We start from the raw sequence: 71,852 nt of genomic DNA, 5'->3' as shown, positions 1-71,852 counted from the left end.
CATGTACAAACCATTGTTACTGTCTTGTTCATTCCTTTTGTCCAGCTCAAGAAAAAGAAACTAGAGGCAAGAACGAAGCTTGACAGCTTGGAAGACCTTGAAAAAATCATCACTTTGAAGAAAAGGAAAAAAGTGAAGAAGGTGAAAATCCCGGCTGAGAAGAAACCCGAGCAAGACGTTATAGTACGTTCAAGCAACAAAGTATTTTAATTTCTTCTGTTCTGCGTAGCACCTCCCAATAATGACGAGCTTTTTCTATTCTCTAACAGACAGGACCTGTAGACGTTCCCACGTTTTTAAAAGCTGCCTTGGAAAACAAAATGCCAGTGATTGAAAAGTATTTAGCAGACAAAGGAGATCCAGATGCTTGTGATGAGGTACATTGGCTTTGACTGATTTCTGTACTATTGGTTTCATCCTAATTGAACAGTTTCCCCCAAAGGATACTAGAAGCTGAACCTCAATGAATCCTTGCTCTGCCCCCAGTTTCCAGGGTTTTCTGGGAGGGGAGAGGGAGACAGCAACTTTGAAAATATGTTTTAGAGCAGGTGCTGAAAGAGCGTGTCTGCGCACTATTGTTCACGCACAAGTGCCCACACCCATAATTCAATGTTTGGAGAGGGTGAAAACAGCTTCCCCCACTACTGGAGGCCCTCTACAGCAGTGTGGGGAATTCTGGGAGTTGAAGTCCAAATATCTTCAAGTTGCCAAGGTTGGGAAACACTGCTCTAGAGGCTGAAAACAGCTTGCTTCTCAACTTGTGGTGGGCGCAGTAGGCTCGTGCTTCACCTGCCCCAGGCTCCAAAGGCTTCCCTGGAGCTTGGGGAGGGTAAAAACACCTTCCCCTATCTCCCCGGAGGCTCTCTGGAAGCCAAAAATCAGCTGGCCGGCACATACATGCACGTTGGAGCTGAGCTCAGGGAATGGCTCTCCTGTGGCACCCATGTCATAGGTTCGCTATCACTGTCCTAAGTGCTCTACCCCCAGTTTTCAGGATTTTCTGGGAGGGAGAGGGAGGCAATTACTTTCAAAATATGTTTTAGTGTGTCATTTTCTTAGAATCTAATCCAGTCTTTCTTCCACCAACATTATGGAAAAACTAAAGTCTGACTTCAGCATTACATCCAGTATCAGCTCAGCAGTTCCAAGAAGTTCCACACCCATTTGCACTATTCAGGTGATCCTGTGGGTCCAGATAAACCTTCATGTGGCCTCAATGGCTGTCAGAAAGAGTGCTAACCCCCAGAAATCCTTCCATTACCCAACATTCAGCCAGAATTGAAGAAGCTTCCTAGATAAAAAGCGAAACATCTTCAAGCAAGAAACACTTGCCTCTTGAAAAAGCACTTTAGCAACTGTCTCTGTAGACAATTACCTCCAATACTTAATATTTTTCTCTAATCTCTCTCCTTCCCTCCCCTCCTTGGGGAGCCAAAATTTATTTATTTATTTATGAGCCAAAATTTATTTATTTATTTATGGGATTTCTATGCCATCCCTCTTCGAAGACTTGGAGTGGCTTACAACATATAAAAACAATAGGTTACAATAAGACTAGATCCAATTAAATTAAAATTACATAACTATCTAAAATCCCTAGTTATATTAAAAATCAATCACCCATTCGTACAGCAACCATACAATTGATTCTTAAGACTTTTAGGAAAGGCGAGGAGGGTGGGGACAGTACAAATCTCCAGGGGAAGCTGATTCCAGAAGGCCGGGGTCCCCACAGAGAAGGCTCTTACTTGGGTCCCGCCAAATGACGTTGTCTAGTTGACAGGACCTGGAGAAGGCTGACTCTGTGGAACCTAACTGGTCGCTGGGATTCGTGTGGCAGGAAGCAGTCCCACAAGTAATCTGGTCCTCTTCCAATGTTACACTTCTTGTTTGAGTTGTTCTATCCTCTGGCTGGTGCCATACGAATATACACACTCAATCTAGATGGCAATACTTAGTTAACATCAGGCTCATCAAGGAAGCTAAACAGTGTCACCTCTGCTAGTATCTATATGACCACCAGGAAATCTGAAGGCTATAGATTAGAAAAATCACCAGGAGATGGAGAAATAATACTTTAAAAATAAAAAAGGCAGTTGTTTATTATTGATTGTGCTATCTGTCTTCCATCTGACAGTACAAGCGTACAGCCTTGCACAGAGCATGCTCACAAGGAAACCTGGAAATTGTGGAAAAGTTAGTAGCAGCTGGAGCTCATCTTGAATTCCAAGATATGGTAAGCAAAAACTGGGCACACTTACACTGTTCTTACTGACTGATTCTCACCTATGTGTAAAGCACCTGAAAGAATTATGGGAAAAGAAGGAGGAGCCCATTTGCCTGTCTATTGTTATTTTCAATAGGAGTATGATAACGTAAGGAAAGAGGCAGGATTAACACACCATCTCAGATCACACATGCCTAGTCTCCTTGTGTCATTTGGTTTTTTTGTTTGTATTTATCTGCCGCCCAACTCCCAAAAGATTCTGGGCAACTCACACCCGAAAAACAAAACCCACAATATTAAGACCCCATTAAAAAAATTAAAAAAATTTAAAACCAACAATTAAAAACAATTAAAATAGTTAAAAAACCATGCATATCATTAAATGCAGGATCCTGATGGTATACCATCAGATCAACTGCCCCAGGCCTGCCAGAAAAGCCAGTAGGGTGGGGGTAGTCTGGATCTCAGGAGGCAGAGGCTTCCAAAGAGTTGGAGCAGCCACAGAAAAGGCCCTACCCCAAAGGCCCGCCAGCTGACACTGTTTAGCTGATGGAACCTGGAGAAATCCACCCTGTGGGCCATTATCAGTCACTGGGTATAGAAGGCAGTCTCGAAGATAGTCAGGCCCTTTAAAGCCATGTAGGGCTTTAAAGGTAATGACCAACACCTCATACAGTGATGGTGGAGGCGTCTTTAAAATTAACTTGACTATGAATGAAGCCACATCAGGAATCTGCTTCATTCATATTCTTAATCAAAACAAGCAAACTTTTGTGGACAACAAGTCCTGCTTTTCAGTTGGCATGAAGGAGAGAGGAAGATAATAGGGCTGTGAGTTGTCTGGAGTGTGGCCAGCAGATAAGGCTCCACCCACCCGCTCCTGTTATTCATGTTAGCAATGCATGCCTCTGGTCAGATGTCATTGCTTAAGAAGACTGTTGTTTACTGCCCTGTACAATTCATAAAAGGGACTTTGTGATAAGTTGCCTTCTAAGGGTATGTTTCTGCTGCAATGATACACACATGATGTTCTCAGCCTCCATTGCCAAGTTACGTTCTTTGGGTCAAGTGGTAGAGCTTTCTGACCTACTGCCTATGTGATTAAATTAGTCCAAGAGGAGTTGGACATATCCAGAGAGCACCAAAGGGGAACCTGCAGCCTAATAATAAAATGTATGTTTGAAATAGACAACTAGATGGAGAAAGGCATCCTAATGTTTTTGACACGAGGAACTAATGCATGTACTCCTCAGCTTATATAACAATTTGCTTAGCGACTGTTTGAAAGCACTGGAAAAGTGACTTAAGACCATATTTTTTTACACTTATGACCGTTGCACCATGCTTATGGTCACGCGATTTACATTCGGATGCTGACTCACCTTAACATCAGTTGCCATGTCCCAGAGTCATGTGACCCCCTTTTGCAACTTTCTGACAAGCAAAGTCAATGGGGAATCCAGATTCACTTAACAACTGAGTTACTGATTTAACAATGGCAGTGATTCACTTAACAAATGCAGCAAGAAAAGTCATAAGAACAGGGCAAAATTGAACACTTCACAAATCTCTCACTTAGCAAATTAAATTTTGCGCTCAGTTGTGGTCGTAAAGTGAGGACTACCTGTAGCTATTGATCAAAACAGAAAATAATAACCTGGAATAAAGTTCTGGTTAGGTTCCTCAATGAATACAACTTAATCAAGCCTTGGTCACTAGGAATTACTGTTCATATTCAGGAGACACCATGATAATCTCCTTTGTCTTAATTGGTTGGATTGTTTGCAGAAAAATCTGGACCTTTTATTGAAAGCTTTAGTTAAGCTTTACTTAATCTCTGAGTCCAGGAGTTTTTGCCAATTGAAAGGATGACCAGCCAAGAGCCTGAATACTTTTAAAACAAATCTACGTTTTCATTATTCCTACATTATTTTAATATATTGGTGTTTCGTTTTGCTTTTTCTGATGTAGCTTGAATCGACGGCTATTCATTGGACGTGTCGAGGGGGAAATGTAGAAGTCCTGAAATTCCTCTTAAACAAAGGGATAAACAGAAATGCCAAAGACAAGGTATTTTATGATAATTGTCCCCAAAATTTGATTTACGGAAGAGGTGAATCTGGAACCTGCTTGTATGAAATTCTTTTCTCCATCTAAGTTTACTATCTACAGTTATGGATGATGCTTTTCCCCACTTTTTCCTTCCTATTAGTTGCTCAGCAGTCCTTTGCACGTGGCAGTAAGGACAGGCCAGTATGAATGTGGAGAACATCTCATTGCATGTGAAGCAGATCTGAATGCCAAAGACAGAGTAAGTATACCATTTCCTACCTTGGCAATGGACAGAGAAGGTGGCATTACAGGGCAATATTGAACAAGAAGGACCTGGTGTAATGGTGGCTTTTTGGGGTGGTAAATGTGGACCAAAATGGTTCAAATATAGAGGAACAGAGGCTTCTTGTACTACTGAATAATGTCCCATGGGTATTTATTTATTTATTTATTTATTTATTTATTTGTTGCATTTATATGCTGCTCACTCTGAACAGACTCTGAGCGGCTAACAACAGTTACAAATATAAAAAGAACAATAAAAACATCAATAAAATCGACAATACAAAAACTACTATACAGAAAACCATATGTACTAACATTCAATCCTATTTACAATCCTGCCAGAAAAATCAGGTCTTAACGGCTTTCCGGAAGACCGGTAGGGAGCACATAATGCGAATCTCTGGGGGCAGTTGATTCCACAGAGCCACTACAGAGAAGGCTCTTCCCTGAGGTCCTGCCAAATGATACTGTTTGGCAGATGGGACCTGGAGAAGGCCAACTTGGTGGGCCCTTACGCAATGAGGTGTGAGGGAGGCGGTGGTCCCATAAATATATTTTATGCCATACAGGTACACTTACAACCATAACTGAGGCTAGAATTATGATTGTAAGTCCTTGTGATTATAAGGCAAGGCAGCTACTATCCCATCAGTACATCGTAAACGTCTGAAAGTTTAAATGTTCCCCGATATTTCCATCTGCAGCCTGACCCAAGCCTATATCTCCACCGAAGATTGTAGCACACCCAAAATAGTACATAAACTAATCTTATGAACCAACTTGTTTTTCACATGTAGAAAACATTCCCTTCGCTCTTTGTCTAGATCAGTGTTTCGCAACCTTGGCTACTTGAAGATATTTGGACTTCAACTCCCAAAATTCCCCAGCCAGCGAATGCTGGCTGGGGAATTCTGGGAGTTGAAGTCCAGATACCTTCAAGTGGCCACGGTTAGGAAACACTGGTCTAGATTACATGCCGTTAGTGATTAACTCATAATTTAGGAAGCTGATATTAGTTTACACAGAGCATTCAGCATAGTGATGCAGGCTAAGTAAGTGAGGCATATCTGTGTCTGCGTACTTCTTCCCTCCCTAAAGAAATTTTAGATTCTTAAGGAATGGCAGTGTTCTTTTCTATCAGGATAACATCAGTGTTTAGGATGCCTTCTATTCTAGACTTTCCAATTCAATGCCATGATTTCATACCTCTTTTAAAAAAAACCCTTAAAATAACAGAATTGGCAAGGACCTTGTAGACGATCTTGTCCAACCCTCTACTCAAGCAGGAAACCCTATACCAGTGATGGCGACTCTTTTTTTCCCTTGGGTGATGAAAGTGTGCTCACACCCGCTATTGTGCATGAATGAGTGCCCACATCAAAGCCTCTCCATGCACGCCCCCCCAGTTCTGCCCTGCCGCGGGCATGTGTGTATGACCCCCCACTCCCCTGTTTTCTGACTTCTTGTGGGCCCAGTGGGCCTGTTTTTAACCCTCTCTAGGCTCCAGATACTTTCTTGGAGCCTAGGGAGGACAAAAACACTGCTCCACCAGAGATTCTCTGGAGGCCAAAAATGCCCTCCCAGAGCCTCCACCAAAAATCAGCTGGTTGGCACATATACGCCCGGTGTAGCTCAGTTAGGACAAGGGCTCGAGTGCCGGCAGATATGGCTTTGCGTGCCATCGGTCACACAGGTGCCATAGGTTCACCCTATACCATTTCTGACAAGTAGCTGTCCAGTCTCTTTTTGAAAGCCTCCAGTGATGAAGAACTTCTTAAGGCAAACTCTTCCATTGATTGATTCTTCACTGTCAGAAAATTTCTCCTTATTTCTAGATTAAATCTCTCCTTGATCAGTTTCCAGACATTGTTCCTTATCTGGCCTTCGGGTGCTTTGGAAAATAGGTTGTCCCTCTCTTCTCTGTGACAGCCCTTCAAATATTGGACCTCTGCTACCATGTCACCCCTACTTCTTCTCTTCCCTTAGACCAGATAACAGCTTTTGGTTGCAACATGTTGATATCCTTTGTTGAGCATTGTCACAATTGTGCACTACCAGACTCCAAGACCGTCATATTCATTTTTTTCCTTCTTTCTCCTAGGAGGGGGATGCTCCAATGCATGATGCCGTGAGATTAAATCGATATAAAATGATTCGACTCCTGATTCTCTATGGGGCTAACCTGAATGTAAAGAACATTGTAAGTTGCTCCATTTGCAGTTGTCCCCCACCTTCGGTTGTGAAACTGAAGTGATGTAGAAGTGTTGAGTTGAAATCAGACAATATAGATGCATTGAAATCAATGTTATTTATAGTAACTGTGATTCAGTTTAGTCTCATGGATTTTACTGCGACTATTTTAAATATGATGGATCAAGCCCATAAATTGCAAATTACATGTCAGATTATATTCATTACTAGCAAACTGCAAAATGAGGGCATTACAAGGCTCCTTTCCCCCAAAACATCTTCTTTGAAATATATTTTTCAGTTGATTTTTTTTGTCCAACTGATTCTAATGTTATATTCCCAAAAAGGCAGAACTTAAAAACCGGCTATTTTAAAGATTGAATTCAATACTACAGTTAGTCCTCAATCTACAACCACAATGGACCACAAAATTCCCGTGGCTAAGCGAGACAGTTGTTAAGTGAGTTTTGCCCCATTTTACAACTTTTCTTGTCATGATTGTTAAGTGAATCCCTGCAGCTGTGAAATTAGTAACATGGTTATTAAGTGATGGATTCCCCATTGACTTTACTTATCAATAGGTTGCATGACCCTGGGATACAGCGACCATCATAAATATGAGCCAGTTGCCAAGTGCTTTAAATTTTTGATCACATGACCCTGGAGATGCTGCAATGGTCATAAGTGTGAAAAATGGTCATAAGTCACTTTTTTCAATACTGTTGTAACTTTGGTCACTACTTGAACAGTTGTAAGTCGAGGACTACCTGAATTTTCTGGAGGAAAGCATTGGATAGATTCCTTCAAGAGCATGGCAGAATTTAGGCAAATCATCCCAGATCTGGGGTGGCAGAAACCCCTTGCCTAAGCTGATGAAGCTATTTGTCTTCGAATCTGAAAAGGTGCTTCAGAAGGGATGTGGACGTTTGCTTCTTCTGTTAGCACCTCCTTAAAAAGAACAACCCTTTTCGTGGTTCATTCTCTGGAGAAACATATTTGGGAAACCAAAGGTGATTTTTCAGGAAGCAACTGATCATTCTTGGGGATTTTTTGAAGACATTTTGTTTCTCATTCAAGAAGCTTCATCGGCTCTGACAGGATAGTAGTGAATGGGATGATTTATATTCCTTGAAACCAGCAGTTCCCTTTAGAGGGTCTTTGAAGCACTCGGACTCAGATGTGGGATTCAGCAGGTTCTGACCAGTTCTGGAGAACCAGTAGCGGAAATTTTGAGTAGGTCAGAAAACCGGTAAATACCACCTTTGGCTGGCCCCACCCTCTTCTATTCTCTGCCTTCTGAGTCCCAGCTGATCAAGAGGAAATCAGGATTTTGCAGTAACCTTCCTCTGGAGTAGGGAAGGGATGAAGATTATGCAGTATCCTTCCCCTGGCTTGCCCGCCAAGGCACAACATGTCCACCAAGGCATAAAACTGGTAGTAAGATTTCTTGAAGGTTTATCTGTGTCCTCCTCAAGGTTACCTGAGTCGTGTTCCTGGGTCCTGTAGTCTAGGTTTTTCGTTCTAGAAATCCATTCCTACTTCCACATCATTCAAAGGGTGTTCATCTCAAATTGTATAGTTTGAAAAAGCACCTTTAGCACAACCATGACCTGGATGGCTGATAATTTCTGCAGAATATTTGGAGAAGGACAAATAGGCTTCAATAGGTTCACCATGCACTCCTGCTATCTCTTCACAGGTGTATTTTCTTGAGGAATTCACTACCATAAAAAAAAACTTTTAAAATGACCTGGCTTCCTTAAGGAGATGCCAACAGCTGCAACATGCACATCCAGGACTTTAAAAAAAACAAAACTCTCATTCAATTTCCTTTGTAAATGGGGATTTCTGCACTATCTACTTGTTAATCCACTATCTTTCGTTAGGGCTGCAGATTTTATACAGAATATGCAACCCAAAGTGGGACTTTGAATCTTTAAACTCATTTATAAACCCAGAAACATCTCATAGAAATTGATCCTAAAACTAATTGAAACCACTGCAGGAAGACTTGCTTGTAACAGAGGCCTCCTGTTTAATTTCTTATGCCACTTTTTGAATATCTGTTGATAGACTTGATTGTATTGTATTATTTTTTCTAATAGTTTGAACAGAGCTAGGGTAAAATAAAGTGACTAAAAGCAATACCTTTCTTCCTGTTTGAGGTCCTTCCATATTTCAGTGCCTCACTGCCTTTCTAGATTTGAACATTTATGCAAGGGGGGTCTGGCTCTTTGGGGACAATTTAGGTCAATGGATAAAATATTTTTTTTTAAAATGATTAAGTAGGCAGGTTTATGAGAAATAATTCCAGATTTTCTATTGGCTACCACTGGTAGGATCTGGATTGGCCCTCTGAAATGGAAGATACTCTTTAGTGGTATTTTGGTTAGCTGTAACAAAGATACTATATTTATTGTGGATTTTCAGAGATGGAATAGGAATTAATGGCAGGTCTATAACACATACTACTATATACAGTATGCTGGAAGTACATTCATAGTTCAGATTGAATTCCATATTAGCATGAATTCTAGAAGTATGAAACACCTATTTTCCTGAACATTTCATTCAAACAATGAAACCAGACAGCTCTTCTTCATTTCATCCTACAAGAAATCAATTGAATAAAATTAAATTAAAAGATAGCAAAAATCTCATTTTCTTAATTGTCTTTGCATAGGAAGGAAAAACTCCGATGGACCTTGTTCTACAGTGGCAAAACGGCACCAAGGAGATCTTCAGCAACCTGAAAGAGAACGCTTATAAGAATTCTCCCATAGATACGTTCTGAAAACCAGCTTGAAAGCTTCAATGAACAACAGTTTCTTTGCAGATGGCACCATTGTCAGCTTAAAGAACAATGTGAAGAAAAGTTCCTGGATACATGATGCCATCTTTGCCTCGAGCTAGTGTTTTGCCTTTGGAATATGTCTGAGGACAAAAGGTTCAAAGGCACGGCTTGAGTGTTATAATTCCACTGGTTTCAAGGGTTTATTTTTTTTCTATTTATTCCTATTTATATTCCATTCTTCTCTTTTTCTTGGATGAAGTTTCTTTAGCTGTTGTTTCTCTGATGATCTTTCAAAATGTCAGGTTGATACTAGAATTGTAGGTTACTGAAGTGATAATCAGCCAAGAGCATTTATACAAAATCACGTTTCTGAATGCGTTAACAGCTTCACGACAAGCTTCTCTCCTGCCAACTTAACCCCAACATAATTAATTTTTAGGTGTCACCCAACATTTCTGCTGGATTGCTATTATCAGAGTAAACTGTTAAAGTGAAAGAATGGGAGCTGGAGAACAGAGGTATGGAAAGCATTAGAAAGGAACAGCGGAAGTAGAATGAAAAAAGGAACAGATCTGGTTTATTTTAAAATAATTATTAAGAGTAGACCAGTTTTATTCAAAATAGTGGACAATGAACTGCAAAGTTCAAAGAGGAGTGTTACGTAAAGGAAGGTGTTGAAGTGAAGTAAAAGAAAATGCAATTATTTTTACATGCTCAGTAATGAAAGAAAACTTCTGTATATTTGTATGGCTTTTTCTGTACATTTTGTATTAAATTCCCTTTAAGATTTAAATAAGAGAATGTCTTATTCTTCCTGAAGATTGTTATGTCCCATCAGCTAACAAAAAATACTTTCCAGTTCTCAGAAAAGCATAAGAGGTTATAAATAAACTTTGAAAATCTTTACCTTCTCAAATCAGGTGGCCAATACTCAAATTATTTATTTATTTATTTATTTATTAGTTGGACTTGTATGCCGCCCCTTTCCGAAGACTCGGGGCGGCTCACAACAAGTAAAACAGTCACAACAATCCAATTAATTAAAATATTTAACGATTTAAGAAAACCCCATGTAATAGCAAACACACACACAAACATACCATATATAAATTTAACGTGCCCAGGGGAGATGTTTAGTTTCCCCATGCCTGACGGCAAAGGTGGGTCTTAAGGAGTTTTAGGAAGGCAGGAAGAGTAGGGGCAGTTCTAATCTCCGGGGGGAGTTGGTTCCAGAGAGCCGGTGCCGCCACAGAGAAGGCTCTTCCCCTGGGACCCGCCAACCGGCATTGTTTAGTTGACGGGACCCGGAGAAGGCCCACTCTGTGGGACCTAATCAGTCGCTGGGATTCGTGCGGCAGGAGGCGGTCTCGGAGATATTCTGGTCCGATGCCATGAAGGGCTTTAAAGGTCATAACCAACACTTTGAATTGTGACCGGAAATTGATTGGCAGCCAATGCAGACTGCGGAGTGATGGTGAAACATGGGCATACCTAGGTAAGCCCATGACTGCTCTCGCAGCCGCATTCTGCACGATCTGAAGTTCAAAGGTAGCCCCATGTAGAGAGCATTACAGTAGTCGAACCTCGAGGTGATGAGGGCATGAGTGACTGTGAGCAATGAGTCCCGGTCCAGATAGGGCCGCAACTGGTGCACCAGGCGAACCTGGGCAAACGCCCCCCTCGCCACAGCTGAGAGATGGTTTTCTAATGTGAGCTGTGGATCGAGGAGGACGCCCAAGTTGTGGACCCTCTCTGAGGGGGTCAATAATTCCCCCCCCAGGGTGATGGACGGACAGATGGAATTGTCCTTGGGAGGCAGAACCCACAGCCACTCCGTCTTATCCGGGTTGAGTTTGAGTCTGTTGACACCCATCCAGGCCCCAACAGCCTCCAGGCACCGGCACATCACTTCCAACGCTTCGTTGACTGGGCATGGGGTGGAGATGTAAAGCTGGGTATCATCGGCATATTGATGATACCTCACCCCATGTCCTTGGATGATCTCACCCAGCGGTTTCATGTAGATGTTAAATAGCAAGGGGGAGAGGACCGACCCCTGAGGCACCCCACAAGGGAGAGACCTCGGAGCCGACCTCTGACCCCCCACTAACACCGACTGCGACCGGTCAGAGAGGTAGGAGGAGAACCACTGGAGAACAGTGCCTCCCACCCCCAACCCCTCCAACCGGTGCAGAAGGATACCATGGTCGATGGTATCGAAAGCCGCTGAGAGATCGAGGAGCACCAGGACAGAGGATAAACCCCTGTCCCGGGCCCGCCAGAGGTCATCCATCAACGCGACCAAAGCGGTTTCCGTGCTGTAACCGGGCCTGAAACCTGACTGTCGGGGACCTAGATAATCGGCTTCTTCCAAGGACCGCTGGAGCTGGAGTGCCACCACCTTCTCGACAACCTTCCCCATAAAGGGAAGGTTTGGAGACTGGACGATAGTTATTAAGTACGGCTGGGTCCAGGGAGGGCTTCTTGAGGAGGGGGCGCACGAGCGCTTCTTTATAGAGTGTTGGAAAGACTCCCCTCCCCAAGGAAGCGTTGGTAATCTCCTGGGCCCAGCTCCGTGTCACCTCCCTGCTGGCCGAGACCAACCAGGAGGGACACGGATCCAGTAAACAGGTGGCAGAACTCACAGCTCCGATGGCCTTGTCCACTTCATCAGGTGTTGACACTGACTGGATCAATACTTTGGACCAAAGTATGATTCCATTTGTTTAGCTCTGGCTTAGTATTTGAGGTATATTGTGGTATTATACCATTATTACTGGCTTAAGAAAGTTACATGAACAAAAGCAATGGCGGTGCATCCAGAATTAAGGTTTAAACAAACATGGCTAGCCATCATGGTAAGCTATAAATACTGTTGTATCTCATGAGTGGTAAAAACCCACAGCAGTATTGAATGAGTGCTGAATGAAAGCAGGATGAATACAAGGATGGCTCAAGGCTGACTCAGCCTTCCATCCTTCCGAGATCAATAAAATGCGGACCCAGATTATTGGTGCATATGGTGACTCTTGGAACTGAAAAGCACTGTAAAGCGATATATAAGTGCTATTGCTAAAAGTTGCAGCTAAATGAACTTTGATGAGATCCTCAAAAGGAGAGTAAAAGCAATGTGTGATGGTGGAGGGAAAGATGGTTTGCAATGACAGAAACATATAGAGGGATACAGTGAATGGTTTTGGTATAAACTAGAGTTAAACTTCCCTTTCTCTTACCTCCTGTTGTCTCTTTGGCTATACAGTGGTACCTCTACTTAAGAACGCTTCTACTTAATAACTTTTCTAGATAAGAATCGGGTGCTCAAGATTTTTTTATCTCTACTTAAGAACCATTTTTTCTTAAGAACCCGAGCCCAGAAAAATTTCCCAGGAAATTTGAGAGCGGCACAAAGGCCTGGCCACTTTCCTGCCATTCCCCCTTTGATCCCGGCCATCTGGGCTGCCAGAGGAGCCTTTTGGTGGCCCTTAAGGAGGCTTTGGCAGTCCAGAGTGAACAAAGCATTTTCCTTTCTCTGGGCGCTTGGACAGGGAATAAACCTCTGCCAGCACCCAGAGTAAAGAAACGCTCCCTTTGCTCTGGGCAGCCAAGGAGTCACCACAGCGAAGGAAAGGCGCCGGCTACAAAGTGAGTGAGAGGGGAGGGGAGCCCTTCAGCATGGGAAGAAAGAGGCAGCAGGTAGCAGCAGCCAGTGTATGAGAGGCAGTGTACAGGAGGCAGCCTCATCCTGGGTGTATGGAAGGCGCGTGCTCCTTCTCGGCTTTTTTTTTTTTAAGCCTTAAAGTTTTGGATTTTTAAAATTCCCCTCACCTCACCTTCTTCCATCGGCAGCGACTCTCCACCTCCTCTTCTTTCTCCTCCTCCTCCCACCCAAATTCCGAGCTTTTATTTCTTTCCTAATGGTTTTGCATGCATTAATTGCTTTTACATTGATTCCTATGGGAAAATTGCTTCTACTTACAAACTTTTCTACTTAAGAACCTGGTCACGGAACAAATTAAGTTCCTAAGTAGAGGTACCACTGTATTCCTCAAAGCTCCAATTTATTAGCAGAGCCATGTTGGCACATCTGGGAGAAACCCAAATCTAAAATCATGAGTAAAAATAACTAATATTAAGTTCTGCTGTTCTGTTTAAAAAAAGTTACAAATCTTCTGTTCCCGGGTCACCCTGACCCGGACCGAAAACTCTTCATTTGCAGTGCTTATGTTTGGTCAATTTGAATACTTTTTTCACTTGGAAAGTAGTCTGAACATTTCTGCACACAATGATATGAAAATTGAACTGAAGAAATTAATCCTTATTGGTTTATTTTGCACATAAATATGCCTCCCCCCCCATTTTTGTGAATTTTTTTTAGGTTTATTGATAATTATGCCTGCAAAATACATTCTATTTTACTAAGGTTGGTGTGGGATTGGTAGCTTGAACATTTCTGAACATAATGATATGAAAATTGAACTGGAAAAATTGATGCATATTGGTTTATTTTGTTGATGAAATGCACGCCCCCCCCTTTTTTTAAAAATAGTCTTCACTTTATGGATAGTTTTGCTAGCAAAATACATTCTATTTTACTAAAGTTGGTGTGGGATTGGTAGCTTGAACATTTCTGAACATAATGATATGAAAATTGAACTGGAAAAATTGATGCATATTGGTTTATTTTGCACATAAATGTATGCCTCCCCCCATGTTCAATTATTTCAATTTATATAAAAATTATGCTGTTAATTTCAAACTTACATACTTTTTTTTAGTAAAATGGATTTGTTTCATAAAATTAGTTCTCTGGCTACAATGTGGTTGATTTTCAAAAGGATATTCCAAATATTTCTAGCCAAATATGTATAAAAAGTGACAATAATGGCACACAGCAAGGCCGAGGGGGGGGTGGGTGGCCCTTTTGTGGCAAAAATAAACCAATAAGAACCATTTTTTCAGTTCATTTATATTTTTCTTATATTCATAAATGTTCAATTTAGTATATCAAACCTTTTGGGGGGAAATTCCTTGGGGATTTGTAGCCTTAAAAAATAGAAATTGACACGAAATTCAGAAAGGATGGGGGGAGGGGCTTTTTGATCAAAATAAAAATATAAGTCTCAATTTTTCCAGTTCAATTTTCATATCATTATGTTCATAAATGTTCAAACTAGTTTTCCACTTGACAATTTTTTCAAAAAGACCAAATTCAAGTACCTAAAAAAAATCATTTTGGTCCGGGTCTATATGACCTGAACAGACTAAATGTGACTTTTTTTTTGCCCAGAAAAAAATTTTTCCCCCCACCCCCACAAATATTTTTTTGATGATCAGCATTGTTAAATTGAGTAAATGAATGCCTAAGATTTTAAAGAATATTTCAGATTTGGAGCATAAAAAAATAAAAAGTGAAAATGGTTGCAAGCAGCTGAGGGGGGGGGGAGGCCTTATTTCTGATGTTAAAAAACCAGTAAGAATCATTTTTTTCAGTTCCTTTATATTTTTCTTATATTCAGAAATGTTCAAGCTACCAATCCCACACCAACTTCAGTAAAATAGAATGCATTTTCCAAGCAAAACTATCCATAAATTGAAAAAACTTTCACAAAAATGGGGGGGGGCGTGCATTATATCAGCAAAATAAACCAATAAGATTTACTTTTTTCATTTCAATTTTCATATCATTGTGTGCAGAAATGTTCAGACTACTTTCCAAGTGAAAAAAGCTTTCAAAAAGACCAAACATAAGCACTGCAAATGAAGAGTTTTCGGTCCGGGTCAGGGTAACCCGGGAACAGAAGATTTGTAACTTTTTTTGCCCAGCAAAAACTAAGCCCCCCACCCCCCAAAAAAAATTCTCATAGAGAGAACCCCTGGAATGATGAACTGTCATGAAATTTCAAGTTTCAGATATGCAGGGAAAATTTTTTACAGGGACTCAAACTTGGCTTCGGGTCAAATAGACCCGAAACAGAACAGCAGGGTAGAACAACAGTAGAGGTACCACTGTACTTTTTATTTATTTTCCTCTAAAAGTCCCCTCCATTGGTAAGTCTGTAGAGATTCTCAGTCATCCAGGCAGTGAGGGGCTCCTATGGGAACGGTAAGGAATGCAGTTCCAGGAGCAAAATTTGGAGCTCCACCGCAGAGCACCCAATTTGCACTGAAAGATGTTGAAACAAAATGCATAAGCCTCACCCACAGTGTGGTAGTAAAACTTTTGGTAGCCCATCACTGCCTCCAAGTCATGGTTGTCTCAAAGGTGCCTTTTCAAGACTTTTTTTGTTCTTTTGAAGACGTTTTGCTTCTCAACCAAGAAGGTTCTTCAACTCTGGCAGGATAATGGGGAATGGAAGAAATCTATAACACAGTTCTTTCAACAGTTCCAAAAGGCTCCACACCCATTTGAACCTCAGGTGACCCTGATGACCAGGTGGGGTTGCCGCTCCTGCTGCGCTGTGTCTCTGGCATGCACATATGCGCATCTGAGCGAGATTTTGCTTCTGCGCATGAGCAGTAGAGGTACCATTGTATATAATTTTTCAGCATTTTATGTGACATAGCTTATCCCAAAAGAAAATAGTACAAATACGTCATTGCATGGACATAGAAACAATAAAGTCCTAATTCGAATTTTATGGAACAACTTCCAACATTTACCTGAAATGTTTCAGAAGCAGGAAACATGAAATCAAATTGCAAGCCACTCAGCCAACACTGTGATTACTACCGACATTGCTGGTTTCAAGGTTAGACTCACCCAATGGCCTCAACATTGGCAAACCTGGATTTGAACAACTGCTCCACGCTTTCTACAAGCTTGTCGTCAAGATATAATAATAATAATAAATATAATAATAATAATAGTAATAATAATAATAATAATAATAATAATAATAAAATAATTTATTAGACTTGTATATGATCTTCGTCCTGTAGATTATGGGTGAGGTTCTGATCATGTACGGAGCAGACAGTTGAAGGAGCAATTTAGAGCAGAGGCTGCAGGTGATATCGGGGTGTTGAAACCTCCATCCCCGCCTTTGGTTTCCTGGATATCTGAGTAAGAGTATCTTCCTTCTACCCAACATTCTTTCAACAGGACCATTTTTAAACTCACATCTGAGATCTACTGTATATACTTGAACACGGAATTGTTATTGTGACATCTACTTAAGATTCTTCATTTAGTAGTAGAAGAAGTAGTAATCCTTTAGGAACTTTTAGAACATTATTTTATTGTTATCTTGCCAAGAAATGATAAAGCCATTAGAATGGGAATTGGAAACAGAATGTAAGAATTATATACTGTATAACATTCCTAAAATGGAAATGGGCAAACAGGTCTTACAAACATGTGCTATATTGCATGTTTATTGCCTTGTTTCAAATAAACATTGTCTCCAATCTTTTTGTCTCATACTATAGCTGGCATGGCATGGTTACTTCTCAACCCAGGATAGGACAGTTCTTCTAGTTAAATTGCATAATCTGGATGCTCCACTATTATAGCTGTGAGTAAAGTGACAAAAACTTTGCTCATAGCTAAGGCTGCAATTTATTCAAATGATTACAAACAGTATGCTACATTAAAGTCTCTGTAATCAGGAACTTGGATGGGAAATGCCTGATAACATTATTATCCTGTGATGAAATTACAGTATTGTAACAGTTTCCAGCATGCAAATGTAGTCAGATTAATAAAAGCCAACACATTTTTTTTAGGTTGCGTATGTTGAATATCAAAAGTGGGCAAATGGATAGTGAAAGTTGTATTTGATAAGATATATTTATTATAAAAGACAGCACAGCTATATACAAGTTCTCCCACTTCTTTCAAATGTTGTATTGCCATGTTTCACCAGTCAATATCCAAGCAGCACCATCTATTCCTCCTAAAGTCCACACAGAGAATTCACCTCAGTAGATACTCATGTCAACTTAGTGATAAGAGATTCCACCTCTTCAACAGGTAAGGTAAGACAGCACTGGAGGTTTAGGCTGATGATGAGTGTCAATGTGGGAAATTTATAATTCACAAATCTGTTTTGGCTTTTTTACTGAGTGGAGCACCATCATCATCATCATCTTCTTCTTCTTCTTTATCACCTTCTTGAAGTTGAGGTTTCTTCACTGTATACACCACTCCACAGGCAGTCTTCCTGGCTTCTGAAATTAAAGGAGAATGTTTTACAAATCACACCAATGGAAATATATGATGTGATGTGTGATGTAAGAACCTGCTCTTCCTGCAGACAACCTAGTCCATGGGTGTCAAACTTGCCACATCATATTGCCATATCGTGACTTTTTTCCCCATTTATGGAGCTGGGGTGGGCGTGGCCTGCCTATGATGCTTTTCAGTCTGTGGGCCGCCAGTTTGACACCCTTAATCTAGCCAATGCAATTGAATTACCTGTTGCAATATTTTGGGGCCAAATAGCAGTCTTATGTAGATGAAAGGTCAGCATCATATGCAATGTGGTATTAAGCCATAATGAATCCAATTCTCTTTCCTACATAAGCCACCCTAAAATAGAAAGTCCGGGTTAGGCTAGATCACATCCTAACTGTGCAGTTGCCCAAGAATCTAGCTTAGTACAAACCACTCCATTATCTTCTTGGTTATCTGCAACCTACCCAAGAAGATGCTTAAAAAAAATCAAATGCCTGTTCAGAACAATAGGAGAGGACAACTTTTTTCAATGTAGAATCCTTCAAATGAGGATAAATACAATAAAAGATCATATAAAATGAACAAACCATAATGGAATAAAATAACAATTGAAAACCAAGACTATGCAACTTACGTTGAAAAAAAACCTATGTTTTTTTCCACCAGTAACTACACCTGCTGGAGGCGACAGGTGGAATAAATAAGGGAAATGCTCATTAACCCATCTGTCGATATTGGTAATCCACTAATTTTACCATACAGGTAGGCCTTGATTTATAACACATTATTTAGTGACCATCCAAAGTTACAACACTGGAAAAAAGTGACGTATGACCATTTTTCATACTTATGGCCTTTTCAGCATCTCTATGGTCACATGGTCAAAATTCAGATGCTTGGAAAATGTTTCATATTTATTCCGGTTGCACTGTCCTGGAGTCACGTGATCACCTTTTTTGACCTTATGACAATGCAAAGTCAGTGGGGAAGATAGATTCACTTAACAACTGGGTTTCTAGCTTAACAACTGCAGTGATTCACTTAACAACTGTGGATGGAAAGGTAGTAAAATTGAGCAAAATTCACTTAACAACAGGGTCACTTAGCAACAGAAATTTTGGGCTCAATTGTGGCCGTAAGTGGAGGACTACCTGTACAAAGTTCATCACTCTTTGGACTCACCTCCATGCAAAAAGACAGCTCGGCTGTTGGTCGAAACTGCTGCCTTGCCATTGCTTTCTGAAAGGCCGAACAACCAACCTCTGCAACTTTCATTAAGGATTCTTCATGTTTCAAAAAATAAACATGCTCAATTGGCAATAGTGAATGCAATTCAGGGGCAAAGAAAGAACTCAACCTTCAACACTGATCGCTCTTTAGAAGGCCAGATCCTGAAGATAAAACTCAAAATACTTTGGCCACAGAATGAGAAGGAAGGACTCACTGGAGAAGAGCCTAATGCTGGGAAAGGTTGAGGGCAAAAGAAGAAGGGGACGACAGAGAATGAGGTGGCTGGATGGAGACACTGAAGCAGTAGGTGTGAGCTTAAATGGACTCCAGAGGATGGTAAAGAACAGGAAAGTCTGGAGGAATGTTGTTCATGTGGTTGTGATGGGTTGGACATGACTTTGCAACTAACAACAATAACCCTCTTACCTGTCTATCTACCTGTGCTGGAATAAGAGGGTGGGAGAAAAAAATGAGATCAGAAAACTTGGCCAGTGGAATTATTCATCTTATTACATCCTTTTCTGGCCATAGGAATTCGGAATTAAATGCACCTGATATTTGGCAGAAAATCCAGGTTTTTTTTCCCTGATTCTTTTTCACTTTAAACTGAGTCATTTTTTACGCACTTAAGGTCAAACCTCTTCAGATTCTATTGTTCAAACCAAGGCAGATTCTGGGTTTTTTTCTAGCCTGTTTCGCTGACGTTATCAGTAATACTGAGGTCTAGTATCCTGCTGGCTGTGTTTCGTATGTAATTTCCTTTTTTTCAGATACGAATCATAGCATCTTTCACAATTCAAGGCTTTATCGATTCATTTTAAAAGGATACAAATTAGCCACATCATATGGACTTCGCAGTTGGATAGGCTACAACAGAAGGGAACGGGAGAGATGAATACAGATACAGATCATAATTGCATACTTTGTAATTTTGTAACTATAATTGCATACTTGAGAATTTTATAAAGCACTGCACTCCGAGAGTCAATACATGGACCATACAAGAAAAGCCTTCTTCCGCCAACCATCAAATAGTTCATTAATTTTGATGGGAGACAAGCTGTATCACGTAATGACCACTTAAATGGTCAAGATTTTATGTAATAACGTCAGACAAAGAAATATTCAATTTTTGCCACAGTATTTGTAACAGAATATGAACTAACAATCTGAACTGGTCTCTCCAAACGCCGCCCTTAGTGAAGTATGCAAACCAGTGTCTGTATTTCCTGCTTCGGATGAGGAGATCACATCTTTCTCCTTCTGTCCTAGCCACTTTTTACAGAGGCATGATTGAAAGTTTTAACAAACTGCACCATTGTCTGGTTTGATGGCAGCAGTACCTCAGGCAGAAAGTCCATATAGCAGTGGTTCTCAATCTTTCTAATGCCATGACCCCTTAATAAAGTTCGTGTTGTGGTGACACCCAACCATAAGTGTAGTGTCAATTCTCCCAACAGAGCTTTAAGCTGATTGGCAGGAAGATCAGACACCCCCACTGTAAACGTCTGATTGGTCTGATTGTAAAAATATGTTCCAAGGTGCCAGAATAGAAGCTCTAGTTCCTAACATTATGGGAAATTTATCTTTTCCTGTCTTTTTGTTTTAGGCGACCCCTGTGAAACAGCTATTCGATCACCAAAGGGGTCCCGACCCCCAGTTTGAGAACCACTGCCATAGAGAGTGTTAAGAACAGCTGAAAAGATTATAGGAAGCTCACTTCCTGGTACTCAGGATGCTGCTTATATGTGTTAAGAGCTCATAAAATCGTTAGAGATCCCACACACCCACTTTACAGTCTGTGTCTGTTTCTGTTGCTCTCCTCTGGGAGGAGGTTTCAAAGTATTCCTAGCAGGACTACCAAATTCTGTAACAGTTTTTTCCCTATGCCACCCATCTAGTAAAATCCTAAGATTTATTTTTCTCGCCCTAAATATGTATATATCCAAATTAGACTGTGTTGTTTCTTTGTGTCATATAATATATGTGAGTATATACATAATTTTGTATTTATGTATTTATTTAGTCATGTTTATGTATACGTTGGAAGTGGTGACCCATTTAGAATATATGCAACAAAATTTCATTTTAATGGATGCCACTTAGTGTACATTCAGTGACAATAAAGTTATTATTCTATTCTATTCTATTCCACTCCACCCCACCCCACCCCACCCTCTTTCTTCCAACTCAAATAATGCTCCCTCATTTTTCTTGGGCAACTTGTGAACCTCTTAGGATTCTCTTTAAAAGCAGATATTTTACCTATCTTCATTAATAATGAAATTTTGGGTGTCACAGCCTGGATGCAGCATTAGACACTGGAGAAGTAGACAGGCAGGCCTGTTTTCCCTCATACTCCTCCTCTCAAGCCAAATGGATGCAACGGCATTCGTGGCTGGCATATGTGTGGGTGTCACAGAATCAAAAAAGGAGGTCATGTCAATGCAATCTAACATGTCCACAAGGGGGCAGGCCTTTAAATGCGCTGCCATGACCACCATCTTGGATTTTTTTGACACATCTGCCTGGGGTGGAGTGTGATGATGGGAAAAGAGATCAGAAAACCTGACTGACTCAGTTGATTAGATCTAGAGATTTAATATTAAATACATATGATGTTAGGAAAGTAGGTACCATATTTTCCCCCTCATTTCCTATCTATACTGAGTCAGTATTTACAGACTGATGGCCAAGCTCTCCACATTCCAGTGGAGATTTTGATAGGCCACTGAATGAAAAGTATAATTATCAACTAGAAGGTACCAGAAGATCCCTGACTTTGTGATGGAAAGGAGCAGAGAAATTTGGGTATCTGAATGAGCCACAGAAAGTGGTTGAATCAAATTTTGGCTGTTTTAAATAGAGAAGGGATCCATTCAAACAACTGCTGATCCTTAAAGAATCAGAGTGACACCTAAACCCATCCTTACCTTTTCAGCTCCACTGGACAGAACGATATTCTAGGAAAGAAGAACAATGCAAGTGTTATTTATTTTAGGAACTGAGTCCAGATAATTGGACCAAAGTGCCGGAACACCACATTCTCAGAGAATATTCCCATCTGATCAAATGTCAGGATATTCTTTTTTGGAGGACAAAAGCTAAAACTCTGCCCTTTCTGTAGGAAATTAACTGGAGGAATAAAAAGGAAAAAAATATCAATTTTCTTCTTTGACTGTCTAGAAACTTCTTTTTGTTCATGTATTTATTAATTACTTTAATAGGGAGGGAGGGAGGGAGGGAGGGAGGGAGGAAGGAAGGAAGGGAGGGACATTCCTTGCCATCAAGCTTAAAGCTAGAAGACCAGCACAAAGGAAAAGGATGAAAGCTGACTGAAATATCAGTCTTTAGAAAGGATTAATGTATATTGGGTGGAAAATAATTACATCTAGCTTTTTAGTGGTGTGGCAGCAGTAGCTTCCAAGGCCAAATCAAAGTGGATATGCCTAGTGTAAAATTATCCATTTTAAAACAAGTATTAAAATGTCATTATATGTTTACATTCATATAACACTTATATTTCCATGTGTAAGTACCGCCAAATTATTCTTTGCCCCTCTTTTGTTTTTATGCTCCTACTGTCCTCTTAATTTTTTTCTCCTTCCTTCCTTCCTTCCTTCCTTCCTTCCTTCCTTCCCTCCCTCCCTCCTGTTTAAATGTTGTGTCCATTTCATTAAAAGAAACTACAAAGCCTAAATCTGGTAAGTCATCCCATTATATTAAAGAAAACTCAATGTTAAATTGAAACAATATCATTAATGAGATTACTCCTCAAGCATTTCAGAAGTTCCCCCTTCTCCCTCTACCTTAAAATATAATGTAAGTTTTTTTCTTGCCTTTCTCGATTTATATTTTAATTATTTTATTTTTAATATTAAAGGTTGTCTTGTTAATTGTGTATATGTAAACATCATAATTAAGTAAACTTCTGGCAATTCATTCCAGCACCAGTGGAGGAAATCAGGGTGACTGTATTGGAAGAAAAATGAATTATTTCTTTTTCAGAAATTTTTAGTAGCATTCATGGGGACACCAGGGACATGTCCATATTTATACAAGCATGGGCACCAATTGCAACCCTCCTATTTTTTTGTAGCAAGTGGTCAAGCTGTCTTTGGTGTTTTGCCTAAAGGCCCTGTATGCAGCTCACTGCTTAGATATTTTCTTTGATTTCTTTCCAAAAGATGCTTTTCAAAAGGCAACTGGACTCTCTTGATTTTTTCCCCCTTGAAAATGTTTCGCTTCTAGGATGAGAAGCAAAATATTTTCAAGGAAAAAACCCCAAGAGAGTCCAGTTGCCTTTTGAAAAGTGTCTTGGGGGACAACAATGACCTGGGTGATTGAGAGTCTCCACACATATTTGATTTCCTTCAGGATTTTGCTAGCTTTTCAAAGCCATGATGAACTTGTTATCCTAAAGGTGCTTTTTCAGGAGGCAACTGGACTTTCTTGCCTCTGAGAATGTTGCACTTCTCATCCAAGAAGCTTCTTCAGTTCTAACAGGATAGTGTGGAATGGAACCCGTTCTCCTCTTCGCTTAACAGAGATTTGTTGGAATTATTGAACTGATGGTTGTTGATGAATCCAGTTATTATCCTTGGCTCTAGTACCACAATTGTGGTTTCAACTCAATCATCAAAGCCCCACTCCTTCGTGCATGTGTCAACACATCAGAATGGCTGAGCCTTTGGATACAGGGTCTGGCTGCTGTTTTGACTTTTTCCAACCTCCCACCTCTGCACCACTCAGCGTTCCAAAACATAGGGGTAAGCAAGCTATGTTACATTAATTCAAGCCAAATAAATTGGGAACTCTAGTGATAGAAGACATGGGAAGGACATTCCTTCTTTTTTGATCTCACCTTTCCACGGCAGATCTGCATCAAGCTGAAGGCGTTTGAGATTGTGTACCGTCGCATTGTGGAGTCTTTGATGGAAGGAACGTAAATAAGTTCGAAGTAGACACCTCGCTCTATTGCCTTTACAAGAAAGAGAAAAATAATCATCAGTTGAATTAAATGGGGATGGATGGGGGGAAAAAGAGACAGCCCCTGGGATGAAGTGATTTCCTGAAACATGACACCAGACCAGCTCCAGTAACTTGGATAACAAGTCACAAACAAGCCAAAATTTGTAAGCTACAAGTCCTGGCTACTAAATGAAGTCAACTATTGAAAATACCATGCAATTTATTCCAAAGTGTGGTATCGAATTTAACATGTTGAATCTCACTAAAACACAACAATGTTTATTGTTACATGTGAAAGCAGACAGTAATGTGTCAGTTTCTATTTACTTCATAACCTGCAAAGGGAAATGTTAAAGGACCCCCTTACCACATTGACGGATGGTCTCTTGATGAAGAAGGGCAGCTTTTCTGTCACATCAACACACACCAAGTCTACATCTAAGGTTGTGCATGCCACCTAAATTATCATTATGAAAGCATATGGTCAGACAATACACTTCAAAAGAAACTGTTCCAACACAGAAATAATAATAATAATAATAATAATAATAATAATAATAATATTATTATTATTATTTATTAGATTTGTATGCCGCCCCTCTCCGAAGACTCTGATAATTGTGTTTCCAATTCCAGCACAGGACAATATCAAAAGACCAAATTATATTACACAAAGTTGGAGTCTCAAATCTTCTATTGCAAACCAGGCTATGAACCATCCAGCTTCCACCAGCTTGCCAGCTACATCTAAGCTGATGCAGCTGTTGTTTTGACTTTTGTGATACTTCCTCCTCTATATTCCTGTGAAGGCATAGTTAAATTCACTAAAAAATGGGAGAAGGTTGCACACAGGATTAGCCCAGAAATTTGTGATCAGTGGTAGGACCTAGTTCACAAGTCACTTGTTACAAAAATCCTTTCCTAATCAGCAGTCTAATCTAGGGAAAATATATTTTTAGTGGTTGCTATTGTTAGCTATGATTGAAAAAAAATCTTTCTTGGTTCCCCCCTGTGAATCACTTAGAGCTTTATAAAGTAGATTGCCATGTACATTTCAAAATTCTCTGACATTTTATCAGCATCTTTATTCAAAAAGAGGATTTTTTTAAAAAATCAGCACAGAAAAACAGAGCCAGTCTTTTGAAAGGGTTCTTAGAAATAGTAAAAAGCTCCCACCAAAAAACCCCCTGTAACCCAATGTTCACCAAAATCAAATATGCTATGAAAACTTTTGGGGGACAAAGGCCCTGATTTCCCCCCCCCCCACCTCCATATCCTGCAGAAATATAAACAATGGATGTAGCATAAAGAAAGGAAAGGCTTCTTTATTACTATTACGAGATGTAAATGACAATTTTTCAATTTCCATAATCAAAGCAACAGCACCATCTGCTGAAGAGTAGATCGTTAGTTGTAGGATAGATGCTATTCAAAAGCTCCAACTTTCTGGCAGAATAGAATAGGAATAGAATAGAAAAAAATAAAGAACAGAAAGGAATAGAAAATAATAGAATAGAATATAATTCTTTATTGGCAAAGTGTGATTGGACACACAAGGAATTTGTCTTCAGCACATAAACTCTCAGTGTACATAAAAATACATTGTGATAACTCTCCCAGAAGGCAGTTATTCTGTGCATGTTTTAAAGATTTAACAATTAAAGCTAAACCTGATAGCATTTGTATAATTAGGAACTCTGGGGGAATCTTTTTTTTAAGCTTCAAGCACCACCACTATCACTGTCAACATCCTGGGACCCAGAGATAATTAACATGACTGGAGGCAGTTGTATTAACAATACAGTGGTACCTCAAGATACGAACCCCTCGTCTTACGAACAACCCGAGATACGAACCCGGGGTTCTTAAAATTTTCGCCTCTTCTTACGAACTTTTTTCATGTTACGAACCCCAAACCCGAACTTCCGGGTTCGGCATTCGCCCGGCTGTCACCTTTTAAAACAGCCGGGGGGCTTCACAGCAGCCTCCCGAAGCCGAACCCGGATGTTCGGGTTTGGCGTTCGGCTTCGGGAGGCTTCTGGGAAGCCCCCCGGCTGTTTTAAAAGGTGACAGCCGGGCGGAGGGGCTTCTCGGCGGCGGTGGCAGGTTGGTAAGACGGAAAACGTTCGGGTTCGGGAGCCCACTTTGGGTTTTTGTCTGGGAGGGAGGGCAGGAGGTCTGGCGCTGGGGGAGGGAGTCAGGAAGGTCCTCCTGCTCCCCCCCCCAGCGAAAAACCACAAAGAAGGTCTGACAGGCAGGGCGGGGCAGCCTGGAGCAAAGGGAGTCTGAAACCGCTGGCGGCTTCAGCTTCCCATTGCTCCGCGGGCGGCGGCAGACCGCCTTTGTATTTTTGGCTGGGGGGGGGAGCAGGAGGCGCAGGATCGGGCCGGCGGCGGGCGTGAGGCGAGGCAGGTCTGCATCCTGGGCGGGCGGGCGGCGGGCAAGGAGGCGCGGCCGAGCGAGACGGGGAGGGCAGCGAGACGGGGCGGGCAGCGACTGGGGTGGCGGCGGTGGCGGCGATGCTGTGTCCGACTCGGGGCTGGTGGCGCCCGACGCAGCGGGCAACATTGTCGGCTGCTCCGGGCCGCTCCCGGAAGCGGCCATGGGAGGGCGAGCTGCCTCAGGGAGGAGGAGGATCGGGCGGGACCAGGTGGGGGCTGGAATTTCTCCGCTGGGAAGAAGCGGCGATGGATCCTCCGTCTACCTCTGTCGGCTGCCCCGGGCCACGGGGGCGAGGATGAAAGGGCGGAAGGCGTGCTCGGCTCTGCCGCTCCAGCCCCTTTCGATCGGCGCGGGAGGCAGGAGAGGACCGGGCGACCGGAGAAGCAGCGCCCCTCGCCCCTGTGGCCCGGAGCAGCCGACAGAGGTAGACGGATGATCCATCACCGCTTCTTCCCAGCGAAGAAATTCCAGCCCCCACCTGGTCCCGCCCGATCCTCCTCCCTGAGGCAGCTCGCCCTCCCATGGCCACTTCCTCCACCCTCCATCGCAAGCCCTCGCCACCGCAGTCAACGCGCGCTGCGATCTTCAAGCCCGGCTCCCGGGCCAAGCGGCTGCCTTCCGTCACTGAGCCTGGCTCGCCCGGAAGATCGTAGCACGCGTTGGCTGCGCCGGCGAGGGAAGCCAAGCTGGCAGCAACGTCGCCGCCGCCGCAGCCAACGCGCGCTACGATCTTCCGGGCGAGCCAGGCTCAGTGACGGAAGGCAGCCGCTTGGCCCGGGATGCTGGGCCGAAAGGAGCCGGGCTTGATCCGCTGAGCCTGGCTGGCCCGGAAGATGGCAGCGCGTGTTGCCTGCGCCGGCGAGGGAAGCCAAGCCGGCCAGGCTCAGCGGATCAAGCCCGGCTCCTTTCGGCCCAGCATCCTGGGCCAAGCGGCTGCCTTCCGTCACTGAGCCTGGCTCGCCCGGAAGATCGTAGCGTGCGTTGGCTGCGGCGGCGGCGATGTTGCCGCCGGCTTGGCTTCCCTCGCCGGCGCAGCCAACGCGCGCTACGATCTTCCGGGCGAGCCAGGCTCAGTGACGGAAGGCAGCCGCTTGGCCTGGGATGCTGGGCCGAAAGGAGCCGGGCTTGATCCGCTGAGCTGATGTTCCCCGGTGCGTCGGGCGCCGCCAGCCCCGAGTCGGACGCACCCTCGCCACTGCGCCCAGCCGCTGCCCGGCCCGTCCTAGCCGGAGCCTGAGCCGGTCGGTCGCACCTCCTCGCCCGCCCGCCCAGGATGCAAACATGAAAAACGTGGAGGTTGGTGAACAAAGGCCAGAACTTTCGGCTTCTGGGTGGATGGGAGGAGCTAAGCGGTGGGAGGAATCAATGCCGCTGGGCTGGTAACATCTCCCCAATGTAAAAAGCTGCTGGGCTGGCTTAGCTCCCCCTTTCCAGCCCGAGGCCGAAAGAAAAACGTGGAGGCTGCAGGAGTCGGGATGTGTGGAAGAGGTCCGCGGGAGAACTGGGGGGACCCCAGCCCACGCCTGCTGCTTGCTCTCCCGGAAAGACCCCAGCCCACACCTTCGGGAGCTTCCCAGCCGGGTCCCTTCCACGAGCCAGTGGCCACGGCTCCCCCCAGTTCTCCCGCTGACCCTTTCCACACACGCACACCATCCCCACCCTCCGCGCCGCCGGTTGGCTGTCATCTTCTAAAGAAGCAAGAAGAGGAGGAGGAGCTGAGCGCCGGTGGTGGTGGAGGAAGGCGCCCAGCTCCTCCTCCTCTTCTTGCTTCTTTAGAAGATGACAGCCGGCCGGCGGCGCGGAGAATGTGGCTCGGAGGCTGGCAGGGAGGCGGAATACAGGAGGAGGAGGGAGGCCAGGAGGGAGAGGGGGAAGGAGGGAGGGAGGAAATCAGAGAAGACGCACGTACAAACCGCCCGTGCGTTTCCCTCCCTTCCCTTCCAGTCATTGCAAGCCGGACAGTAACTGTTGACTTTTCCGTGAATCCACCCACGAGGCTCCCTCCGGGCAGCCTGCGCTGTCTCCCCCCGTCTCCCCCCCTCCACCCACACCCGAACAAAATCCGAATGCCGGCGAAAATGAGGCAAAAGGGGTGAATTTTGGGCTTGCACAGATTAATCGCTTTTCCATTGATTCCTATGGGAAACTTTGTTTCGTGTTACGAACTTTTCACCTTACGAACCTCCTCCTTTCACCAATTAAGTTCGTATCATGAGGTATTACTGTATTTAATTGCCATGAAAATTGCTAAGTAATTTTCAATGGAAGTACAATGAAAAATAATATGTAATTTCCCCCCCTCTCTGCACTTGCTACATACAGCCTTTTAGTGCAGAAAGACTTGCCTATCCTATATAGAAATCCAAACATTCCCTTCAAGGAATAATTTTGCATCCTTCTAGAGAACTTCATTCCACTTGAGGACAAGTGCTTGGAACCCTATAGGTCAAGGGAGTCAAACCTGCGGTGTCACATGATGTATCACTCCCCCTTTGCTAAAAATGGGAGTGGGCATGGCCAGTGCGTGATGCATCTGGCTTGCGGGCCGCAAATTTAACAGCTCTGCTATAGGCAACTTGCAAACAATGTTTCAATGGATGCTGCTATTCCACTTGAAGGAATATCTATAGATACAGGTAAGCCTCAGGTGATGACCATTTGTATATAGGTGGATTTGTATAGAGTTATGGCTGGTCCTTGACACTCCAGCCGTTGTAGTCATGTGATCAAACTTTGGGTGCTTCGTGATCAGCCTGCATTTCTAACTGATTACAGCATCCCAGTCATGCTCTTCTATCTTGGGCAAACTACCACCTACTCTCTCCCCATCTCTGCCCTTTGGACATCCTGCATTCCGTCACCCTCAATTGACCTTCAATGTCATCTCCCTCCCATTCCTGGCCTGGAACTCAAGCACTGGGTGAAGGTGCAGGCCCAGAATGCACAAGGGGTGAGCCGGGGTGGCGCAGCAGGTAAAGTGCTGTACTGCAGGCCACTGAAGCTGACTTGTAGATCTGAAGGTCAGCGGTTCAAATCTCATCACCGGGTCAAGGTTGACTAAACCTTCCATCCTTCCGAGGTGGGTAAAATGAAGACCTGGATTGTGAGGTCAATAGCCTAGCTCTGTTAAAAAAGTGCTATTGCTAACATGTTGTAAGCTGCCCTGAGTCTAAGAAGGGCGGCATAAAAATCAAATAAATAAATAAATAAATAAAATAAAGGTACGCGTAGCAAGGTAGCCAAGTCTCTTCCGTCCAAGGGAGCTCATCGGGGGCAGGCCAGAGAAAAGGCAGCAGGATGGAGTTGGCGAAAGCAGGCTGGTGGTATAAGCAGAGGAGCCCCATGTCCTGATGCCAGCACAAGACTCTATCTTGCAAACCACAGAGTGCAATGGGATGGACAGAGAGCAGGTCCCTGGGTAAAAGTGGTGAGTTTAAGAGAAGTGCTATTTGGGGTGGTGTCAAAGGTGGAGGAAGCAGAGGATGAAGGCTTCCCGAAGCCCAACATGAACTCTGCAACTCATGGTGGAAGCTACTAGGCTAGTGATGGTGAACCTATGGCAAAGGTGCCACAGGTGCCAGGCGGAGCCATATCTGCTAGCACATGACCTGTTGCCCTAGCTCAGTTCCAGCGTGTATGTGTGTGCGGGCCAGCTGATTTTTGGTTCACACAGAGGCTCTGGAAGGGCATTTTTGGCTTCCAGAGAGTCTCCAGGGGGATGGGGAAGGGCGTTTTTACCCTCCCTCGGCTCCAGGGAAGCCTTTGGAGCCTGGGGAGGGCGAAACACAAGCCTGCTGGGCCCACCAGAAGTTGGGAAACAGGCCATTTAGGGCCCCCAGAGGGCCTCCGGGGTGGAGGAAGCTGTTTTCGCCCTCCCCAGGCATTGAATTATGGGTGTGGGCACATGCACAATAGCATACGCGCACACTCTTTCAGCACCCAAGGAAAAAAAGGTTCGCCATCACTGTATTAGGCCCCGCAGGAGGAGGTGGGTGGGATAGGCCCTGTCAGTGCTAGTCACTTCCACCCTTCCAGAAGCAACCATGTGAGGTTTTGCTTAACAACCATTAGTTTCTTAGTAGTGGAAAATCCAGCCACAATTAGGATTGTAACCAGCAAGCAAAGTTTCACCCTGTCTTTCTTCCTTTGCCCTCTCGTTTACATTTTAGTCCCCATGCTAGGGAAAGGCCCACTTACATGAAAGAGTTTTGCATTCTTAGGAAATACAGCAAAGATGTCATAATATTTGATATTTGTGGATGTCGCTCTCTGTGTATGGAAAAAAAACAAAACAAAATATAATCTGTTATCACATTAAAAAGGAAGAAAGCCTGTGTCTTATGTAGCACACACAAATATTGAGTAAGTCAGTGGCCAAGCAACAGACTGCATTTATAAGCTGTTCCATTCAATATCAAAGCTGTCGCTAGCACTGTGAAATCAATCAAATGGAACAAAGACTCTTTGTCAAACTCTTAGGACTTCAATTACTCAAAATAAACCAAGAACATCTCTAATTGGTCATTATCTTGAGTTATTTATAAAAAAAATAATAAAGAAATGATAAAAAAAGTTATAAAAAATTACTGAAGAAACACAAAGCAACCCCAAATTAGGGACTACATTTTTAAAAACTCACTATATGAATCTAACAAATTGATGATTGTAAAATTATTCAAAAAACAATTATTCCTCATCACAAAGTTGCTCAAAAATTAATTTAAATGAGGAAGATATTATGTTCATTTAAGAAGCTACACATATAGAATTGCTAAATGAATAGAAAATTCATCACAAAATAGGCGTTGATTGCTTACCTGAACGCCTCTTCTCGTACGGTGAGCGGGTACAGCAGTCACATGGGGTTGCTCATGTCCAATCCGGTGGAACTGAGCCTAGTGTTAAAAAAGCTTGCTGGATCCGCCCCTTCCCCAGAATTCGCGAATCCATAGACTAGGCTCAGCTGTGAAGCTCTGTAGTGTTCAACTCTCATTGTTAGAGGAAGAAAGGTTATAGGAAGGTAAAGAAGACACATACAAGGGCGGGAAGTGACTGCTGTACCCGCTCACCGTACGAGAAGAGGCGTTCAGGTAAGCAATCAACGCCTATTCTCCGTACTGAAGGAGCGGGTCCAGCAGTCACATGGGACATACCCAAGAGATAGGTCCCTAGGGTGGGAGTACATTGCTATCGTGAGAGATAACGGATTGGAGTACTCTTCTGCCGAAGGCAGCGTCCGCTGATGCGTACGAATCGATTTTGTAGTGCCTTATGAAGTAATTTGGCGAGGCCCAAGTGGCTGCATTGCAGACTTCTTCCAACGGAGCCTGAGTCGCCCAAGCGGCAGATGTGGCAGCACTTCTGGTGGAATGCGCTGTAATATTCCTTGGAATGGAGAGGGAAGCTGTCTCGTAGGCCTTAGAGATGGTCCCTCTGATCCAACGACCTATTACTGTAGAAGACACTCTGGATCCCAAGGATCTGGGATGGTAGGCTATGAAGAGTGCTTCAGACCTCCGGATGGATCTTGTGCGTTGGATATAAACCTTTAGCGCTCTAGTGAGATCCAGAGTGTGCCATCTAGTTGCCAGGGGATGCTCTCGTTGGAGGCAGAAGGAAGGTAATATGATATCCTGAGATCTGTGAAACATGGAACTAACCTTTGGTAGAAAGGTGGGGTCCAGTCGCAGAACCACTTTGTCCTGGTGAAACTGGTAAAGGTCCTGTCTGATAGAAAGGGCTGCCAACTCAGATATGCGTCGGGCGGATGTAATCGCCACCAGGAATGCTACCTTAAAGGATAGGTACCTGAGGGACGCAGAATTCGGGGGTTCGTAAGGTGCCTGAGTAGGAGAGTGGAGAACCCGTGGCAAGACCCAGGTAGGATATCTGTGGATTTTAGAAGGCCTGAGGTTGGCCACTCCTCTTAGAAATTCTTGGATTTCTGGAAAGGAGCGGAGGAGCTGCCTGCGAGGCCCCGCCAAGACGGAAGAAATGGCGGCCAGGTGTCGGCGGATGGTGCTGGTAGCGAGGCCCTGGTGGAAACCCTTCATGAGGAAGGTGATTATCCTGTGGATGGGAAGACACAGGGGAGAAAAGCCCTCCTGCGAGCACCACTGATGGAATTTGGACCAAGTATGGTCGTAGATCCGGTTGGTAGACCCTCTTCTAGACTTCAGGATGATTTCCACTGAGTCCGGGTCATACCCTCGCAGGTCTAAGTCCCTCCGGATAATGGCCAGGCGGTGAGGTGGAACCACTCTGGGTCCGGATGGAAGGAGGCCCCCTGTCGCAACATATCCTCCGAAACGGGGAGTCGCCAGGGGTCCTGGACGGACAGTTGTTGGAGGTCCGTGAACCAGGGCCTGCGAGGCCAGTGAGGGGCAATCAGCATTACTCGGGCCTTCTCCAGGAGGATTTTGTTGATCACGTCTGGCAGAATTGGAATTGGAGGGAAGGCATACAATAGACCTGGAGGCCAAGGGCTCCTGAGAGCATTGATTGCCTCTGCTCCCGGAGACGGGAACCTGGAGATGAAGCGAGGGAGCTGGGCATTGGCTTTGGTCGCAAATAGATCCAACACTGGATGGCCGAACCTGAGGCAGATTTGGTGGAACAGTGACTGATGGAGATTCCACTCGCCTGGATCTAAGGTCGCTCGCGAGAGCCAGTCCGCTTGGACATTGAGGCTCCCCGAGATGAGGTCGGCTAGAAGCGACTGGAGATTTTTCTCTGCCCAAAAGCCTAACTTCAGGGCCTCCCTCATGAGGGCCTTGGATCTTGTGCCTCCCTGTCTGCAAATATGGCTTTTGGTGGCTATATTGTCGGTGAGAATCAGCACATGTTGGTTGGAGATGTGAGACTGGAATTGTTTTAGAGCTAGAGACACGGCTCTTAAATCTAGCCAATTGAAGGGCCTGGAAGCCTCCTCCAGTGACCATGTGCCCTGAGCTAAAAAAACCCTGGGCGTGGGCTCCCCAGCCCGAGAGGCTGGCCTCTGTGGTGACTACAAACTGGACGGGACACCGGAAGGAAGATCCCTTGTCTAGGGCTGGAGAAGTCCACCACTTGAGGGATCTGCGAACCGTCGGTGGGATGGTGATGCGACGGTTCGAGTTGCTGTGGCCCGATCTCTGGAATGGCAATAAAAACCACTGTAGTTCCCTGGCGTGAAGACGGGCCCAGGGGACAATACCAATACATGACACCATTTTACCCAAAAGGGAAGATAGGGTGGCAATGGAGGCAGATTGCTGGGGCAGGAAGCGAGCAATGAGATCCAAAATGCTGCGTTTTCTCTCAGTGGAGAGGAAAACCTGGGATATCTCAGAATTAATGATAGTTCCCAGATGCAGAATGGAAGTGGATGGATCAAGGTGGCTCTTTTTAAGATTTATGGAGAAACCATGATTCTGTAGAAACGACATGGTAAAAGAGAGGTCTGCAGCCACACCAGTTCTGGAATTCCCATGAATTAAAATGTCATCTAAATAACATAAAATATGAATGGGAGAGGCCCGGATATGAGCTGCCAAGGATCCCAAGAGTTTAGAGAAGACTCTGGGAGCTGAGGAGAGCCCAAATGGCATAGCCCTATACTGAAAATGCCTGCCTTGAAGGCAAAGCGCAGAAATTTCCTATGGACCTTGGCAATGGGAATATGGAGGAAGGCCTCCGTGAGATCCAGAGACACCATAAAGTCTCCCTGATGTAGAGCTGCTAAAATGGAAGATAAGGAATGCATTTTGAATTTCCTATATTTTATGAACCGGTTCAATTTCTTTAGATCTAAGATGGCTCTCCAGCCTCCAGAGGTCTTAGGGACCATGAAGAGGATGGAAAGGAGCCTAAACCTCTCTGGAGAGAGGGGACCGGTTGAAATGCTCTAATAGTCAACAAATGAGAAATAGCCTCCTCCATTCGGATACGAGATGGAGTGGAACTGGGAGAGGAACAAGAAATAAAACGGTTAGGGGGAGGTGAAATGAACTCTAACCTTAGGCCCCTTTCCACAGTGTCAATGACCCAGGGGTCCTTACAAGAACGGTGCCAGGCGGAAGAGAACCAGGCTAGGCGACCGCCTATGGGAAAGGAGGAAAACTTACCATCTGGCTCTTTTGGAAGCCCTGGTAGAAGAGGATCCTCTCTGATAACGGGAACCTCTGCCCCTGGTGGTTCTAGATTGGGATCGAAACCGAGGGGAATACTGACCTGGACTCCTTTGAGATGCGAAGCCCTGATCCTGTTGACGTCCTGTGCGCCGAAAGGGCTGCGGTTTAGGGGCCTTCTTGGTGGTAGGTCCCAAGACCTTCTTCTTGTCTGTGGTCTCCGTAAGGAGAGGGTCCAGAAGGTCTCCGAAGAGTAGGTTACGTTTCAGCGGACCCATGACTAACTGCCACTTCTGTCTTACTCCCGCCTGCCAAGGGCGGAGCCATAGAAGTCTTCTGGCCGTTGTGGAGGCTGCTACTGACCTGGCTGCAAATCTGGAAGATTGGAGGTTAGCATCTGCTACATATTGGGGAGCTGCGAAGATTTTGTTGAAATCCTGTTGGCCCCGTAAGTCATCTGGAGTCAGGTGTAGTTGGAGCTGAAGAAGCCACAAGAGCATAGCTCTGGAAAAGAAGGATGCCGCTGCAGCACTCTTAATGGCCCATGAGTCTGCAAGGAGACTCCTTTTGAGCATTTGCTCAAGTCGTTTGTTCTCTGGCCGGAGGACCTCCTCTGCTTCGCCCGGCATGGCAGCAGTCGAGTGGAGTGTCTTCACTGGTTCATCTGGCTTGGGACATGTTAGGAGTTCCTCATAGGAAGAGGGGAGCTTGTAGAGCTTCTTGTCCTTGGGAGTGGGAGTAAGCCAACGGTTGGGTGGTCCCACTGTTTAAGCAAGGCATCCTTAAACAACTTGGGCATAGGAATTGCCTCATTGTCTTCCTGTTCTTCCATGAAATAAGGAAGATTTTCCTCCGGAGGGTCTGATTTAAGAAGTAGCCTGTTTTACTTGCCCGGCTAGCCCCGTGGATACTCTAGCTTTAAGCAGGAGAGATTTGAAAAGCTGCGAAGGAAAGATAGCAGCTGGGGCTGGAATCTTAATCTGAGATTCCTCATCTTCCGACAGACGCTGAAATGGGTCATCATCCTCTTCTGCATCCACATCCTCATCCTCTTCCTGAGAGGAGTCAGAGACCTCCATGCTGGGGCTCTGTAGGAAGGAGAAGAACTCACGGGACGGGAGGAGCGTGGAGGGGGATGAGACAGAGAAGGCACATTGAAAGATGAGAGTTTAGCGTCAATGGTGTTAGACAGAATAGTCAAGATAGACTGAAAACTCCGGTGGCAAGGAAGAAATATCAGCCGGAAAAGCAGGAGGATCCCTGAGGGCCTGAGCAGGTTCTGGCTGGGAGGAATCCTCGGTAATATCTGGCTCCTCTGGACCTAAACCCCATAGGTTAGGTTGGGGTGGATTTAGGTTTGGCTCATCCAGGGATAGCACAGGAACCCCAGAAAGAGGCAAGTTAGAGGCCTCCGGGGGGGTTGGATAGATATGCACTTGGGCCTGCACTTACAAACGTTTTGCTGATTTGTCATGGATTTTTTGTAGGGCTAGGTCCCTTCTCTTCTCGGCCCTGGTGACCTTGGTCGAGGGGCGGGCCCCTGGAGAAGAGGAGGAAGAGGCCTGGGGGATACTAGTAATCTCATCGCCTGTAGGCCTGGCCTCTCTGGGACCTTTAGTTGTGCCTCTCTTGGGAAAAGTAGCCATAGTCTGACAATTAACAGAAGACAAGGCTGAGCCAAAAACTGAATACTAAGGAGAAGAATTTCAAGGACTTCCCAAGAGGAATGGATCCTGCTTCGAGGCCTCGAAGCTGCTGAAACTTGAGGACAATCTGGGCAAACCCAGAGTTCGTGCCCCCAAACCCAGCGGGGCCAGCCTCCCTAAACTTTATAATTAAGTAAACCAAGGCACTCTGGTTGGAGGCTTAGCCGGTGGAGAATTTAGCCTGGGACCCCCAAGGCCCGCTCCGGGATCCACGCGGTGGACTGAGGCCTACACGGCTGGCAGGGGGCCAACACGAGAGGCCTAGATTTAAAAAGGGCGCGAAGGCCTTCGCGCCGAAAAAAATCGCTCCGTAAGATTTCTTAAAGGGGAAGCGATCGACTAAGTCCAGGAGACTAGAAGGCGTCTCACTCCGCAGGAGGTATTTCTTAAGCCCTTAAATATTTTTATATACAATAAATAATCAATAATTCAATAGGTAAATACTTGCACCAGGACCTCCAGGCCTAAGGATTAGAAGAATCCACAAGCGGCCGCAGGAATCGTAACCGGCAAAACCGCCGGGGGAAAACGAAACCGCAACTTCTCCCAAGGAAAAAAACCTAGCCGCTTTTTTTCTTTTTTCCTTTTAAACGGCTGGCGCAATTAGTGCAAGTAAATAATTAAAGACAATAAATCTTACTACTTTTTGAAGGAAAAGATCGAAGGGAAGGTGTTAGAATGTTGAACGAGCTATCACAATACAACCGCAGGATATGCGAACTGAGCGAATTCTGGGGAAGGGGCGGATCCAGCAAGCTTTTTTAACACTAGGCTCAGTTCCACCGGATTGGACATGAGCAACCCCATGTGACTGCTGGACCCGCTCCTTCAGTACGGAGAATGACTCGGTATAATTTTTATATGAATTTTTGTACTTCCCATCTTACTAATATACCTGATATATTAAAATAAAGTGTCTTAGTTGTGACTTAAAAAAAACAACTATGAAAGTGCTTATATGTCCAAATTATAGATTCACAATGATAGGTGAGCACATAGAAAATACTGTATAATAAAGAAATGTACATACATGTATACAGTATAATTAATTATTATAAACAATGTTTTAAGAAATAAAATTAATAAGTTTAAAATGGGAAAATATTTTGAAAGAGCTCTATCAGAATATCAATATTTATCTATTTATTGGTACTTTCATCCCACTTTTTATTATTCTTATAAATAACTCAAGGAAGCAATCATACCTTAATACTCCCCCCCTCATCCTTTCCCCACCCCAACAACAATCCTGTGAGGTAAGTTGGGTTGAGAGAGAATGACAGAGCCAAAGTCATCCAACTAGCCTTCATATCTGAGGCAGGATGAGAATTATGATTAATCCAATACTAATCATCATCATCACCCTCATTCCTTGGAGCAATATCTAAAGGATTGGCTTAGAAACGTGGAAATTTTGAACTTATTGGACCTGAATATTCTGACTTTGCAAAAAACTACTCTACTTGGAACTGCCTATATACACAGACGCTACTTACCGTATTTTTTGGAGTATAAAACACACTTTTTACCCCTTAAAAGAGACTGAAATTTGGGTGTGTTTTACATTCCAAATGTAGCTTTTTTGAAGCTTTTTTTCCAGTCCTAATGATGTACTTATAATTTTCCGGGTTCTTCCCAGTTTGCAGGCTTGTTTTCATTGATACTCCCTCCTAATAAGGTTTTTTCAGCCCTAACAAGGGGCTAACAATCTTCCCAGCTTGCAGGATTTTTTTATTCCTACTCCTTCCAAATACGGTTTTTTCCAGCCCTAAGTTTTTGCAGGCCTGTTTCCATTGCTACTCCCCTCAAATAAGATTTTTTTTCAATAACTAACCAGTAGATAAAATAATGTGCTGAAGCTGACCAGACTAAGGACGCTAGCCAGATGAATATCTGGTAGGTACATTTCCCCCCTATTTTCCTCCCCCAAAACTAAGATGTGTCTTATACTCCAGTGTGTCATATACTCTGAAAAATAAAAATGCTTAGAACCCGAACTGTTTTTAACAGTCCCAGATTGTGAATCGAACTGAAGATTAATAACAACCACCACCACCACCACCACAACAGCAACAATAATAAAAAATAAAATGTTACCCTTTCCTATTTCTAGTTCTACTGCCCACCAATATGAGAAAGTGAAAACAGCCTTCAGCTATTCTCTCTGATTACCAAGCAGCAAAACATATCAAACACCTCTTACTTAACAAAGGATTGTGAAGCAAAACAGCTTGCAAAAACTGCTTTACAAACTTACTAGAACGTTGCAGTGGGATGGATCAGAAACCACTAGTGTCAGCCTTGATAAAATCTTAATTGGTTTGGATTTCCCCTGTAAAAGAAAAACCTGTGAGAAAAGAAACCTAGGCAACAGGACACCTACTCATTATTGAAGGAGGATACTTTATTCTCAGTAGGAGCCTACACAAATCTTCATCACCACAGTCCTTTCCTTAATTCAAAAAACATATGGCACCTCCTGTCTCTTCTAGGATTCTTAATCAGACAGCCCACCTTGAAAGGAAACATAGCTCTATGTGTTACTTTACTCTATGTAAAGTAAGACAAGAAAGTCCACAACTTCCTTGTCTTACCAGGGTGGGCTCCAGCCGGAACGCTAAATTGGGCTCGCGGCCGCGGCTCGTGAGTGCTTGCGAGGCCTGCACAATTTTGCTTCTGCACCTGTGGAGATAGCAAAATTGTGCACGGAGCCACAGGTGCGTCCACGTTTCAACATGCGCGGAAGCAAAAAAAACTTGCCAAAACACGGGCTCCATGCACGATTTTGCTATCTCCACGGGTGCAGAAGCAAAATTGTGCAGGCCCTGCAAGCACTCACGGGCCGTGGCGACGAGCCCAATTTAGCGTTACGGCTAGCAGCCTACCCCTGTGTCTTACTGTATAACCTCAATTCATTTTGATGCTACAGCTAGGAAAGTACCACTAAGCCATATCACTTGTGAGATGAAGAGACTATATAAACCTGATAAGTAAATAAATATTATTCAGTTGTAGTACATTATTTTTAATAGGGCTGGTGGTGTTTGACATTTTAATTACTTTAGGGTTTATTTTGTTTCATTTTCCGTATTATCGTTTACTAATGTACCTTTCAATTTGTTTTCCACTCCTGTTATTCAGTAAATATATCAAGAGTGTATATAGATGTGTAAGATGTATCTGCTCATTAGTGTTTTCTGGAGAGCTCAAGCAGGACAAGGTGATGCTGACAACATACTATAGGTACGCCCCTTTTTATACGCCACACTTGAGCACATATAAAAAGGGATGCACGGTAGTTTAATAACAGGCTGGTCTCCCATCTTCACTCCCCCCTGTAGATACTTCTCACTCCAAGTGGTCATTCCTATTTATTTATTGAATCCATTTGTCACCAATCTTGTCATAGGACTGCTCTGGGCAGCTTACAATGGTAAAATGGGGGGGGGGGGGATAAAACAAAATGCAAAAATACATATGATAATTATAAAGATGGGCAGAGGAGGAGCAGGAAGCATGGCGGGGAGGTGGATTCAGCTGATTTCTGCAATAGCCACCTCCATTGTGGTATTTCCCTATTGGGTCCCCAGGCCAACTAGCAGCCTAGTAATTTGGGCTTAGTAATTATTATGGTAATAATACAGGCTCTAGAAGAGTTATTCTCTTGATGATGGCACACATTTTGGTAGAGAAGCAAAGCAACAGTAAAAAAAACAAAAACAAAAAAACTCCTGGGATGTAAAGGCAGGAAGACCTCACAAGGTCTTCTTATCTGTGGAAGTAAAAGCACAATAAAGCAAATGATTGATCATTTCCTACCACACACAAGCCTAAAATTTCCCATCAGGGACAATGGCTTTATTTTATGTAATGATAGGACCAGCCCCATCAGCAGTATCTCTTTCTCATCTGTTTTGGCTTTGGTTTGAAGGGTATAATGCAGGGAACTTGCCAGTCCCATTAGGTAAACGAGACCAGGAGTTCAACTCCACAGGAAAACTGAATCTACTTTTATTGGAATGGGCTATAATAAGAGAATATTGCAGGTCTTATTATGTGCTGTACCTCCTCCTCCTAATATGCCAATGAATTTTGGAGATGTTTCCTTCAGCTACTTCCTAATGTTATCTGGACTTTAAAAAAAAACTTCAGTTCCTTTGGGCTAAGTAATGGTTCCTGGATATCTCCACCTAGGTCGACTATCTTACTTTTTACACAACTCTTCTATAAGCTCATGTAAGCATAAATTTCATTTAACCTTAAGGGCTGAACCATTCACAAATTAAAATATTATACTGCCCATAAATTGCTCAGACTTACAGCAGCCTAATGCTTGCCTGGGATGAGTCCAAGTTTTCTATGAGGGGAATATCCTGAATAGGTCATACCTGAGTTGACAGCTACTGAGAATCAGTCACAGGGCGTTCTGTGCCACAGATATATTACTTTATTTTGTTTCCATATTTACATTTTACCTCAGTTCTTATGGATTCTGGCCAGATAACATTAGAGTAAAACATATAAGACAAAGCCAAATAAATGGTGAAGACCTCCCAAGATCTTCCCAGGATCAAAAGGTATAAATGCAGAGTCTTGCAAGAATCTTCTTTATAACGTGACAGAAGAGGGGAACATCAAATAAATCAGGAATGATAACAACAGCCACAGGTCATTGTGTTTCATATCAATAAATATTTATATTCAAATTAAAATGTCCTAAATATTGTCTCTAGTGCTTATGGGAAACAGATCTAGCATCTTAGGGACTAACAGCCTAACATGTATTTAGTGGACTCAAAGCCTCCCTGGAGTTGCTTTGTCTGGGTATGATTTAATTTGGAAAACAAATACACAGTTATCCATCCTGACCCTAAAGATAAATCTGACCAAAACACTAGGGCTGTGAAATATCTTGGTGAAAGCAGTAATTCACAAAATGCATTGCAGAAGGGAAACATCCACTAGAAGACGGGGCTTAGCTGTTTTCCCACAATAGGATGGATGTTCACCTAGGGGAATAGCGGCCAATCATGCGTAGTACAGGCAAGAAATACAAGCAGACATACTTGCTCTACTTTAATTGTAATATTACATTAAAACAAAGGTGGGGAATGATGTCCCCTTTAAGACTTGTGGACTTCAACTTCCAGAATTCCTGAGCCAGAGATCTGAGGCTAGTGTGCCTCAGAATTCCTCAGCCACCATGGCTGGCTCAGGAATTTTGGGAGTTGAAGTCCATAAATTATAAAAGGGCCATCATTCCCCACACTTGCATTAAAAGAACATTGGGTGGCTGAAATTGTTTCCTCTCTCTTGCTCTTACTTTCTTTAAAATATGGAGGGTCCCTTCTGCAACATTTCTCACACCCTCCATCCTTCTGTAGATTTATTTTACTTGTCAGTTGTCCATTCAAGGGCTCTCCCTCCTGCCTCTCAGGGACATTAATTCCCACATACCATTACAATGCTCACCTTTTGGAAATTATGGTTGCCTTTATTGTTCAAGGAAAGATGCTTCCCCTGTTCTCACACACTAGGCAAAAAACCTCTTTCAATTAATTTGTGCAGCTGTACCTTGCAGGTTGCAGAATGACGCTATATGAAATGGTGATGTGAATTGGACTGCCTCCAACTATAAACTGAACTTAAATATATATATATATATATAAAAACAACTACCTCCATACAAATGGAATAGTTTATTGGCCAAGTATGATTGGACACACAAGGAATTTGTCTCCGGTGCATAACTTCTCAGTGTAGATACAAACAACAAATAATAAAAGAGGAACAATATAAGAGGGAACCAACTAATCTAGGATTTTTCAAATGGTTAAGTTTGGATTTTCGGGGATTTTTAAATAAAGCAATTTGCACTTCAATCACACTGACTCTAAGCATTTTTTTTTCCTTTAAAGGCATATATTCCACATTCTAACCAGATTCATCTCATTCCACTTGTTTGTTGGGTGCAATCAGACCATAATTCCTGGGCATGACAGTTCAATGGAATTTCTTTCAGAAAAGCAAAATAATGTCAGTCTCAGTGAAGTCTACCAGGTTATATTTGTTTTTCAGAATATAGTGGTTTTAAATACATAAGCATACCTGTACAAGAGGCAAGGATGAAAACAATTCTGTGGGAGTTATTGGCTTGACAATTTCCTAGGGACAGATATAAAGAAAAAAAATCACAATGTATATCCACCAACAACAAAAAAATCCCCACAGATAACTTGTATGCAAAACTATATTGAAAAAAGGTTTGTGAAATAAACAACAAAAACCCAATTGACACAAAGAGCTAAATCCCCAATCTACACTTTCTTTTCATAGCCATGAATTGTTGAACTGTATTAATCAATTCTGCAAACAACCGAATAGTTGTTTAGTTATAGAACAGATAAGCAAGAGAAAATATTTTGTTTTACAGTTGTATTCTATACACATCTATCAAGGCCTGGAATGAAGGCAATGGACTTTCTAAGGAAATTAGGCGTTGATTGCTTACCTGAACGCCTCTTCTCGTACGGTGAGCGGGTACAGCAGTCACATGGGTTGCTCATGTCCAATCCGGTGGAACTGAGCCTAGTATTAAAAAAGCTTGCCGGATCCGCCCCTTCCCCAGAATTCGCGAATCCATAGACTAGGCTCAGTTGTGAAGCTCTGTAGTGTTCAACTCTCATTGTTAGAGGAAGAAAGATATAGAAAGGTAAAGAAGACACATACAAGGGCGGGAAGTGACTGCTGTACCCGCTCACCGTACGAGAAGAGGCGTTCAGGTAAGCAATCAACGCCTATTCTCCGTACTGAAGGAGCGGGTCCAGCAGTCACATGGGACATACCCAATAGATGGTCCCTAGGGTGGGATTAGCTTGCTATCGTGTGAGATAACGGATTGGAGTACCCTTCTGCCGAAGGCAGCGTCCGCTGAAGCGTAAGAATCGATCTTGTAGTGCCTGATGAAGGAATTTGGCGAGGCCCAAGTGGCTGCTTTGCAGACCTCCTCCAACGGGGCTTGAGTCGCCCAAGCGGCCGAGGTGGCTGCGCTCCTGGTGGAATGCGCTGTGATGTTCCTTGGAACTGAGAGGGAGGCCGACTCATAGGCCTTAGATATAGTCCCTCTGATCCAACGGCCTATTACTGTTGAAGACACTTTGGCCCCCATGACTCTGGGATGATAGGCTACAAAAAGTGCTTCTGACCTCCGAAAGGGTCCTGTGCGTTGGATATAGATTCTCAGCGCTCTGGTGAGATCCAGGGTGTGCCATCTAATTGCCAAGGGATGGTCTCGTTGGAGGCAGAAGGAAGGTAGGACAATATCCTGAGATCTGTGGAACATGGAACTGACCTTGGGTAAGAAGGTGGGGTCCAGTCGCAAGACTACCTTGTCCTGATGGAATTGGCAAAGGTCCTGCCTGATTGAGAGGGCAGCCAGCTCCGAAATGCGTCGGGCAGAGGTAATAGCCACCAGGAATGCTACCTTAAAGGATAGGTACCTGAGGGACGCCGATTTTAGGGGTTCGTATGGTGCCTGCGTGAGGGAATGGAGAACCCGTGGCAAATCCCAGGATGGGTACCTGTGGACCTTGGAAGGTCTGAGGTTGGCTATGCCCTTGAGGAATTCCTGAACTTCAGGGAAGGATCGGAGAGGCTGTCTGCGGGGACCTCCTAGGACAGATGAAATGGCTGCCAGATGACGCCGGAGGGTGCTGGTGGAAAGTCCTTTATGGAAGCCTTGCATAAGGAAGGAAATTATTCTGTGTATGGGGATGCACAGAGGGGAGAGACCTTCCTGTAGACACCACTGGTGAAACTTGGACCACGTGTGGTCGTAGATTCGATTGGTCGAACCCCTTCTGGCCTTTAAAATGACCTCCACTGAATCGGGGTCATGACCACGCAGTTCTAAATCTCTCCTGATAACAGCCAGGCGGTGAGGTGGAACCACTCCGGGTCTGGATGGAAAGAGGCCCCCTGCCGCAGCATATCCCCCGAAACGGGGAGTCGCCAAGGGTCCTGGACGGACAGCTGTTGGAGATCCGCGAACCAGGGCCGGCGGGGCCAGTGAGGGGCGATTAGGATTACTCGGGCCCTCTCGGTGAGGACCTTGTGAATCACGTCCGGGAGGATTGGAATTGGAGGAAATGCGTAGAGTAGGCCTGGAGGCCATGGACTCCGGAGGGCATTGATTGCTTCCGCTCCCGGGGATGGAAATCTGGAATAGAAGCGAGGGAGTTGGGCGTTCGCATTGGTCGCGAAGAGATCCAGGATTGGTAGGCCGAATCTGAGGGTGATTTGATGGAACAGGTCTTGATGGAGGTTCCACTCTCCTGGGTCTATCGTTGCCCGGGATAGCCAATCCGCCTGGACGTTGAGACTCCCCGAGATGTGATCGGCTAGGAATGACTGGAGATGTTTTTCCGCCCAAAGGCCCAACTTGAGGGCCTCCCTCATGAGAGCCTTGGATCTCGTGCCCCCCTGTCTGCAAATATGGCTTTTCGTGGCAATGTTGTCGGTGAGAATGAGAACGTGCCGGTTGGGAATGCGAGGAGAGAAATGCTTCAGAGCCAGGGAAACGGCTCTTAACTCTAGCCAATTGATTGGCCTGGAAGCTTCCTCCGGGGACCACGTGCCCTGGGCTATCATCCCCTGGGCGTGGGCGCCCCATCCCGATAGACTGGCATCTGTGGTGATGACAAATTGATCCGGGCACCTGAACGGGGATCCTCTGTCCATGGCCGGAGACTTCCACCACTTGAAGGATCTGCGAACACTCAGTGGGATGACAATGCGTCGATTTGAGTTGCTGTGCCCTGATCTCTGAAAAGGTAACAGGAGCCACTGGAGTTCCCTAGCATGAAGGCGAGCCCAGGGAATGATGCCTATGCATGACACCATCTTCCCCAAAAGGGAAGATAGAGTGACTATGGAAACTGAAGAATTAGATAAAATGCTAGAAATTAACTCCACTATACTGAGTTTTCTCTCGGGAGAGAGAAAAACCTGGGAGGATTCTGAATCAATAATGGATCCCAGGTGAGAAATGGATGTGGAAGGTTGGAGGTGGCTTTTATCAAAGTTGATGGAAAATCCATGGTCCTGAAGGACTGACATGGTGACAGAAAGGTCTGTTTCCACTTTCTCTAGGGAGTTCCCATGAATCAAAATATCATCAAGATAACATAAAATGTGGATGGGAAACGCCCTGATATAGGCCGCCAGGGACCCCAAGAGCTTTGTAAAGACCCGAGGGGCCGAGGAAAGGCCAAATGGCATCGCCCTATACTGGAAATGCCTGCCTTGAAAGGAAAAACGTAAAAATTTTCTGTGGCATTTGGCTATAGGAATGTGAAGGTAGGCCTCAGTGAGGTCTAAGGAGACCATGAAATCTCCCGAGTGAATGGCAGCCAAAATAGAAGACAAGGAGTGCATCTTAAACTTCCTATATTTGATGAATAAATTTAGTTTCTTTAAATCCAAAATAGCTCTCCAACCTCCGGAGGACTTTGGAACCATAAATAGGATGGAGTAAAAACCTAGGCCCTTCTGACCGGAAGGGACCGGTTGAATGGCTCTGATGGACAATAGATGAGAAATGGCCTCCTCCATACGGTTACAATCTGAGGATGACCTGGGAGAAGGGCAGGAAATAAAACGTTTAGGGGGAGGAGAAACAAATTCTAAAAGAAGGCCTGTTTGAACAGTGTCAATGACCCAAGGGTCCTTGGAGGTGAGACGCCAATTAGAAGCGAAATGAGCTAGGCGACCCCCTATGGGAATAGAGGTAAGATTACCATCTAGGTTTTTTTGAAGCCCTGTTAGAGGAAGCTCCCCTTTGGAAGCGAAACCCTCTACCCCTGGAGTTCCTACCTTGGGAACGAAAGCGGGGGGAATACTGACCTGGAGATCTCTGGTAGGAAGCCGCTTGATCTTGCTGGCGCCCTGGGCGACGAAAGGACTGCGTTTTGGTAGCCTTTTTTGTGGTTGGACCCAAAACTTTCTTCTTGTCCGTGGTTTCCGTGAGGAGTGGATCCAGAAGATCACCGAAGAGAAGGTCGCGCTTTAAGGGACCCTGGGATAACTGCCACTTTTGGCGAACTCCCGCTTGCCAAGGGCGAATCCATAGGAGTCTTCTTGCCGTAGTAGAAGCTGCAATAGACTTAGCAGAAAATCTAGTAGATTGCAAGGTGGCATCGGCCACGTACTGGGCAGCTGCAAAGACCTTGTTGAAGTCTTGTTGACCTCTCAAGTCATCGGGAGGAATATGCTGTTGAAGTTGGCGAAGCCACAGCAGCATGGCTCTGGAGAAAAAGGAAGCCGCTGCAGAGCTTTTAGTGGCCCAGGAATCAGCGGTGAATCCTCTTTTGAGCATTTGCTCAATGCGCTTGTCCTCTGGGCGGAGGACTTCCTCCGCCTCGCCTGGCACAGCCGCTGCCGAGTGAAGAATCTTGACAGGTTCATCCGGTTTGGGAAAGGATAGAAGCTCTTCATAGGAAGAGGAAAGTTTGTACAACTTTCTGTCTTTGGTGGAGGGATTAAGGCCAGAGGCTGGAAATTCCCACTGTTTGAGTAAAGCATCTTTAAACAACTTAGGCATAGGAATTACCTCGTTATCCTCCTGTTCCTCTGTGAAGTAAGGTAAATTCTCCTCCGGGGGATCAGTGGAAGTGGAGGCTTGTTTCTCCTGGGCCGCTAATCCCGTAGAAATTCTAGCTTTGAGGAGGAGAGATTTGAATAATTGAGAAGGAAAAATAGTAATTGGAGGAGGAACCTTTATTTGGGATTCCTCATCATCTGATAGGCCTTGAAAAGCATCCTCATCATCCTCTATATCCTCATATTCATCCTGGGAGGAATCTGAATCATCCTGCATAGGAGCTCTGACCGCTGGGGGAGAACCCAAGGGGCGGGAGGAGCGAGAAGGAGGAAGAGGTAAGGGAAGCTCATTGATGGTGGAGAGTTTGGCATCAATGGCTTTGGACAACACAGCAAAAATAGACTGGAACTCAGGAGGTAAGCTGGAAATATCAGCAGAAATGGCAGAAGAATCCCTAAAGGCCTGGGAGGATCCTGGCTGGGGGGAATCTTCAATAATATCTGGTTCCTCTGGACCTATGCCCCATAGGTTAGGTTGGGGTCTGTCTAGGTTTGGCTCATCCAGAGATAACACAGGGACCCCAGAAGGAGGAAGACTAGAAGCCTCTGGTGGGTCTTGACTACTGATTACTTGGGCCTGCACTTTCAAACGTTTTGCTGATTTGTCATGGATTTTTTGTAGGGCTAGGTCCCTTCTCTTCTCGGCCCTGGTGACCTTGGTCGAGGGGCGGGCCCCTGGAGAAGAGGAGGAAGAGGCCTGGGGGATACTAGTAATCTCATCGCCTGTAGGCCTGGCCTCTCTGGGACCTTTAGTTGTGCCTCTCTTGGGAAAAGTAGCCATAGTCTGACAATTAACAGAAGACAAGGCTGAGCCAATAACTGAATAATAAGGAGAAGAATTTCAAGGACTTCCCAAGAGGAATGGATCCTGCTTCGAGGCCTCGAAGCTGCTGAAACTTGAGGACAATCTGGGCAAACCCAGAGTTCGTGCCCCCAAATCCAGCGGGGCCAGCCTCCCTAAACTTTATAATTAAGTAAACCAAGGCACTCTGGTTGGAGGCTTAGCCAGTGGAGAATTTAGCCTGGGACCCCCAAGGCCCGCTCCGGGATCCACGCGGTGGACTGAGGCCTACGCGGCTGGCAGGAGGCCAACACGAGAGGCCTAGATTTAAAAAGGGCGCGAAGGCCTTCGCGCCGAAAAAATCGCCCCGTAAATTTCTTAAAGGGGAAGCGATCGACTAAGTCCAGGAGACTAGAAGGCGTCTCACTCCGCAGGAGGTATTTCTTAAGCCCTTAAATATATTGTATACAATAAATAATCAATAATTCAATAGATTAATACTTGCACCAGGACCTCCAGGCCAAAGGATTAGAAGAATCCACAAGCGGCCGCAGGAATCGTAACCGGCAAAGCCGCCGGGGGGAAACGAAACCGCAACTTCTCCAAAGGAAAAAAGCCGAGCCGCAAACGGCTGGCGCTATTGGTGCAAGTAAATAATAATGATAAAACAAATCTTACTACTTTTGAAGAAAAGGAACGAAGGGAAGGTGTTAGGATGTTGAACGAGCTATCACAATACAACCGCAGGATATGCGAACTGAGCGAATTCTGGGGAAGGGGCGGATCCGGCAAGCTTTTTTAATACTAGGCTCAGTTCCACCGGATTGGACATGAGCAACCCATGTGACTGCTGGACCCGCTCCTTCAGTACGGAGAAATTAATATCTCACAATGGGCAATCTACTAACTAACATTCATGAATCTGGAATCTCACAAAACCCAGCTGTTTCCTTACATTATTTTCTCACTGCAACCAGCAAGAATGAAAAAATGCTAATGATCCAAGCAGGCTGATAATATGACTTCAGTTTTAGTTTTACTGTCCTATTTGCCAAGGTAGATATTTGTGAGTTCTTAAAAGCCTAAAATGCAGCTCAGCTGCAACCCCAGATTGAAATTATGTGGAATCTTATGATTCAAGCATTTGAATAATACAAATACTCTGGCAGTCCCTTAATTGGCTGACCCTTCTTCAAATTAGTGCCTTCCTCTAGCTGAGATGAATTCTGTAACATGAATGGTATGTGTATGCATATGCATGTAAGAGACTCTACACAGATTATCCTCAATTTACAACCTAACTGAGCCAAGAATTAAAGTGGTAAATCGTAGTAGGTACCACATAACCATGGTGGATTTTATTACCTTTGTTTGTGGTAGTTGTTAAATAAACATCAGTTGTTAAGTGAATCTTCTTTCTCCAGTGTGCTTTTTTTTGCCACAAAGTAAACATCAGGAATTGGTAAAAAAAATACCAAAAATTGTGCTCACTTTAAATGGCTGGAAATACAAGCCAGTTACCAAATGCCCCAAACACAATCCATCTGACCATGGACTCTCGGAACTTAAGGAAACGGGTTATAGGTAATTCTGGGGAGATCCATTATCTTTGAATGGTTGACTGGCATCTGTACAGAGCCTGTTTTTCAAACCTGGCAACTTTAAAATGTGTGAGCTTTAATTCCCAGAATTCCCCACACAGAATTCCCGGATTTGAAGTCCACACATTTTAAAATTACCAAGTTTGAAAAACAGGGGTATAGAGGCTATATACAAAGCAAGGCTGTGCAGATCCTTTGAAATAGGGACCTTGTATGTTTATTATTAAAACGTTTGTGGCTTACTACTGCAAATGTTTTGGCTAGAAAAATGAACCAGCTTTTCAAGGCTCGTTCAGAGACTAATTCCAACTATCTTCACACTACTACCACACAAAGATTTATCACTGCCAAGACACAAATATCACACCATATTTTGTCCAGAAAAACAACAACAGCTTCTTATCCCATCTTCTGAGGGACATGGTGGTTAAGAAATCTGAAATAGAAATAAATAAATAAAAACCCAGCAAAGTCCAGTCAATTTTCTAGCCATTCAAAAAAGATGCATTTTTAAAAAATAAAGTAAAGCAAACTGATTATGTAATATACAAAAAAATATCACATACTCTTGTTACATTTGCTCTGCTGTAGCATTCTTTACCCTTGTAGAAGGAAATCACTCTTACAGCCTGTAAAAGCATCAACTACATAAGGTCATAAAGAATCAATGTTTCTCATAGAAGACTTACTTTTTTCTTTTCTTCATAGTTGACAACATAATTGATTGCCACAGTTGAATAGCCAACTTAAAAAAGAAAACATAATACAGTTAATCAAGAGAAGCAGGATTATTTTTTTTAAAAAGCATTTTAGTTGATGCAGCTGGAAGCTATCCTCATGCTGCTTTCCATGTATACCAGATGATTTCCTGTCTTATTCTGAATTGCAATACACAATTTATGAATATACATATAAAGTTTGCTTATTCTCAGGCACCAAAAGAAATTGAGACTTTGGACTGAATTACACACAATTGTAAACAAAAATTCCATCTGAAGACCCAATAGGCTTAAGATAAATTTCATTATAATTTTACAGAGTGTCAAGAACAAGTTAGTAATTAACTAAAAAGAGCCCTGAACAATATTATATGCTTGGTGTTTTGTTGTTGTTCCATTGTTAAGTCATATCTGTCTCTTTGCTACCCCAAATACTGTATTTCTGTACTGATTGCATGCAGGTATCAATTCCAACAAATGTTAAAAAATGAAAACTAAAACTGTTGAGATTGTCAAAGGGGTTAAAGCACCAGGCTAAACCCAGGAGATTTGAAGTTCTAATTCTGCCTTAGTCAGTCTCTCAGGCCAACCTATCTCCCAGGTTAGTTGTTATTGGGAAACTAGGAGAAGGAAGGAATATTAGGTATGTGACATGTCTTGAGTTAATTATAAAAAATAATAATGAAGGCAGGATGGAAATAATTCATGAAATCGTTAACACAATCTTCAAAATATTATATATGCACATTAAAAAAATCTCTAGATTACAGCATTTGGATTTATTCCTATCTAGCTTTTTCTTAAATTTTCATTATATAGATTAAAATCTTCCCAAATTCAATGGCATGCCTAGGGCTATTCTAACTTACATCAGATCTTAGAGCTGTGATTTTCCTTTCCTGTGAAAAAAAAACTTTTAAAAAACGGTTTTTAAAAAACCCAATGTGACATTATAGTCCTTGAACACATCCAGAGTATTTATTATTTTAAGGAAGAGAATTTAACCCACATGCAACCATTTCACTCTGTGAAAACAGCAACAATGGGGAAATAGGTAGCAATGGGCAATAATCAAAAGCCATTTTATTTCAGTACATTTTATTTCAATAGTTTTTTACTGGTCTTGTTCCAAATCTTCCAAAAGGGATGCGTGCTTGTGCCATTTCTATTTAGACTGAAAGCAAATTTCCCCTCTTGATCCCCTACTCAACACAACCATTCGCACAATCTTGAAAGGTGGCGAGACTGAATGGCAAAAAAAGGAAATCCACCTCCAGTTTAGGCTAGTTCGTGGATTTTCTATTACACTCTGAAATAGCGGAGCCGTCTCCTCTTACACCCCGGCCACCCTCGCCTTTAGAGAAGGCACGGATCTAAACTCACGATGCGCCGCAGCCTCCACCAACTTCTGCAAGGCTTCTCTCTCCGGCAAGTAGAGGATATTCAGGTCCGCAAACGCGGCCATCTTCCATCCACGTGGGGGGCACCCGGAGCGAAACGAAAACAAGCCCTGCGCCTTTAACGTGCTTTGCATGTTGGGAAATGTAGTTTTTCTTTTAAAAACTTAGTTTGCCCGATGTTAGCTGGTGTTCGGGGAGGGGGTGTTTTTTGCGCAGAACGCCAAAGAAAGCGGCGCACTTGCGGTGTTCACAGCTGTTGTGGTGTTTGTTTTTTGAGGAAAGGAAGAAGAAAAATTTTGTGTACTGTATTTGTATCTTCTTCAGGAAAGCGCTCCCTCTTTAATGGCGTGGGAAACAAAGAGTTTATGGTATTTTTTACAGAAACTGTAATGCCTGTGGAGAAAAGAAATTGTATCTATCCCGAATATCCTTTTTTTCAAGAGGCAGTTGTACTTTATGGTTTTTCTTTGAAAACATTTCGCTTCTCACCCAAGAAGTCATTTAGTGCAGGAGCCTCCAAAGTTTGGCAACTTTAAGACTAATGGACTTCAACGCCAGAGGAATTCTGCGAGTTGAAATCCACAAGTCTTAAAGTGGCCAAGGTTGGAGACCCCTATTTTAGTGAGTCATTAAGGCCACCTCTAGGTTTTTGGGTCATCAGCAGTAGCGGGTTCCTATCAGTATGGTTGACGCCATTGTGCCAGTGCAGCTCCATGCCTCCGGCATGCACGTATGCGCATCCGAGTGAGATTTTGCTTCTGCACATGCACAGAAGCAAAAAAAATACCAAAAGGTTTCTCACACACGCATCCCCTCATGAGATTTTGGTTCCTGCACATGCGCAGAAGCAAAATCTCGGATGCGCATACGTGCATGCCAGAGGCACAGAGCAGCCCACCTGGTCATCAGGGTCACCTGAGGTGCAAATGGGCGTGGAGCCTTTTGGGACTGTTGAAAGAACTGTGTTGTAGATTTCTTCCATTCCCCATTATCCTATCAGAGTTGAAGAACCTTGGATGGGAAGCAAAACGTCTTCAAAAGAACAAAGAAAATCCCTAAAAGGGACCTTTGAGACAACCATGACCTGGTTGACTGAGAATCTCTACAGACTTACAGATGGAAGGGTCTTTTAGAGGAAAATAAAAGGTAAATGTTTTTGATACTTGTACCACATGATTCTTGACAAATGTATCTTTTTCTTTTATGTACACTGAGAGCATATGCACCAAGACAAATTCCTTGTGTGTCCAATCACACTTGGCCAATAAAGAATTGTATTCTATTCTAATAAAAGGTCAACTGCAATGATAGGATGCTGTGCCATAAAGAGGAAGAGGGTGGCGAGTATGTGTAAGAGGATTAAAAAAAACCTAAAGGATGCTTCATTCTGTGCATACCCATGTTTGCAAATGCGTGAACAAAATTCTTTGCTGCTTTCAAGTTTTTGTTCCATATGCGAACTCGTACTGTTTATAATAACGGCATATCTCCACTTAACAAGTAAACCAGTGTTTCTCAAGCTTGGTACCTCTAAGATGTGTGCATTTCAACTCCCAGGATGTTGGCTGGGGAATTCTGAGAATTGAAATCCACATAATCAAGTAAATGAATCCAATCCCATGACTGAATAAGGTTTTGTGGTGCAGGTAAGTCCTCAATGTACGACCACAATTGAGCCCAGAATTTCTGTTGCTAAGTGAGACATTTGTTAAGTGAGTTTTGCCCCCTTTTTATGACCTTGCTTGCCACAGTTGCTAGGTGAATCACTGCAGTTGATAAATTACTAATCTGGTTATTAAGTGACTCTTGCTATTTTATTTGGCGTGTCAGAATGGCACAGAAAGTGATCACAATGATCACAAATATGAATGCTGTAAAAGTTGTAACTCTGAAAAATGGTCATGACACTTTTTTCAGTGGTGCCTCTACCTAAGAATGCCTCTACTTACAAACTTCAGTGATTTTTGCTGATATTTTTGCTTCCGCGCATGCGCAAAAGTTAAAAAAATATGGCAAAATTCACTAAACAACTGTCTCACTTAGCAACATAAATTTTGGGTTCAATTGTCATCGTAAGGACTACCTGTATTTGGAATCCAGATTCTTTAAACCAGTGAGTCACTTGTATATTTCATAACCTTGTAATGACACCATTCTTCCACTGAGATAGGAAACCATTCATTTATTTATTTATGTATTTCTGTATGTATGTATTTCTGTATGTATGTATGTATGTATTTCTGTATGTATGTATGTATGTATGTATGTATGTATGTATGTATGTATTTAGTTAGTTAGTTAGTCAAGCATGTATAATGTTTAAAGTATAAAGTAATTTGAATATATAAAAGTATAATCATGGTTTTGAGTACATGGTATTTTACAAAATGCACGGGGACTTTAGGACAGGGACAGTAGGTGCACTAGTGCACGCCCCTTACAAACCTCTTAAGAATGGGGTGAGGTCAACAGTAGACAGTTTAAGGTTAAAGTTTTGGGGGTTTGGGGAAGAAATTAAAGAGTTTGGTCATTTATTCTAGGCATTGACCACTCTTGCTGAAGTCGAATGATTTGCAACCAGGTTTGGAGCGGTTTACATTAAGTTTGTATCTATTGCGAGGTCAAGTATTGTTGCAGTTGAAGCTGAAGTAATCATTGACAGGTAGGACATTGTGGCATATAATTTTGTGCGCTACACTTAGGTCAGATCAAAGGTGGCATAGTTCTAAATTTTCTAGGTTCAAAATTTCAAGTCTAGTGGCATAAAATATTCTGTTGTGAACAAGGGAGTGGGGTACTTTTCTCTTGAAATATCTCTGGACATTCTCAATTGTATTAATGTCCGATGTGTAGTGTGGGTTCCAGATAGATGGGCTATATTCAGTGATGGGCTCCTACAGGAATGGTCAGGAACGCAGTTCCAGTAGCAACATTTGGAGGTCCACCCAGAGCACCCAATTTGCACTGAAAGATGTTGAAACAAAATGCATAAGCCACGCCCACCACAGTGTGATACTCGTACTGCCCCCACCCTCCTCGCCTTTTGTAAGAGTCTGAAGACTTATCTATCCTGAAAAGGCTTGGGGTCATTAGACACAAACCTCTGGCCCATGAATGTATGGTGAGTTTGTTGATTGAATGGATACGAGTGTACTTTAATTGGTTTTCAGTTTTTTGGATTTTAATTAATTGGATTCTATATGTGTGTGTGTGTGTGTGTATGTATGTATACAGTATATATATGTATATATGTTTTTTTTTTAAAATGTCGGATGACCCTGGTATATTTTAAGGAACGTCACAGCTCCTTTTTTGCCTCTAGGCCCAACCCAGGACCACTACAAGGCAGTTAATATATTTTATAGCCGACAACTATATTCTGTATGTGTTTAACACATACAGAATATAGTTGTCGGCTATAAAATATATTAACTGCCTTGTAGTGGTCCTGGGTTGGGCCTAAAGGCAAAAAAGGAGCTGTGACATTCCTTAAAATATACCAGGGTCATCCGACATAAAAAAAACATATACCCCCTCCCTGGTACAGAGCTGGAAGGGTTCTGATCTGATAGCTCTAACTGCTAGTTCTCTGCTTTACAAGGCAGAGTTCACCAGATCGAATCCCAGTAAAGGAAAGGGTGTGGCTAGCTGATGAGGCCAGAACAAGGCCGAAATGAGACCATCCTAGTCTCCCTTAATTTTAAAATTCCAGCTAAAAACATTTAACATATGTGTGTGTATATATATGTATGTATGTATGTATGTATGTATGTATGTATGTATGTTTGTATGTATTTGTGTGTGTGTATATATATATATATCCATTCATATTCAACACAAAAAACCATGTAATCCTTCCCTGGTACCGAGCTGAAGGGATTGGATACTGTAGCCTAGAGGTTAATTCTCTGCCTTACAAGGCAAAGGATGCAAGTTCAAGTCCCAGTGAGGGTATGGCTAGCTGATGAGGCCAAAATAGATCTATTCTAGTCTCCCTTAATTTTCAAATTCAGCAAAAACATGTGACATATACATACATACATACATACATACATACATACATACATACATACATACACATGCATACATACCTGCTGAAGGAGCTCTCATCAGATTTTGCAACCACAAATTTATCTGAGGATGAAACGTGGGTCTTACCAACCTCCAGAAGCATCTTCATCAGTACCATATGTTGCAAAGTCCAAGGGCTGGAGTTCATGACATTACTTCTGAGAATTTGCAGTTCCCCAAAATGGGATTCATGTGCCTGCCATACTGAGAGACTTAGAGGGCCTGTGGTTGACTGCCATCAACGTGGCCTTGGGATAAGCCATCGTGCATGAGTCAGTGTGTGATTAAAAAGAACTGGTGTCTTTGGAACTCTTTTCTGTCCTGTCTCATCAGAATCTTGCTTTGCTGATCTTCATCAAACTGACTTTTTGTATCTGGAAGAAGCTGTTATGTAAAGCTTGAATGCCTGTAGATTTTAATGTAACCCTGGGGCTTCATTCCTTTTCCGCTCCTTGCTGAGCTTGTGTTAATAATTTATTTTGCCTTTTTATTATGCATATGTGCACAGAAACCTTTGGCTATTGTGTCTTTTTCTTTGTTGAATTATGCACTGAAGCTTTAAGTGGCTATTCTTTCTTAACAGCCAATCATGAAAAAATTAAGTTTCCCCCTGGCAAAGTATTAAAGGGTGGGTTGTGGGTTTTTTTAGTTCCTGTGGTGTGCTAAACTGGAATGCTTCAATGGAGAAAAAATTTAGTTAACTGCTTTTGGGAGGAAACAAATTTCAACATCTTGTAGCAAAAATATGGCAAGTATCTGTCTCACCATGGATATCGGCTATTATCATGGTACAATTTCCTCACCTACATACATTTCTTTCCATGATTTACCCTGCTTTTCAGCAAAAAAAAAAAAATGGGAGGGAGGGAGGGAGAGTTTGATTTCACATGTATTGAATCAGAATGTGTTTATATCAGTAAAAGCTTTATTTCTCATCTCTTTGTCAAGCAGTTACAATTTATTTTGACAAAACTGGATAAATGAGCTTTATCACCCTCCTTCGGTTACAAGGCTTATCAAGACTTATTTACGCCAAATTCAGATATTGCAGAGGAGAAGGAGGCAATTGCAACTGCTCTACTACAAACGAAAATTTTCCGTGTTGAGAATCAATATCATATTAAATGTGACATAACTTTGGAATTGATTCCAACAACACCAGTAAACATTTAGAACAATATTGTGCTCACAAATAAGTACAGACTTGTGAGGTTTTGATTGTTTGGAGTGCTTCCTGCTCTTACATAATTTTAAAAGGTGCTATAAAAATCAGAGTGTTTATCCTTTAAAAATGAAATGTGGAGGTGGGGGGGGGGGAGAACACTGTTAAAATGGAAAAAATGAAAAATGGGAACTAATAGATCACCCTTAATGAACACAGAGAGAAATATGGTAATATAAAATGGTAAAGCTGGATGATGAAATAAGAGCATAAAATATGTTGTCAAACATTAATATTATTATTTATTACATTTGTATGCCGCCCCTCTCCGAAGAGTTGGAACAACTCACAACAAGCAATATACAGAGTAGGATTGCGCATGTGCCGAATTGATTTCTAGGCATTTCACCTCTGGCTCCGAATTAATATATAATGTAAAGGGTTTTCTCTCCCTTAAAAATACTATAAATCCTTCTTAGGAAAAAAATAGGAGGTACAGGAGTCTATAGGCATCAAAGAGAATTTGAAGATTTACGATTTCAAGCAAAGACGGAGATGCTTTCGCTGTAACAAGGAAGTGATAAGTGAGTACAATAAATCTTAAAATGGCGGAGGGAGGGGAAAAAGAAGACGCTTCCAGCTTAGCGGACATTGAAAAAAAACTGGATAAATTGCTGGACATTTGCTCTGGATTTGAGCAGAGATTTATTAAAGTAGAAAGTGCAATGGATGAGTTGGCTTCAGATTAAAAAGGAGGAGGAATCCTCTGCTGGAAAGATACAGAAAGTTGAAAAACAAGTGACGGATTACGATGGAAAAATAAAACAAATGAATGATAGAATTGCTAATTTGGAGGACCGACAGAGAAGAAGGAATTTGCGTTTACGTGGGTTCAGAATGGATTCTGCCTCTGATTCAAAGTTAACACAAGCTGTCTGTGCTTGGTTAAATAAACAGACAGGCGTACATGTCAGCTTGGAAGATTTATTGCGAGTTCACTGGGTGTCCCCCGAGAAGAGACGGGAGGCAGAGAGACATAATTGTCGCTTTCCTCAGTGAAAAAAAAGCAGAGATGATTTATAAATCTTTGAAGACTTCTACGAGCCTTAAACAAGACGGAAATGAGATAAGGGTTCTGAGGGATCTTTCCTGGGAAACTCTGAGAGTGAGAGCTGTTTTGAAACCAATTGCAAGCCGGTTATATCAAAGTGGAACCAGATTTAGCTGGGGCTACCCAGTGGCCATCTTGGTGTTCCAGGAAAATAAAATGTACAGAGCACGTTCATTGGAGGAGGGAAAGGCTTTATTGGATCAACTGGGGATTAAGTTTGATGAAACTGGAGCACTAGCACATGAAGGAGAAGAGGCTTTTGACGGTCGGAGTACCGCAGACGAGGAGGAAAGACGAAGGGAAGAGCAGCTGAAGGAGTTAAGCGGGCAGGTGGAGGCCATCAGAAAGGAGCAGAGAAAAACACGGGCTCTGCGTGAGAAGAGAGCCAGAAAGTGATGGTGTTTGGTCCCTTGTCTTGTTGTGAAAAAAAAAAAAAGAAAGGAAAAGAATTATTACTATTACTATTATTGTTATTATTATTATTATTTTTCTTGGAGATACCTTGGGATTCCTGTATATCTGTCATTCAGTGGGGGAAGTCTAAGGGGGAGAAAAAGGTGGTTTAAGAATTTAAAATTAAAGAAGGAATTATTTAAAGGAGAAAGGAGGGGGGGAGAAGTTTTCTCTTTATTATAATTAAAAAGGGTTGAAAGAGGAGCTAGTTGAGTGGGAACGCAATCCAGATAATGTGCCTCATGTATGGGCAAGTTTTTTTCTTGTCTTCTCCCCACTTAGTGGGGGGAGCACAGGGGGAGGCACATTGGGGGGGGTAATAGGGGTAAAGAAAGGGGGGGAAATAAACCAAGGGCAAAACAAGAGGGGAAAAGGGTGATTTTGGTATATTATGATGGAGTGTAAGATAATGGTTTTAAATGTGAATAGTTTGGGATTGGATTTGAAACGTTTTAGGATATTAAGGATGGCTAAGCAATACAAGGTGGATATTATGATTTAGACAGAAACACATAAAAGAAGGGGAGGAAGGGATAAATTGATTAATGATAGAAATGGGAAATGGGTGTTTGAATCTAGAGGAACACAAAATAGCTGAGGCACAGCGATTCTGATTCATCAGAGGGTTAATTTTGAAGAGGTGGGAATTCAGAAAGACAGAGAAGGAAGGTGGATATTTGTTAAAGGGAAAATAAATCAAAAGAAGCTGACATTAGCAGCAATTTATGCCCCAAATGTGAAAACAAAACAATTTATAATAAATACTAAGAGGAAGTTAGACAACTTTATGGAGGGCTCAACTTTTTTGGCAGGAGATTTTAATATGCAATTAACAAATGGGATTGCAAATAGCAGGATGTTACATTTAAACAGACTTAATATGGTGGATCTACATGCAGATATTTTAAACAGAGCTACATATTATTCAGCAAGATATCATACATTTAGCTGCATAGACTACATATTAATGAATAGGGGAAGCAATATACAAGTTAAAAAAGTAGACATTAAAAGTATATGGATATCGGATCATGCCCCACTATTGGCAGAATTGGAAATAGGTCAGGAACGTAATCAAAGAATTTGGAGATATAATACAGTTGTAACTGCTAGGGAACAAGATAAAGAGAAATTGCAAACAGAGTTATCAGAATATTTTAGAATTAATGATGTGGGTGGTATTAAACAATCAATTGTATGGGATGCATGTAAGGCCTTCATGAGGGGACAATGTATATGTATGGAAGCAGATATTAGGAAGAGGTGGGGTAGAGAGAGGGAAAGGAAGATAAGGGAAATAGATTTGATACAAGAGCAGTTAAGATTAACTAAAAGTAGAGATTGGAATAACTTATTGAAATTGAAAAAGAAACAATTGATGGTGTATGATGAGATTAAATGGAACAAGATGAAAATGACGATGCGACAAAAAATACAGAGCTGGGAGACAAGATCAATGCAGCAAATGGCGAGATATCTGAAGAAGAGGAAAGAAAAATCATGTATTGAGGGACACTAGTGGAGTGGTTAGATATGGTAATGACCAGTTAAAGGAGATAATGAGGAAATATTATGAAGATTTGTATAAAGAGGAGCAAGTGAAGATAGGAGTCCTCAAGGTTGGGAAAATAGTAAGTGAAGAAGATAAACAAATTTTGAATGCAGAAATTACACAAGATGAAATTGCTAGAGTAATTAAAGGGTTAAAACAAGCCAAAGCACCGGGCCTAGATGGGTTTACAGGGGAATTCTATAAAACTTATGTGAATGTGTTGTTGCCGCATTTGGGGAAATTGTTTAATAATATATTGTTAAATCGTGATATCCCGCAGACATGGAAGCTTTCAGAAATTGTTACCATTCCGAAGATGGGTCGAGATTTAAGAGAGCCTGGGTCTTACAGTCCGATCAGTTTGGCAAATCAGGATTATAAAATATTTATGAAAATACTGGCAAATAGATTAGAAAATATTTTACCAAAAATAATTGAAGAGGATCAATATGGATTCGTGAAGGGAAGGAAAATAAGTGAACCAATTAGAAATGTAATGAATGTGATGCACCATGTTATCGCTACTAAAAGGAAATTGGGAATTTTGAAATTAGATCTTTATAAAGCGTTTGATAAAGTTAACCATAGCTATTTATATAAATTATGTAATGAACTAAATATGGGGGCAAATTTTTGTGAAACTATAAAAGAGATTTATAAAGGAAATGAAGCGTATATAAGAGTGAATGGACAAAGAACGCAGAGTATTAAAATATTAAACGGCACCAAGCAGGGATGCCCTTTATCTCCAAAATTATTTGTAATAGCAATAGAGATCTTAGCTAATAAGATAACACTTGGGCAGGATATAGAATAGGGGAATTAGAAATGAAAATAAATTTATTTGCAGACGATGCAATTATATTGACCCAGACCCCGATGGAGATGATTAAAGGTATAATAAATATTTTACAAGAGTTTAAGCAGGAATCAGGACTGTCAGTTAATATGGAAAAATCAGAGATTATGTGTTTAAATATAGATCCGAGAGAACAGATAGAAATTAGGAAAGAATCAGGGTTGAAATTAGGACTTAAAAAAATAAAATATTTGGGAATTTGGTTATTGAAAAACCCAGTGAAAATTGAAGAGATTAATTATAGATTAATATGGAGGAAAATGTTGAAACAGATGAGGAGCTGGAAAGATAAAAAGCTAAGGAGACTCTCTAAAATAAGAGCTTTAAAAATGATGATAGCTCCCAAGATGATGTACCTATTCCAGGTGCTGTCGGTGGGGCTATCGGTATGTAAGGTTAAAGAGTGGGACAAAAAACTAAATTATTGGATTGAAGAAGACAAGAGACCAAGAATAAGAAAAAAGTGGTTAATTGCGAATGAAAAAGAGGGGGGATGGGGAGTTCCATGTTTGGAGCTGTATAGGGAAGCTTTTCAAATGGAAAGGTTAATGGAGTTGCAATTAGATGAAAATAAATGGGTGAAATTGGAAAAACAGATAAACGGGATGAACAATAGAGAATTAATTTTTAGAAAGTGGAATAGGAGTGACATAGGTAAATTAATAGGCCCAATGAAAGGGACTATGGAAATTTGGAAAAAATGGCAGGGGAAAATAGGATTATATAAATCTAAACTGTCATCGCTTTATGTAATAAATAGAGAAAATGAAACTAACTTAAATAAGGTTATAGGAGAGTTGAAGGGAAGAGGGATAACTAAGATAGAACAGTTATACGAGAAGGATGGCAGGCCAAGTAGAAATCGTATAGAATGGTGGTTAGGTAAGGGAAGGTGGCTACAAATAAATGCAATATGTAAATATCTAAATGAAAGGGAGAATAAAGAAGTATTATGGAGGGAGGAGACAGGGTTAGAGAAAATAATAAGAGAAAAAAGTGAGGGGATAAAGGCGCAAGCAACTAATATATACAAATTGCTAATGCAGTCAGAAGGGGATACAATTGATGGATTGACTAAATGGTGGCAAAATGAGATATTAGTAGAGGTACAAGAAATGGAAAATATAGTAGAAGATATAAGGAAAATTAAAAATACAGGAATCAGGGAAATGAGAAGGAAAATATTACATAAGTGGTATTTTACTCCCGTTCAATTCGCACATTTTCAGCAGAATGTCAGGGGGAACTGTTGGCATGGGTGTCAAGACAAAGGAGTGTTTATGCATATGTTTTGGGAATGCCCAATAGTGCAGGAATTTTGGCAAAAAGTGAAAGAGGATACAAATCTAAGTAATAAAATAAATAAACAAATAAATAAATAAATAAATAAATATACAATGGACAATCACTAAGGAAATGGCAGTACTAGTAAAAAGTAATGCGATGGGAGAATTTAGAGAAATAAAAAAAGCAGCAATAGAAAGCGCTCAGGCAGTAATAGTTCTGGGTTGGAAGGATGCGACAAAATGGACAATGCAAAATTGGTATAGGTACATGGTGGACCATATTCAATTTGAAATTATGGAAAAAAGGATAAATTTGGATAATGAAACTGAGTTGGGACAGCTGATGGGACGGTGGGACAAGGTAAGATGATATATGACGAGCAGAATCCGAGACCAAGCTACAAGAAATAAATTGGAATCACTCTATAATATGTAAACCGATATATTGCTCTTGGGTTAAGTGGACTATACAAGAAATACCCCCAATTTGGTGGTGGGGAATGTGTGTATGTCGGGGTGGTGGGCACAATTCACTACGCACTGTTTTATGTTGTGTGATGTTAAATTGTTAAAAATCAATTAAAAATATTTACAAAAAATAAATTAAAAAAAATTTAAAAAGCAAAATAAAAATAAAAAAGCAATATACAGAGTACAAATCCAGTATTAAAAACAGTATTTAAAACCCTTATAATAAAAAAACGATCACACAACCCAAATAGACCATACATAAATCATAATAAGTTTGTGGCCAAGAGGATAAAACAATGTGTATCAGAGAGTTTAATGTGTGGTTAAGGCAGTGGTGTAATGCTGAAGGTTTTGGCTATGTAAGTCATGATGTCAGTAGGTGGTCTAATAGGGAGTTGTTTAAGAGGGATGGTTTGCATCCATCATACAGAGGTACCCAGGTGCTCGGTGAGGAATTCAGAACTTTTTTGGACAGGCATTTAAACTAGGTAAAGGGGACAGAGATGTAACTGATGTGGGTGATTTCTGTCCCCGACCAATGAGGATAAAGCAGTTTTTGGAAGCTTATGAAAAGGGAGCTGCAAATGAAATAGATGTAGTTGTTGATGATAAGGGGCAAACTAATAATGAAAATAATGTTCTTCGGGTAATGTGCACGAATGCTCGAATCTTGAGCAACAAGCTCTGTGAATTAATGGCCATAATATATAGAGATAATTTGGACCTGGTTGCCATAACTGAGACATGGTTTAAGGATTCTAATGAATGGGAAATATCCATACCAGGATATACACTGTATAGGAAGGATAGAATAGAGAGAAGGGGAGGTGGAGTAGCCATTTATATTAAAGAAAGTCTAAAAACAACACTAATTCACAATACATGTCAAGATCTAGAGACTCTCTGGATTTGCATGCAAAATAAAGAAGGTTCTGTCATTAGAATTGGGTTGATCTATAGGCCTCCAGGGCAATCCGAGGAATATGACAACAAGATGGTGGATGAAATTACCCAAATGGCAGTAAAGGGAGATATTGTGGTTATGGGTGATTTCAACATGCCTGATGTTGACTGGAATATCCCCAGTGCCCTTACATGCAAAAGTAAGAATATAGTAGAGGCCTTTACAGGAGCAGCTCTGGCACAGCTGGTTAAGACACCAACTAGAGGGGAGAATATTCTAGATTTAGTTTTTACGAATGGGAATTGGGTTTCAGATATCAAGGTGGGAGAAAATTTAGGATGCAGTGACCATCTATGTTTGTGGTTTGATGTAAAAACTAATTGTGAGCAATCCTATAATGCAACCAAAGTATTGGATTTCAGAAAAACAAATTTTAATGCAATGGGGGAATATTTAGAAAATGAATTAAAGGGGAGGGATAAAATGGCAGGAGCGAGCACCCAGTGGACTGTATTAAAAAAGGCCATCTTAAAAGCCACTGGACAAATAACTAAAGGTAAAAGGAAGAAGAAACCGCTATGGTTTAGCAATGATGTAAGGGCTATAGTCAATGAAAAAAAGGCTGCCTATAGGAGGTATAAAGAGTCTGGAAGTATAGCTGATAGGGAGGTGTATAAAATGAGACAGAAGGAGGCGAAACAGATAATATATGCTGCTAAAGCCTCAAAAGAGGAAGAAATTGCCAAATCTGTAAAGAAGGGGGATAAAACCTTCTTCAGATATATTAGTGATAAGAAGAAGAAAAACTGCGGCATCACGAAACTTAGTACCGGGAATAATACATGCATTAATGGGAATAAGGAGATCGCTGACCATTTCAATAGCTACTTCTGTTCAGTTTTCTCAAAAGACACCGTACAAAATAATACTATAGAGCAGGGGTCGACAAAGTTGTTCAGAATCTAGGAGCCAGCCAAAAAATTTAGGAGCCAGAATTTTTTTTAAGCAAACTTGGTTTTTAATTTAACAAAAAAAACATTACAAACGTTATAAACCAGTGTTTCCCAACCTTTTTTGAGCCGCGGCACATTATTCGTATTTTCAAAATCCTGGGGAACACTGAAAGGGGGGGGGGGGGCGGGCTAAAGAAAAGTTTGGACAAAAAAACCCTCTCTCTTTCTCCCTTTCGCTCTATTTCTCCCTCTTTCTCTCTTTTCCTTCCTTCCCTTCATTCTCTCTCTCCATCCCTCTTTCTTTCTTCCTCTCTTTTTTGCTCTCTTTCTCTCTCCCTCCTTCCCTTCCTCTATGTCTTTCTCTCTCCCTTGCTCTCTCTCTGTCTCTCTTGCTATCTCTTTCTTGCTTTTTTCTCTTTCTCTTGCTCTCTCTCTCTCTTTCACTGTCTTGCTATATGTCTCTTTCTTTCTCTTTGCCTCTCTTGCTATCTCTCTTTCTCTCTCTGTCTCTCTTGCTATGTCTCTCTTTCTTTCTCTTTCTCTCTCTCTCTGTGCCTCTCTTGCTAAGTCTCTCTTTTTCTCTTGCTATGTCTCTCTTTCTTTTTCTCTCTCTGCCTCTCTTGCTATGTCTCTCTTTCTATTTCTTTCTCTATCTCTCTTTCTCTGCCTCTCTTGCTGTCTCTCTTTCTTGCTCTGTCTCTTTCTCTGCCTCTCTTGCTATGTCTCTCTTTCTCTCTTTCTCTGCCTCTTATATGTCTCTCTTTCTCTCTCTCTCTCAGCTGACTGCAAGCGGGAGCCCTGACGGCGGCAGCTGGACGTGGTGCTGGACACCGTATATGCCAGGCACGCAGCGCCAGCATGTACGACGTCCAGCAGAACGTCCAACCGCCACCGTCAGGGCTCCCACTTGCAGTCAGCTGAGAGAGAGCGAGCGAGCGATCCCTCTCGCCGCCGCCATCTCCCCCGACGCCCCCCCCCCCCGCTCCCATCGGACACTTGCCGTCGACGAAAGAGGAGCTCCAGCTGGGCGGGGCGCTGCCGGTACTTCCGTCCTGGGGCTTCCGCTCGCAGCTGTCCCCCGCCTCCTGCTCGATGCCGCGGTTTTCGGCGCTGGCCTGCTGGGCCCCAAAGAAAGAAGGCGGGAAAAAGGTGCGAAGAATGGAGCTCTCCTTCTTCCTGCCTTCTTTCTTTGGGGCTCAGCAGGAGCGCGGCATCAAGCAGGAGACAGCTGCGAGCGGGAGTACCGGCAGCGCCCCGCCCAGCTGAAGAACACCGCCGCGGAACACCGGTTGGGAAACGCTGAGGCGCCAGACAACATTTTCTAGGCGCCACTGGCGACCAGGCGCCTGGGTTTGTCGAACCTTGCTATAGAGGGATATAGCATTGCTTCCAGCTGTACGGATTCAGCTCCAGTGATCTTAGAAGCCGATGTCTTAGAAGAACTTGAACGATTAAAGATAAATAAGGCAATGGGTCCAGATGGCATCCACCCCAGAGTTCTTAAAGAACTCAGATCTGTCATTACTACCCCCCTGACTGATTTGTTTAACCAATCCTTGTTAACAGGAGAAGTTCCTGAGGATTGGAGAATGGCCAGTGTTGTGCCTATTCACAAGAAGGGCAGTAGAGAAGAAGCTGGTAACTACAGGCCAGTTAGCTTGACATCAGTTGTAGTTAAAATGATGGAGACTCTACTCAAAAAGAGGATAAATCAGCACCTAAAAAACAATAACTTATTGGACCCAAATCAGCATGGCTTTACTGAAGGCAAATCATGTCAGACTAATCTCATTGATTTCTTTGACTATGTCACAAAGGTGTTGGATGAAGGTGGTGCCGTGGATATTGCCTACCTGGACTTCAGCAAAGCCTTTGATATGGTTCCACATAAAGAGCTGATAGATAAATTAGTGAAGATTGGACTTAATCCCTGGATAGTTCAATGGATTTGCAGCTAGCTGAAGCATAGACATCAGAGAGTTATTGTTAATGGCGAGTATTCTGAGCAGAGTCAGGTTACAAGCGGTGTGCCACAAGGGTCTGTTCTGGGTCCTATTCTTTTTAATATGTTTGTGAGTGACATAGGGGAAGGTTTGGTAGGGAAAGTTTGCCTATTTGCCGATGACTCTAAAGTGTGCAATAGGGTTGATATTCCTGGAGGGGTCTGTAATATGGTAAATGATTTAGCTTTACTAGATAAATGGTCAAAGCAATGGAAACTGCAGTTTAATGTTTCCAAATGTAAAATAATGCACTTGGGGAAAAGGAATCCTCAATCTGAGTATTGTATTGGCAGTTCTGTGTTAGCAAATACTTCAAAAGAAAAGGATTTAGGGGTAATGATTTCTGACAGTCTCAAAATGGGTGAACAGTGCAGTCAGGCGGTAGGGAAAGCAAGTAGGATGCTTGGCTGCATAGCTAGAGGTATAACAAGCAGGAAGAGGGAGATTATGATCCCGCTATATAGAATGCTGGTGAGACCACATTTGGAATACTGTGTTCAGTTCTGGAGACCTCACCTACAAAAAGATATTGACAAAATTGAACGGGTCCAAAGACAGGCTACAAGAATGGTGGAAGGTCTTAAGCATAAAATGTATCAGGAAAGACTTAATGAACTCAATCTGTATAGTCTGGAGGACAGAAGGAAAAGGGGGGACATGATTGAAACATTTAAATATATTAAAGGGTTAAATAAGGTTCAGGAGGGAAGTGTTTTTAATAGGAAAGTGAACACAAGAACAAGGGGACACAATCTGAAGTTAGTTGGGGGAAAGATCAAAAGCAACATGAGAAAATATTATTTTACTGAAAGAGTAGTAGATACTTGGAACAAACTTCCAGCAGACGTGGTAGATAAATCCACAGTAACTGAATTTAAACATGCCTGGGATAAACATATATCCATCCTAAGATAAAATACAGAAAATAGTATAAGGGCAGACTAGATGGACCATGAGGTCTTTTTCTGCCATCAGACTTCTATGTTTCTATGTAATAGCTGAGGGGTATATCAATTTCCCCATGCCTGGCAACATAGGTGGGTTTTCAGGAGCTCACAAAAGGCAAGGTGGGTGGGGGCAGTTCTAATCTCCAGGGGGAGTTGATTCCAGAGGACTGGGGCCGCCACAGAGAAGACTCTTCCCCTGGATCCTACCAGACAGCATTGCTTAGTCAACGGGACCCAGAGAGGGCCTACTCTGTGGGACCTAATTGGTCGCTGGGATTCATGCAGCAGAAGGCAGTCCCGGAGGTAGTCTGGTCGGGTGCCATGTAGGGGTTTATAGGTCATAACCAACACTTTGAATTGTCATATAGGGAAGACTTCTACCTGTCCCATGCTGGACACTGGGAATCAGTTAAATAGAACATGGATTGTGCTATCTAAGTTCTTGATTTTCAGGGTCTATCCACATTTGTGTGCTGCCAAATAAATTAATTGCTCAGCATACCTTAAGAAAGTTAGCAGTGGCTAACTTGAAATCAACAGCTAAGCTTCAACTATATGCCACATATCATGGAAATTAGGTGGGTGTGGGAATGCCTTGTCCTTTTCGATTTGTGGACTTCTTTGACTACAAGATCATGGTAAGAGAGATATGCGATTGGAGTCCTAGTGGACAACCATTTAAATATGAGCCTGCAATGTGCAGAGGCTGCCAAAAAAAGGTAAACACAATTCTAGGCTGCATTAACAGAGGGATAGAATCAAGATCACGTGAAGTGTTAATATCACTTTATAAGGCCTTTGGTAAGGCCACACTTGGAATATTGCATTCAGTTTTGGTCGCCACGATGCAAAAAGGATGTTGAGAAAAGGTACAGAGAAGAGCAACAAATATTATTAGGGAACTGGGGGTTCTATGAAGAATGGTTGCAGGAACTGGGTATGTTTAATTTAATGAAAAGAAGGACCAGGGGAGACATAATAGCAGTATTCCAATATCTCAGGGATTGCCACAAAGAAGAGGGAGTCAAACTATTCTTTGAAGCACCTGGGTGGAAACTAAATAAGGAAAGAAGTAGCTTAGAACTAAGGAAAAATTTCCTGATGATTAGAACAATTAATCAGTGGTACAGCTTGCCTCCAGAAGTTGTAAATGCTCCAACACTAGTAGTTTTTAAGATGATGTTGGATAACCATTTGTCTGAAGTAGTGCAGAGTTTCCTGCCTAAGCAGGGGGTTGGACTAGAAGACCTCCAAGGTCCCTTTCAACTCTGTTTATTTATTTATTTATTATTTAGATTTGTATGCCGCCCCTCTCCGCAGACTCGGGGCGGCTGTTATTATGATGATGATGGTGATGATGACGATAGGAAGAATCTTCACAGGCTGTCCTTACATCTGTATGTCATGTAGCCCATTAGTTAAATGAATCTTCAAGTTGCCTGTTGGATGTGATGAACAACCTCAAGATAATGGCCTTGAAAGTGTGATTGGAGCCCCATCTGTTTATATGCTTCAACACACTGTTGTGGCTACCAGCTGGATTTTTCCCCCACTACATCCGGAAGACACTGTTTAAATGAGAAGCTATCCTTCTTTCTTTTTCTTCCACATGTTTTAAACTTCATCACAATGTTCCTTTCCTTCAAGATGCAGTTTAGATAGGATTTTCTAACTTCATTTATTTCTTAATAAATTTAGTTATTGTTCTGCCTGGCCCCAGGCCACCCAGACATGAAGTAATTAATCAAACACACACACACACACACACACATGCGAGCTTGTAAAAATAAAGCAAAGAGGTGTTCTTTATATTCAGAAGGCTGCAAGCCACAGAGTTTCAGAGCAATGTTAGTTTAAGAGTCCAGCAGGTCAGAGTTAATTCACTCAAGTAAGTACAGAAGCCTTTCTGGCTTACGTTAGCCAAAACTGACGTCTTAAATGTCAAAATGTTCAAAGATATCCATTGCAAACACAATTCATCAAAGTCACTCCAAGAACTGAACTGATCAACTCCCACATCGCCATCTGCAAAACTCCCCTTTTTCAAGGCTGTGGCAGCGTCATTAATTCTTAACACCTGTGACCTAGAATCTGTTTCTCCTTTTGGGCAGCTGCTCTTGGCGTCCCATCTTTCTCCTAACCTGAACATTGAGAATAGGATTATATGACTTCCGGGTGGAGCTCGACCGCGTCGGGGGTGCGGAAGCCAAGCTCCGGCTCCGCAACCTTCCTTTCCCTCCTGTAGGACGCGGATTCGCATTGTGCCGGCACCGGAGGGGTCGGCACAGGACAGGGGGTCTCCTGGACACCCCGAGACCAATCGCTGAGGTCTCGGGAGTTAGGGATTACCCCGCAGCTGCAGGAATGGAGAGCTGTGCCCAGGCGGCTGCCTGGACACAGCCATAGCAGTCGCCGAAAGCGGAAGGTTCAAAAAACAGAATTGAAGTCTACAAAAAACAGATTGGCAGATAAAGGAGATCGTTAGCACCACACGGAATTCTTTTGGTATCGGGACGACTTTGGAAGAAGAAGCTTTTAAACTTCAAGGCGAATCCACAAAAGAAGAAAACTGAAAGTGATATCCATTCATTGAAGAGAAGATCAGCCGAAACTACTTGTCTTTGTTACAATTAAGTATAACTTTCACTTTTTTCTAAACTTAAGATCATAGTGTGGTGTGTACACTTTCCCTTTTTACTTTTTTCCTATATTTTTGATATATAAATTTTCTTTTTCTTCCTTTTAAATAAAGTTAAATAAAGTTAAACCTTGATTTGCTAAACATTGAGTGGATGAAGTAAAATATACCAATGAACTGAATACATGAACCTATCAACTGAATTAAATTGAAGCTACATTATTTGAATGAAATCCTACTGAAGCTATAATTATTTGAAATGAAATTTGGATTACTTACTCTATTTTTCTATTTTTAAAACTGTTCATATTATTTTTATTTCTCTTCTACCGTTGTTTTTGGACCTGATGGGACTATTTTTCTGTGTTATAATAGAGGTGTAAGGATATCTTTTGTATTTTTACTTTTTCTACTTTTTTTATAAAATAAAGAGACTCAGATTATTTTATAAGTATTTGAATTTGGAAAGGTTCACTTTAATTGGATTTATTGCCAGAAATATTTTTCTTATGGACTAAGTGGGACTATTCTCTCTTTCTCAACACAAATTTGGAGGTGTAAGGATATTTTTCGTGCTTCTCTCTTCTCTCCTTGTTTTTCCATACAATAAGAAGACATTTATTTTAACTGGACATTACATTGGATACTACAGTGGACATTTGCTTGGAGTATCTTCTTTTTTGATATTTTTATCAAAGCATAACCTATATTTGGCATTTTTGGACTTAATAGTTTCCCTCTTTTTTTGCTCCTTTCCTCACCTTTTGGACCTTTCTTTCAGATTTTTTGGATTTTTTTTTTCTTTCAATTAATTTTCTCCCCTTTTTTCCCTTCTAAAATCATATTTATACTTTTTTCCCCTCCTTTTTGGTATCAAATAGCTATGTGCTAGAATATTGGCTTTTTCCTTTCCCCCACCTGATCCCCCCTTTAAGGAGCCTAGGAACTTATTGAAATATTTTTCTACCTTTCCACCCTTCCTTCCTTTCTTTTCCCTTTTTCTTTTTCATTTCTTTCTAATTAAACCAAAATAATTAATTATAACATAAATTGAATTGAATTGATATACTTAACTTCCTTTTTTCTCTCTCTCTCCTTTGTTTTACTTTCCTATTAAGAATACATAAGACTTAGATTAAAATAATTTTTAAAATAAAATAATAACAGTGATTTTGGATTATGAAAGGTTCCCACAGGGCACAGAGTGTGACATCAGTGACTACAATAACAACGCGAAAACAACCAACTACTCCCGTCCCAACCTCTATACCCAGGGTCTCCCCAACTTCATCACCGCTACAACAAAGGACCATACCTACAATGTTGGCCAAAGAGAAAGAAAAAGATAAGCCTACGATGGACCCTAGTTTCCAAATTATCCAAGAAGCACTAGCAGACATTAAGGCATTACAAACCCAGGCAAAAACTCAAAGTGACACTGACAAGGAAGAAATGAAAACTTACTTACAAGAACTGAGGCAAGAGATGAAGGAGATGAAAGACGAAATCAAAAAAGAAATTGCGGAACTTAGAACCGAATTAACTGAAGTAAAAGGGAACGTTGTCGAAATGGATGGAAACATAAAAGTCATTCAACAAAAATTACAAGACAGCGAAAAGAAAATACAAGTGACAGAAGGGAAAATCCAAGATGTGGGACAGAGAGTAGAAGAATATGAAGATCGTAACTATGCAGCCCGCAGAGATTTTGATATAGCAATAACTAATCTTGAACTTCACTCCGCACAACATGGTTTGAGGTTCCAAAATATTGAAGAAGAAAAAGACGAAGATCTGCCTGCAAAAATGGCAGAAGTTATGGGCGCTATTGTGCAGTTAGATCCAACAGACCTGGTAAAAGAAATTGACGAAGTCTACCGAGTCCAGACTGGATATGTAAGGCGCCATAATTTACCTAGAGAAGTCCATATCAAGTTTACAAGAAGAATCGTCAAAGACGCGATACTGAGATACACAAAAAATGAGTCCATTAAACGGGATGGGAAAGAAATCACGATTCTGAAACAAGTTCCGAGGAGAATCCGAGAGAGTAGAAGACAATATTATTTTCTTACAAGCATTTTAATCAGAAAGAACATTG

The 71,852-nt window shown here is 42.4% G+C and overlaps 2 protein-coding genes across 4 annotated transcripts in view; one reads left to right on the top strand and one right to left on the bottom strand.

Annotated features, from left to right (window-relative positions):
* The window catches only part of ANKRD1 (ankyrin repeat domain 1), a 20,413-nt gene extending 10,201 nt beyond the window's left edge, over positions 1 to 10,212 (top strand). Inside the window, exons 3-9 of the mRNA XM_070753972.1 lie at positions 46 to 183; positions 270 to 377; positions 2,138 to 2,236; positions 4,199 to 4,297; positions 4,440 to 4,538; positions 6,666 to 6,764; positions 9,438 to 10,212. Of these exons, the coding sequence (XP_070610073.1) occupies positions 46 to 183; positions 270 to 377; positions 2,138 to 2,236; positions 4,199 to 4,297; positions 4,440 to 4,538; positions 6,666 to 6,764; positions 9,438 to 9,548 (753 nt within the window). The 3' untranslated portion in view covers positions 9,549 to 10,212. The remainder of the gene's footprint in view (positions 1 to 45; positions 184 to 269; positions 378 to 2,137; positions 2,237 to 4,198; positions 4,298 to 4,439; positions 4,539 to 6,665; positions 6,765 to 9,437) is intronic.
* Positions 10,213 to 16,766: 6,554 nt separating this feature from the next.
* RPP30 (ribonuclease P/MRP subunit p30) lies at positions 16,767 to 51,453 on the bottom strand. 3 transcript variants are annotated; one of them, XR_011559168.1, is made up of 12 exons: positions 51,325 to 51,453; positions 49,912 to 49,967; positions 42,290 to 42,346; positions 38,439 to 38,513; positions 30,565 to 30,636; positions 24,293 to 24,382; positions 23,819 to 23,935; positions 21,888 to 21,917; positions 19,784 to 19,821; positions 18,907 to 18,986; positions 17,965 to 18,078; positions 16,767 to 17,717 (listed from the first exon to the last, which is right to left on the bottom strand). XR_011559168.1 is itself a non-coding variant. In XM_070752351.1 (11 exons), the coding sequence occupies exons 1-11, from the start codon at positions 51,404 to 51,406 to the stop codon at positions 17,584 to 17,586; spliced, it is 831 nt and encodes a 276-aa protein (XP_070608452.1). In that variant the 5' UTR covers positions 51,407 to 51,452; the 3' UTR covers positions 16,767 to 17,583. The 3 variants fall into 3 exon arrangements, 2 of the variants coding, with proteins under 2 accessions (XP_070608452.1, XP_070608453.1); XM_070752351.1 differs by lacking the exon at positions 17,965 to 18,078 and having other exon boundaries at positions 51,325 to 51,452; XM_070752352.1 differs by lacking the exons at positions 17,965 to 18,078; positions 51,325 to 51,453 and adding an exon at positions 49,590 to 49,658 and having other exon boundaries at positions 49,912 to 49,963.
* Between the last annotated feature and the right edge of the window lie 20,399 nt (positions 51,454 to 71,852).

This window comes from Erythrolamprus reginae, chromosome 5 (genome assembly GCF_031021105.1).
Source record: "Erythrolamprus reginae isolate rEryReg1 chromosome 5, rEryReg1.hap1, whole genome shotgun sequence".
NCBI lineage: Eukaryota > Metazoa > Chordata > Lepidosauria > Squamata > Dipsadidae > Erythrolamprus > Erythrolamprus reginae.
Note: the sequence above shows the minus strand (reverse complement) of the source record. Positions and strands in the feature narration are given on the sequence as shown.

What these genes read in the sequence shown, in the direction of transcription:
- RPP30 (XM_070752351.1), bottom strand. Translation starts at nt 51,406, where the DNA reads ATGGCCGCGTTTGCGGACCTGAATATCCTCTACTTGCCGGAGAGAGAA. An exon ending in AGAATGCAAAACTCTTTCAT is followed by an intron (nt 24,383 to 30,564) that starts GTAAGTGGGCCT and finishes ATGATAATTTAG; the next exon opens with GTGGCATGCACAACCTTAGA. An exon ending in AGAGACCATCCGTCAATGTG is followed by an intron (nt 23,936 to 24,292) that starts GTAAGGGGGTCC and finishes TTTCTTGTAAAG; the next exon opens with GCAATAGAGCGAGGTGTCTA.